The following is a 72,089-nucleotide window of genomic DNA, read 5'->3' on the forward strand; positions in this document are numbered from 1 at the left end:
ATACATCAGTAAACTAAAATCGTTCCAGAAGTGTTTTAGAAATGCCACATGTGCCTTAAACTTAATCAGTATCCTAAAATATCCCGGAAACGGCAAGTCAAGCAGATCTGAGCCCCAGGCAGAATGCAGCTGCCACCCTTAGTTTCATTTGGGCTCCTCCCCCCCCCCCCACTTTCCTGCGGGTCTCCAGGAGGAGGCCCCTTAGAGGGCACGCTGGACATGTCATGTCCGGCGCGCAGGGGTTGGGGAGGGGTATTTAGGCCTCCTCCCCTCCATTTTGGACCCTCCTTGCTGCCCTTCACGCCGTTCGTCACGTCGTGGTCGTGTGTCGCCCCAGCGCCTACCGTGGACCCTCCTTGCTGCCTTCACGCCGTTCTCCACGTCGTGTGTCGCCCCAGCGCTGACCGTGGATCCTCCTTGCTGCCCTTCACGCCGTGCTTCACGTCGTGTTCGGTGAGTTCTTAGAATCCGCCCCCCCCATGCCTGATCACCCCCGTCTGGTGCAACATGGCGGAGCGGCCCAGCATAGGCTGCTGGCTTTGGGGGGGGGGTTGTGGCCATTCGAGGCCAAGCCGTGACCAGGTCACTCTATATCCCACCCTATTATTTTAGCGGGGGGATCGAGCACGATTTGTCAATGTATTTCCTTTTGGGCAGCATAGTTTCTTAAAGGCGGTCAGCAGTTGTGGTCGGCGGCGAGAGCCGTTTTCGCGGGCACTAAGAGGCAATGAGAGGAATAGTAGCCAGGTTCGAGCCTAGCTTAAGGGCTAAAGAGGCGGACCTTGTAGTTGGGGAACCAGGTTCGGGTCTAGCTGGACGCTCTAACATCCTTTGATGGTGGGCACATCATTTAATCTCTCCGTGTCTAAAAAATTGTGGCAGCACTGCCTTGTATATCGCTGCATGCAAATGATGTCCATTTGAATGTAATTTCCATGTAAAGCGTTCCAATACCTTCGGGTCGAGTTTACGCTATATAAAGATGCACAAAGGATAAAATAGCAACGTATTATGTTATTTTTGTTTCGAACCGCCACTGCGGGGGAGAGTCCGGGGCCCGCGCCTCCGGGTGCATGCCTAGACCCACGCAGTCGAGTAGCGGCTAGCGGGGAGGTAGGGCAAAGGGGTGCGCGAGCCTGCACAAATTGGCTCCTTCAACGCCGCGGCAGCCCCGGCCCGGGACCCCCTACGCGGGCTTTTGGCCAGGCTACTGTTTAGGGTGGCACGGGCTTGGGGCACAGTCGTCCAGGAAGGTGCGTGGCGCGCAATTAGGAAGGTCGCGGGCTGGTTCTGCCACGATGGAGGCCGAAGTATATCTACAGGCTCCCCCGACCAACCACCTCACCCCCACGGGTAGACCATATGATAGAGCGCGTGTTTGGCAACTATAAGGCATCGGGTCCAACCCCCGGCATTTCAGAAGCCTCTGTTCCCTATTTACTTAACCGAGCAATTGCCAAGTCCGTAATCCTACCTGATGCGAGAGGCACGTGATGCTCCGGTGCCCCCGGGTCGCGACCGCTTGTTCCATGGGCGGGTGACCGCGGGCGATGGTCCACGGGGCAAGCAGAGCGGCATCTATTTAACATATTAACACACGCTGGTGCCGGAAGCTAGGGTGTTGATCCTCGGGTGCGTCACATCCTGTGACTCTGGGGAATCACTTGAACTGGGGACGGGGTGGCGTCCGGCGGCTAGACTGCCGAAAACGGTGACGGAAACCGGGGTTTCGAACATGGGATACACACACATCGTCTGTGGGACCTGGGGGGGGAGCGGCCTCCGCACCAACTTTTTCGGGGCCCCCCCCCTCATGTGAGTGGCCAAGCACTATACGGGCCAATCTCCTGGGGATTGGATGAGGCAGATTGCGGCGGCGGATGCTGCGTTATCAATTAATCTCGCAGTGCCCGTAAAATGAAAATGTGTAATCATGAAAATTATTAATTCTTATTTTGATCCTCAGGTAGTACCTGGCGCCATGTAAAAGCACTCGGATACCCGCTCGGGTCGAGTGCAAGCGTCTCATTGTCCGCTTTTGGGGGGGCCTGTGGAGGTTATGGGGATGGTTGCTTATTCACCCAGCGTGTGTTTGTGAGCTCACTCGTGCAGGCCACGCTACCTCCGGTAATTTGCCCAGGGGCATAATGTGGAATTAACGATGCTGGCTTTCTTTTACAGGAGGTATGCAGGCCACGTGGGGGCGGGAGTCTGTTCGATTTGTACTATCACTAAAACAAGCAGTGCTTAGGAAGTCTCTTAATGTATGTCTTGTCTCCCGGGCCAGGTCCGCTACAGACGTTCAGCGCCATTATCGCAGGATTTCACTTCGCACAAGTACACAGCAGGTATGGGGTGCGGCCGATCACCGTAGGCACAAGCTTTAAGGTATTTCAATGCCTTGTGGCATGGGGGATGGTACAGCAACGTAAGGGTAAAAAAAAAAAATGAAAAAGGTTTCAAAAGCGTCACTCTGGCCTAATGGTTAAGGTAACCTCTTACACTGACGATTAGGTGTGCAACCCTTGGTCTTTCAATGTTGTTGGGCGCTCAGTCTACAATGTAGGCAATGGTATTTCCTTCAGTTAGGCTGGGAAAATATTGTGTCTTTTCATCATACAGTAATAGCCCCCACCCCCGCTTAGTAAGCCCTGCGGGGATCACCTTAGGGAGGTTATCGAGGGTGATTTAATGATTGTAATTTTTATCACCAAGGTTTCACCGTCAGTTCGCACACTACAACCAGGAGGACTGTCAGGAGGCCACTCTAACGTCTGAATCAGTAAGTTTTAATCAGGACTCGGTAGTAGCGGGGGAGGCAGGGCAGGAGTGGTACCAAGCAGCAGAACTGGTTGAGGTAAAGCAAGTGTACACCCCTCGCTTACACCCCCCCCCTTTCTACCGCTTTCTCAATGATCGCCAAGCCCCCCTCCCCATGTTCACATCGCCTCCAGGTAATGTTGGCAAACTGGATAAGCACTTACCTGTTGTTTTATTTGCAGCATAGAGAAGCCTACCCCTCCTTCCCCCCTCTCGCCGGCAGACACGGACATCGCACCCCTCCCTAACAAGGGCAACCGTTAACGGACGTACCGAAGCGACAGTGGACGTGTCGACAGGCTAGGGTGAGCCAGGTGACAAAGATCAAAGTAAGTAAGGGCAAAAGGTGAGGGGGGGACGCGGATAAACAGAGCCGTTATGGGGGAAAGTTTCAACCCGCAGGTCGGCACCAAGGCCCTGGGAGGTCAGATACTCATGATCCTTTATCTCTGCAGGACCAGAGTAGAGTTTCGGCACTACAAAGCAGAGGCATGGATAGCCAGGGATCCCCTCCCCTCCTGTTTTCCCAAACAACCACAGTGGAAGAGTCGCAGCCCAGCACGTCGCAGGAAGCTATATGGGCAGACTTTTGGGAAATGGCAAAGACCAGAGGAGTCTCCTGGGCTAAAGAGATGCTTGACGCCCGAAAACAAGGAGATTCTGGTATAGTTGAGGATGTTCCTGCGGCGGGTTCAGCAGGGCAAGCTGAGGCAGCGCCCGGGAGGTCGAAGCGGGCACGCCGGCTGACAAACAAGGATTTCCCAGCAGAGCCACCATCCCAGAGAGTTAGGGTGATTGCCCCCACACGGGCAGCAGTGCCAGCAGTCATCACGGCCGGCCCGCCAAAGTTGATCCCAGTCAACAACACGAACTCTGATAAATTCGGTAAGATGATGGACTCTATGTTGAGCATCTTGGACGACTTTAAATCACGTTTGGTGAATACAGTACAGACACCCACTCCAGTGGCCGATGTGACGCGGGGGGAAAGTACATCATCTATTGTGCGAGTGTGGGGCGAAGTTGCTGGACACACAGGTGTGCACGAAGGACCAGGCTCAGCAGCCGCTGCAGCGACAGCAGTGTCACAGCAAGGTTTCACTGCGCAAACGGCAATAGAGCACGACAATAGGGAGGCCCCAGCAGCGAGCGACAATGCTACCACGAGCGCGCCAACAACAGCTACACCCTTGGCACCGGTACCAGCAGTCCCTCCCTTCCCCATCCCCAGCCTGACAGACAAAGCAGCCCGCCAGCGGGTAAAACCTTAGACGCTACCAAGCCCGCAGTGCCGTCAGCATCAGACAAGTTAGGCGCAGGGGCAGCGGTGCCATTAGTCACAGTAGCACCACTGAAATCGGGACGCTGCTCCCTGGCCTGGCAAGTACCGCAGGCAGCTAAGGAAGGGATATGGAGAAGGGAATTTGTGGACATCTTTACCCTTCTGATGCACGGGGCAGAGGGTCAGGATACTAGGAAAATGGGGGGGGGGAAGAGGATAAAAAGGTGAAATTTCAGTCTTGACCAGAAAAGACAATTAAGAACTGGGGTGATGCCTTCGCCATTTTGGCAGCAGTGGTTTCTGAGAAATTGCCAGAACAGGCGCCCGCAATGTGGCAGTATTCTCGCGTAATACATGATGAGGCGGAAAAAACAGGTGGGATCGGGTGGTATAACTACGATCTTGAATTCCGCAAGAGGATGGCGATGTGTCCAGACCAGGGCTGGGACCAGAAAGAAATTCAACTCTGGGTAGAACACATGGGGAAATTTACGGCAGACATCAAGGGGGCATCAAAGAATCAGAAAGGGCAGGGGAATTACAAGGGCCAGAAGCTAGTGGCGAAGCGTCCCTTCAAACAGTCCTTTCGTGGAGGACGGGGGGGGGGAAACTGTCAGGGAAGGGGGGGCAAGCGATTTAACTCAAACTCTTGCAGGTTGTACAACGCAGGGGCCTGCTCTTGGTCATACGGCATTGTCCTGCAACAACCAGCCAGCTGCCAGCATGCCACCCAAGTAACAAGGCAGACAGTGCGGCACCCTTACTTCCCACCTTTCTGCTTCCTATCCCCCCCAAAGCCGATTCCCCAGCCACCCCCACAGCACCTGACCTCACTGATGGTAAGCAGTAAAGGGACCCTCACCAATTTGCATTGACACCCTCATCCCCTTGCTCAGGGCGTACCCCAACAAAAAGGACAGCAAGATTTTGGCTGAGGGTTTCATAGATGGATTCAGGATTCCATACCAGGGGCCCCTAGTTGTCAGGGATGCAGAAAACCTGAGGTCAGCCAGGGAACTTCCGCTTGTGGTGCATGAAAAAATCATGAAGGAGAGGGCTTTGGGGAGGGTGGCATGGCCATTTCTTTCCCCCCTACTTGATAATTTCTTGGTGTCTCCCCTGGGGGTGGTCCCCAAAAAACAACCCGGGTCCTTCCGCCTCATACATCACTTATCTTACCCAGAAGGCAACTCAGTGAATCACTGGCTTGTGGAAGGAAAATGTTCTGTGTCGTACTGTTCCTTTGACATGGCGGTAGACATGGTCAGAAGAGCAGGGAGGGGTGTATGGCTGGCGAAGGCTGACATAGAGTCAGCCTTCCGCCTGCTCCCAGTGCACCCCGATAGTCACCATCTGCTGGGCTTTAAATGGCAGAGCAAATTTTACTTTGACAAATGCATGCCGATGGGTTGCGCAGTTTCCTGCGCTTACTTTGAAGCGTTTAGCAGTTTCGTACAGTGGGCACTCATTTGGTCATACAACACAAGGGGAGTCACGCATTATCTAGATGATTTCCTCTTCATAGGGAAAGCAGGGACCCAGGACTGCAGCTTAGCACTTCACCATTTTCAGGAACTGTCAGGGCGCCTAGGGGTTCCTCTGGCCCCGGGAAAACCGAGGGTCCAGCTCAGGTCCTCACTTTCCTGGGCATCGAGTTGGATACGGTCAAGGGCGTGTCCAGGCTCCCTGCCGATGCGTTGCAGTCGGATATCCAAGTTCTCCTGGGCAGGGACAAAGCCCCCCTGGGTGTCATTCAGAGCCTGTTAGGGAAACTGAACTTTGCATCCAGGGTAGTCCCGGCGGGCAGAGTCTTTGCAAGGAGACTAGCGAGGGCCACAGCCAATGTGCGAAAAAAGCATCACATGGTTAGACTAACGAAGGGTCTAAAGGAGGACCTCCTCATGTGGCATGGGTTTCTGGTGAGTTTTAATGGCACAATCATCTGGAGATCCCCCTGGGCTGGTAGCCCAGACATTTGCCTGTTCACGGATGCGTCAGGCAGGGAGGGGTTCGGCGTCATAATGGACTGTGAATGGTGCGCTCAAAACTGGCCCAATGCTTGGCGCAGGAAGAACATAACAGCAAAAATAACAGTACTAGAACTCTTTCCCATTGTCATCGCACTACATCTGTGGCCAGAGGCGTCTGATAACATGGCGGTAGTACAAGCCATCAATGGGCAGACAGCCAAATGCCCTCTGGTTCTGTGCCTGTTAAGGGAGCTGATCAGGGCCTGCATGCGCTGCAACGTAGAGTTTACGGCACGTCACATTGAGGGAGTAAAGAATGTAGCAGCGGATGCTCTTTCAATTTCAGTGGCTCCGTTTCCGGGAGGCCTGGCCACGAGCGAGAGCGACGATGACCCCTTTCCCTGCGCAGCTATGGAGACTTCTGTGATGGAACAGCAGCTAAGAGCGATGGGCGAATGTTCACTCGCACCAGGGACCAGGAAAAGATACAGAAATCAGCTATCAACTTTTCATAACATTTCAATGACACTGGGCCAAGCCGCGCATCCCCTAGAGCAACGGGTGCAGGGTTTCATACTCTGGGCAAAAAGGCAGAGGAAGAATCACTCCTGGGTGCGGGGTCATTTGTCAGCTGTAACCCATGACGCCAAATTGAGAGGTGATCAAGATCCCACTAAGTCCTTCCTGATCTCAGCAGCTTTAAAAGGGTGGGCTAGAGAAGAAGTCAGAGTACCCGACACCAGGGGCCCCATCGAGTTCCCCACACTCCAGGCGATGCTAGACGTAGTAGAACAGGTCACCGTTTCACATTTTGAGGCCCGACTCTTCGCAGCAGCGTTTTGCCTCGCGTTCTTTGGGGCATTACGTACTAGCTAATTGGTGGCTAGAGCAAAAAACGACCAGTCAGGAGACGCATTAGGCAGCCACGACGTATGTGTGTCAGATAGGCTGGTGATCCACCTCAGGAGGTCTAAAACCGACCAAGCTGGGAAGGGGAGGGACATAGTACTAATGTCACTGGGCGACCCCAGGTACTGCCCCGTGGCGAGAGTCAAAGAGTACTTGGCTATCCGCCCTAAGGTCCCGGCTTACTTTCTGATTCATGTGGCACAAGTGCCTCTCTCTAAATTTCAAATGGATAAGGTGATGAGGGCTTGCCTAGGGCGTGCAGGGCTTTCCCGCCCCGGCAGGAGGTTTTCGAGTCACTCATTTAGGATTGGGGCCGCTACTACAGCATTTAAGGCGGGCATGGGACAGGAAAGCATAAAGAAAGTGGGTCGATGGGAATCCCGTTGCTTCAAGCGCTACATTCGTCCTTGAGTGGGGCAGCTACTGGCAGCGTGTCATGCGCTTGCCCCCCCCGCAACAAGGGACTGTTGTAAGGTATGTGCAGTGAATTACAGTGACGGATTTTGCGTCCTGTTTATATATGTGTGCAGTGAAGATGAACAGCATAACATGTAATGCTTTTGCAAATACGGAAAGTATTAAATAAGTGTGTGAAAATTGCATCCATTTATTTTGCCAGGATTCCAGGTGTGGGTGATCGGCCACTTGTTTGTCGCCAGACTTGCCCAGTGGGCTGCGCGCAGGAAATGGATGCAGGGTTTCCCACATACTAACGTGGTCTGGTGGGGTTTCCTCGGCATGAGATGGTCCAGCCTGCTGAATAGGCTAGAACAGGGCCTGGCAGGGCAGGAAGGCTTTCCCAACATCTTGATAATACACCTGGGAGGCAACGATCTCACTTCCATGGGCAGGGGTGCTCTCTTACAGGCCATGAAGACTGACCTGGGGGAGATTAGCAAGCGCATGGGACAATGCGAGCTTTTTTGGTCTAAAATAGTGCCACGCTTGGCCTGGCACAGGGCGAAGTCCAACGAAGCGGTTGAACATTCCCGCAAAAGGGTGAACAGTGCAATGCGCAAGTTCACAGACCAAAGAGGCCTTGGCTTTATCAGACATGAGCTGATCCAAATGAAGGTAAGAGGCCATTTTGATGCTGATATGGTTCACTTGTCACAGGTTGGAATGGACCTGTTCCTCTTGGACATGCACGAGACACTGGAAGGAGCTGGGTGCAAGTGATTAAAGTGCTGTTGGTTGGTGGTGGGCTCGGTAGGCGACGGGGGCCGCCTCCAGAGCTGTGGAGGAGTTACAGGGCAATCTGGAAGCAGGCTGGGTACAGAAAATACCTCTGCAAGAGCACAATAGGGGTGCCAGAGCCAAACCCACAGGAGCCTCAGGAGAGGGTCCTGGAACAATGACGTCGGCGCCCCGTTAGTCCCTAGGGCGCTTGTGGGCCTGAACAACCGGGGGCTTGCCTTGCTACGCTCCGCCCTGAAAGGGGCGTGAGTAATAAGGGACCAATGTGTCACGTGATCCAGTAAGGGGGATCACCCCGATAAGGGTAGTGCTGGTTGGGGGGTTTTTCCACAGTGCTTGGCTCATCAGGCGGGCAGGGCAGCATAGGTTAGTACGGCTGCCTGCCCTTGGATCGCCCGTAAGATACCCACCGTGTGTTGCATACTTTTTTATGTAATAAACCTGCAGCAATAATTTTCTCCCAAACAAAAATCGTGTGGTGTATTTATTCATGCATGCTTATTCTGCTGTGGTGTGGGTCCTGTGCCCATAATGGAACTATGCGGCTGCCCTTGGCCCCCGCAGGGGGCCACCTCAGAGGGCGGCCACCCTTAGTTTCATTTGGGCTCCTCCCCCCCCCACTTTCCTGCGGGTCTCCAGGAGGAGGCCCCTTACAGGGCGCGCTGGACACGTCATGTCCGGCGCGCCGGGGGTTGGGGAGGGGTATTTAGGCCTCCTCCCCTCCATTTTGGACCCTCTTTGCTGCCCTTCACGCCGTTCCCCACCCTACCGCGTACCCGGCATGGGACAGGCAGGGGAATGGTGGAGGACGTTGTAATATTTTCTTTGTCGTTGCAGGAGGAGTTACAGGGCGATCTGGAAGCAGGCTGGGTACAGGAAATACCTCTGCAAGAGCACAATAGGGTTGCCAGAGCCAAACCCACAGGAGCCTCAGGAGTGGGTCCTGGAACAATGACGTCGGCGCCCCGTTAGTCCCTAGGGCGGTTGTGGGCCTGAACAACCGGGGGCTTGCCTTGCTACGCTACACCCTGAAAGGGGCGTGAGTAATAAGGGACCAATGTGTCACGTGATCCAGTAAGGGGATCACCGCGATAAGGGTAGTGCTGGTTGGGGTTTTTTTCCACAGTGCTTGGCTCATCACGCGGGCAGGGCAGCATAGGTTAGTACGGCTGCCTGCCCTTGGATCGCCCGTAAAATAACCCACCGTATGTTGCATACTTTTGTATGTAATAAACCTGCAGCAATAATTTTCTTCCAAACAAAAATTGTGTGGTGTATTTATTCATGCATGCTTATTCTGCTGTGGTGTGTGTAGTAATGTAGTATGTATATCTTTAAGTGTAGCGTGTTAGTTATGTTAATGTCAGAACTTGCATTGTAAATTCTATGTTCTGAATTCTATGTAACCAGGAGGAATCTGAACGGCAGATTCAACCTGGGGCTTGAAGTGATACGACCTATCGTGTACGATGGAATAAACGTAACGTTTGCCAACGAAGCTGTCTGCAATCCTTTATTCAGATACTACAGAAATTGGCGACGATCTGAGGGATTATTCGTATCTCACGTTGGCTTTTCCTTCGAGACAAATGTTTTTTTTTGGGAAATTCAAGATTTTTTTGGGGGGTTAGCTGAGTTTTATTCTAAGTTTGTCCAAAATTTTTCAGAAAAAACACATTCTATGAGGCTTCTGTTGAAAAACAAAGTTAGTTTTGAGTGGTCACCTGAGTGTCAGAAGGCATTTTTGTCTATTAAGGAAGCAATTGGCAAAGCTCCGTGTTTGCAAGGTTTTGATCCTTCAGCGGATACAATAGTCACCACCGATGCAAGCGCCACGGGGTTAGGTGCTGTACTTACCCAGATTTCTAAAAACAAAAAAGAGGTAGTCATTGCTTTCGCCTCTAGGTCTTTGTCCCCATCGGAAGAAAAGTATTCCGTTATTGAGAGGGAAACACTTGCATGTGTTTGGGCTTTAGAACACTTTAGAAAATTCTTGTGGGGTAGGAGTTTTACATTAAGATCTGACCATAAACCCTTGACCAAACTTCTTACTACGGAAGGGTTATCTAGAGCTACTGCTAGGGTTGCCAGACTCTCTATGAGGTTACAAGATTTTTCGTATAGTATTAAGTATCTTCCTGGTGTTCAAAATAGAACTGCTGATTTTCTAAGTAGAATGTCTCTACCTTTAACTGAACTGGATAGCAATCCTTGGAATGAATTTTCAGTAGCCAGTGTTTCTTTTGTAGATATTTTTCAGGGATGTATTGAACAATCGGATTGGTCCGCAGCTGAGAATGATGATACTATTATTCAAGAAATCAAAGCCAAAGTTGTTGCGGGTTGGCACACTGTGGACAAAAAGAATATTACTAATGAAATCAGAGGATTCTGGGAAGTCAGGAATGAGTTGAGTTTTAATGATGCATTTTTGTTGAGAGGAGATAAAGTTGTGCCTCCTTCATCGTTAAGAGAAAAGATTATCAAATTGTGCCATGAAGGTCACTCTGGTATCACTAGAACTAAACAGAGAGTTAAAGCTTTGTATTGGTGGCCTGGTGTGGACGTTGCTGTAGAACGTTTGGTCAGAGATTGTGTACATTGTGAAGTTGCAGATAAAACTCATAAAACGCTCAATCCTCCTTCTTTTCCTGTACATTGTCCAAGGACTCCTTGGCAAGAACTTAGTTTGGATTTTATGGGGCCTATTTCATGGCATGATGGTTCCACTAAATATGTAATTGTACTAGTGGATATATTTTCAAAGTGGTTTGAGTTAACTTTGGAAGATCGCATAAACTCAAAGTCTGTAATTACATTTTTGGATTCTGTATTCATTAGAGAAGGTTTTCCTGCCTGTATTTTGACGGATAACGGTGTGCAATTTAAATCTGATGAAATGAAGCAATATTTGCGTGCTTCTGGAATTGAACAAAAATTTGCTGCACTATATAATCCTACCGGAAATAGTGTTGTGGAGAGGATTAACAGAGTAATTAAAGGTATTATTCAGTTGACTAACAAATCTAATCTATCCTGGGAAAATGAGTTAAAGAAAATGTTATGGTCCTATAGAGTTACTAGTCATCCTTCAATAGGGTGTAGTCCTTTTTCCATTATGAGGAGTAGGATTCCATTTTCTAAGGAGAATCCAAGTTGGATGAATAGAAATTCATGTATTCATTTAGATTGGGATGATATCAAACAGCATATTGAGTTGTCTCAACGTAAAAATAAGTCTTATTTTGATTCAAAGCATGGGTGTAAACCGAGTAATCTTTGTGTTGGCCAGTGGGTACGTGTTAAACTTGCTAAAAAAAACTCCTAAAGGAAGTAGTAAGTTTAGCCAACCACATCAAATTGTTAAAATTAACAATAATACAGTTGTTCTTGACAACAATGAAATTTGGCATATGAATCGTTTAGCTGTGAGTAAAAATTCAACTAATGAGATTGATGTCATTCCAGATCAGAGATTATTTTGGTGGATGTTGGATTGTGATTCTTGTTCAACCTCTTGTTCTCAAACTGTCATGGAGGATGGTTCTTTGCAAAATCTTAATGATTCAATTGTTGATAATTTCACTCCGAATGTATTTCAACCTTCTTCTTTTGGGGAGGTTTTTCTTCTAATGGTCATGTTGATTCTAATAATTTGACTCAACATGAGTGCATTAGAACCCCTTTAACAACAGAGGGGTGTGTTACATCTGATTGTGTAAGAACTGCGCGTGGTAGAGTTATTAAGAAACCTTCGCATTTGAGTGATTTTGTTTGTGATTAATTTCTTTGTTTTTCTGTTTTTTTTTTCAATTTTTGAAGGGGAAAGATGTGTAGTAATGTAGTATGTATATCTTTAAGTGTAGCGTGTTAGTTATGTTAATGTCAGAACTTGCATTGTAAATTCTATGTTCTGAATTCTATGTAACCGGGTGGAATCTGAACGGCAGATTCAACCTGGGGCTTGAAGTGATACGACTATCGTGTACGATGGAATAAACGTAACGTTTACCAACGAAGCTGTCTGCAATCCTTTATTCAGATACTACAGTGTGGGTGGGGGTCCTGTGCCCATAATGGAACTAAGGCTAAAAGAGTCTAACTGGACGTCATTCGTGAACAGACGCGTCCGAATAATAATAATCCACATTTATAAAGCGAGAACAATTACCCGTAAGGGTCTCTAGACGCTGTCGGGAAGATTAAGCAAACCCAGAGTCACATGGTGCTGGGCAAATCTGCCGCCGGGATCCAACCGTGATCCCCGGATTCCAGAGTCACTCGCCCTGGCCGCAGCGCCCCACCTCTTCCCAATCCATCTTTCGCTTGCATTACTTTGCTCCTCGTTGATACGACTCCTCATTCCTATCAGGAACTGCAAAGGGCGGGGTATCCTAACCGGACTGAAGACAGTCTGCCATGGCCCGCTTTCTGACTACCCAACCATAGACGAAGTAAAGAAATCGGAGCGCGAACTTTCAGCTAAACTTCGTTTTCACCTGCCAATTATTAAGAGGATGCATCGGCTAGCCATGTGCCGATTTGTCAGCCAATCAGCATTTCGGAATTCTGTATGTCGCACTAGGATTGGCTGGGGTCCCCAACGCTCCAATCCTCGGTCATCTCCTCAAATCATCATTGCAGTGCCGCCCACTCCAGACAATTCGCAAACTATGTTCAGCCGTGGTATTGGTTGTTATGCAACAAGGAAGTGCTAAATACAGATAAATGACATCCGTTAAAAGATCAGCTACGGCCAACAGATATAAGGTTGATTTAAATGACCATCCGTGTAAGTAGTTGATGAGACGTTCTCGTAGATGAAGGTCCTAGTCTAGCTAGTGCTTGCATGTACTGGACTTGGGTTGTTGTAGTCTGAATATGGTTCCACTTGGCTTGTTTGTTTGTTAGCTAAACTTTCCTTGTTGTGACGTAACCAGGCCTAGAATTACACCTGACCCTCCTATCCGGAAGACTTCTCAACAAGGTAGCAAGTGGCGTGACACTTTTTTTTGTTTTGTTACTAATATGTGAATGTGTTTAGTGCACAGTATGTTCATAGGTGATTGGTAATTTGGCGTTTAATTCCAGTTTCCAGTCTAAGCCGTTCCGTTCTACGCAGCTTCCCTGGATATTTCTTATGCAGTCATGTAATGTCATGTGATTGATTTTAGAGTAAACCTTGTTTAATTTTTTGCTAATGGAGTCTCTCCTAATCATTTTATTTCCTTGCAGGTCACGGATATTCCACATAGATGGCAGCAGTGCCTGTAAAGTGCCGGATGCTCCTGCTATTGCTTCACCTTCTCCCACTGATGGGTAGGCTTTTTTGCTAGTTTCAATACGTTCCATAGAATGTTTGGCGTTCCGTAGTGTATACTCCAGTACATTATTTTGTGCTTAATGAATAGTCTAGTTTTTCAAACTCCAGGCAGTGTAGCGAGTCCAGTAGAACGGTCGGCGATTGGATCATAATATGTGTATTTTAAACTTGTTTTACTACAGGAAGCAAAATCGCAGAGAGTTCAGAATTCAACGCATTAAGGGCCAGATGTACGACCCGTTTTTGCATGCGCAAATGGGTTTGCGACCCGTTTGTTCATGAATTTTTATTCATTTGCGACTCGCTAAATAGGTTTTGCAACTTGCTATTAGGAAGGGGCTTTCCCTTCCTAATAGCGACCACAAAGCTATGTACCAAAACACTTGCAAATTGGAAGGGGTCTCCAGGGCAACCCTTCCCATTTGTGACAGGCTCTGTAAATATTTTTTAAGGGCAGGCTCGATTCATTTAATAAAAAAAAAAAAAAAAAAATGCATCCTGTTTTCCTTTAAGGAAAACAAACTGCATTAAAAAACAAAACAAAAAAAAAACGGCTTTATTTAAAAGCAGTCCCAGACATGGTGGTCTGCTGAGTCCAGCCATACCTGGGAGGGCCTGCCATTCCCAATGGGGTCCCAAATTGCGAGTGGCTCATTAATATTCATGAATGTTAAAAATGGGGGTCTCTAGTTGGCAATGGCTGGCCACTGTCCAAGTAGGGACCCTTCTTCCTAAGTCAGAGTAAGCAGCCTACACCCTTTGACAACCCCTGCTCAACCCTGTGGTAACGTAGCACGAGCAGCTAGGCTTATCTCAGAGGCAGTTTGTGAAGCATTTATGACCATACACAGTAATATAATGAGGAACACTACAAATGGACACCACTCAAGTAGTTATGAAAAATAGGTATTTTTATATAGACTTAATCACAAGACCAATAACAGTAAAAATCCACAATACTATAAAAATATAATTACTTTAGAAATGCTGCAAGGAAAAATAGTTCAGGATGCACAAAATGATGTTTAGTTCAAGGCAGGGGTCTCTGCGACCCTTTTACTCACAAAGTATCTGGTTCCTGGAGCAAAGCAACAAAAATGTCGCTAAGGAGCTGTAGCGAGAAATTTCCTCACGCTAACCAGCGATGCGTTGAATCCTTACCGCGAGGGAGGATGATGCGCTGGGTTGCGGGCAGGACAAAGCGACAAACTTCCTCACGCTAAGCCGGTGATGCGATGAAATCCTTGCCGCGAAGGGAGGATGATGCACCGAGCCTGTTGCGTGTGCGATCTTGCTCCGTTGACAAAGATGGCGCTCCGCGAGGGAGCGACGATCCGGATTCGATGCGGGGAAAATGGCGAACGCTCGGCGTCCGCGCTGCGATGATCCTGTTGCGATGATTTCAGATAGCGGGCGTTTTCAGGCCCGCAGACAGGTGCTGCGACGATCTTCGGATAGCGGGCGTTTTCAGGCCCGCAGACAGGTGCTGCGACGATCTTCGGGGTTAGCGAGCGCTCGGCGACAGCGGAGCGGCGATTTTTCTCACGCTCACCAGCTGCAGCGGCTCGCTAACGGAGGTTAGCGACGATTTTCAGCGCTCTCTTCTCAACAGTAGAAATAGAGGTCCTGGAACATACAGGAGCCTCACCTGCAGATAGTAATCCTCGCTGGGAGGAAACAGGAGGCTGATGGTGGAGTCTGATGTGCCTGAGACTCCAGCAGGAGGCTAGCTCTCTCCTAGCCCTTGGGTAGTTGCTGTAGCAAAAGAAATAAAAGTCCAATCAAGGTTCCTTTCCTCTTCTTGAAGTCCAGTAGTAACAGCTGCAGGCCAGTCCCAGGAACAGCACACAAGCACAAGGACAGTCCTTCTCCTGCAGATTCTTGTAGCCACACGGACAGAGGTTCTTCTTGTTATCCAGGAGCAATACAAATTGTAGGGGTTTGTGCACAAATATTTATACCCCCAAAGTCTTTGTTCTTAGGGGTCCCAAGCCTCTGAACCCAGCCAGAACCAGTTTTGCCCAGCCCTGGAGCACTTTGTTGATTCAGAAAGAGGGGGTCTGCCTCAGACGCACAGTGAGAGGTGGAGCCAGCTTTCACCTTGCCAGGCACAGCCCTATTCAAGTGCAGGAGCTACCCCTCCCCTCACACCTAGGCAGGTCGCTCTATTCAACCCAGGTCTGACTCAGCCTGCCCTGTCCCTCCAAAACCAGACAGCCAATACACATAATAGCAGAGCAACTGGAAGGCTTAGGCAAGAAAGTACCTATACTCTAAAAGTGGTAGTTTCAAACACAGAATATAAAAATAACCTTCACTAAAAGATGTATTTTAATATTCTGAGCTCAGGCATACTAGATTCGTTTTTCTACCATGTTCTGTGGGTCAGTTAGGACTATAGGATGTAATAGCCCAGACCTCCCATTCTGGCCTATGGAGAACAGGTAGCCTTACAGTAGTGAAAAACGAAATTGGGTGTAATTCACTACTAGGACATGCTACATACAACAGGGCATGTCCTACCTTACACATGCTATGCGCCCTATCATAAGGGGGGCTTACATGATGCCAAGGGAAGGTTTAGGGGCTGGGAAGCGGGTGCACTTCACAGCCAAGATGGCAGTTCTGGACTGCACGCAGACCCTGCAGTGGCAGGTCTGAGACACACTTTACAAGCTGCTTCTGTGGGTGGCATAAACCAGTGCTGCAGGCCCACCAGCAGCATTCGGTTTACCAGCCCTGGGCACACACCGGCCACGCTACTAGGGACTAACAGGTAAACTGAATAAGCCAATCATGGATGTACCAATTCATATGTCATCTTTACAAAGGGAGCATTCGCGCTGTGGCACTGAATGGCAGCGGCACAGCGCCCAGAGCATCTATAACCAGCAAAAACAGAGGAGACACAGCGAAAAAAAGGAAGGGAGACTCACGCCAATGGTGCCAGGTCTAACAATGAGCCTCGCAATTTGCGACCCCATTGGGAATCGCAAACAGTCCCTTTGACACTGTTGTCCATCCCATTTTGCGACTCGCCAATTGTGAGCCGCTATTGATTGGGCCCCACAAGTCAGGCCAGCATGCTGCACACCCTTTCTTGTCATGTCACAGGGGACACCACCCGGATTTCCCTGACATGTTCCAAATATACTTCCTATTACTTATAACGTACAATCTGCCACCCTGTCACACTACTGAACGAGCGATGAACCTTGAAACATAATCCCTTGGTCTAATTGTTAAAAAAAAATTCTCCATTCGTGGTATGGACCTTGTGAGAAGTTGGCCTGGTATATGCTGTTCACTAGTTCTAGTGACCACCTTGTACCATGCCAAGCAACCCTTATGGTGTGGTTGTAAGTCAACCTTTTTGGACTAGCTGCCCTAGTGGTAGCGTAGGCTAAGCAGTCTTTGAGGCTAAACTCGTGAAGCGTGTTAAGCAAGCTGTTTTACCAATAGTAACCCCCTTTTATACCAATGAAAGGACACCACACAGATATATATTCAAAATATATATGTATTTATTTCTCAAAGTAACCCCTAGTCTCTTTATGAGCACAGGAGCACAAATCGTCAAACAAGATTATCACATAATACACAGAAGTTGCACTTTATATGGATAGGCCCTGGTGGCCACTCGAACCATATACTAAAATAGTGGTATAAGTACCACGAACAGAAAAGGGAAAAGGCCTAGGGCCTCTAGAATCGCTGGGCCTACAAGGAGCTAACGTCAGTTAGTGACCAGGAGGTCCACGGGTGGCGTGTGCAGAGCAAATAGTCACACGCGTGCTCCCATAGGTTTCAATGGGTGCGTAAAAAGTACAAAGTTACTGCAAAAGGAATCTTCCGGATGACCTAGGAACTTAAGATTTGGAACACAGGCACTAGAGATGTAATACTACACTTGGGCACAGGTGTGCCAGCTTTACCTCACCCACAGGAAGCGGGTGCATAGGCCTCAAAGTGCGTCGGGTTTCTTCTATCTGTTCCGTGGGGCCTGTAGACAAAAGTGCTGCAGGCGGTCGGTCGGGAAGAGATGCAGTGGATCCAAGAGTGGATCGGAGATGTTGAAGACCTGTAAGCAGAGGGGACAGTGTTCACAGTCACTAGCCAGTGACCAGCGTGGCACCAGGTGGGTACCAGGCGATGTCGGGCGCAAACAGGTGATGAGGGGTAGCTTGTCTCCGCAGCCACGTGGTCCCTGAAGGTCGACGACGTCCAGGAGTCGGCTCACGAGCTGTCCCACGCAGGCTCTCGCTGTCGGCGGTGTCGGCGACTTGATCGAAGCAAACAAGCCTTGGCAAAAGCAATTGTAGAAGGATTCGGAAATCAGCTGTTGGTTCTGACCAGCAAGGTCAGAGGGATTGCTCCTTTGGAGGGGAGCAAGGGCCAGTCTGGAGCAACCAGACCAGCGGTGTTTGTCGTAGATTTCGTCGCCAAGATGGCCACTAGCCAGCGGGCCAGCAACCGGTTAGGCGCGTCGAGTGGCAAAATGCAGAAGGGCCCCACGCAGATCGTGGAGATGCTGGAGGGCTCACCTTTGGTGCAGATGCTGCTCGAGGGTTGGGCTTCTCAGGACCCAAAGCACAACTTGGAGGGAGCCTCGGTTGTTGCACTTGTCAGCTTGTCGTAGTCGTTCCAAGATGGCTGGCTCCACGTGTCTCGGTGCCTCCACGGGTCTCCTCCTTTCAGGGACTGTGGATCGGGCGGTGAGAGGTCTGGAGGTCCAGGTCTTGTCAGTCTCTGGGCTCGGGCTCCGGCGGGAGGCGGCGGCAAAGCAGACGGTGATTCGCTGGATGGTGCTTGCGTTAGCAAGGTGGTCACTCCCTGACCACAGGGGAGATTTTCTTCAGTCTTCTGTGCAGCAGAATGTCGAAGTTCCCGTCTTCTTCTTAGTTTCAAGTTGATTCCAGGATGTCTGAAGTCTTAGGACACAGCTCCTACCTTTATTCGGATTCTAGGGGCCGGACTACCTGCTAGGTCCCTCCCTATGGGTGGGACCAGGAAGGGGGGTGGTTACACCCCCAATCCTTTGTCCAGCTCGCCCCAGGCCCGGGACTGGTGTGCCCCAGGACCGGTTTGAACTGGCATATGCACCGAGGCTCCTTGTGAGCCACAGGCATGTCTGGTTTCTTTCAAGCCCTACCTGACCAATACACAAAATCCTGTCTGGGGTGGTGCACGCACCTCCCCTGGCAGGAAACCCTTTGTCCACACCTCCCAAGCTGGAAGGACTCCCAGCAGCAGGAGGGCAGACTTGTGTCTGTGGTGGCAGCATCCATTTTGTGGAGCTGAGGCTATGTCTGATTTTACCCGGGTTTCAGGTACTGTACATGTCGTGTCCCTCTAGAAGGGTGGAATGCTAACCCCGTCGCCAGAATTGGCGAGGGGTTAGTATTCCAATTCGTATGACACCTTACTCGACATGTTTTGATAAAGCCAAACCAAAGATAGCATTTAACCGCGAGGTTCATAATGCACTTAAGAGTATATGGTATGACGATATCTGGAAACAGTAGAAGGAAGTTGTTCCGACCACTGCAGACAGGCTCAGCTCATGCCAGAGCACCATCTCACATGGAACCAAGCACTCTGCCTTCAGGATTGTTAAGGCCTGCCATAGGAGTGACTTATAGGTTACCAGGTGTCCCATTTAGGGTTAGGTATAGGTATACTACACCTAAGTAAGAGGTGATTACACCAACTTACCCCAGCTGAGTGATCAGCCAGTTGTGTCAGATTGTTAGGCCAAGCCTGGGGTGGCATAATACATGCTGCAGCCCCTGGCAGGCCTTGGGTACACCAATGCCCTGGGTACCTAGTGTACACTGGTACAGGGGCTGACAGGGTGATCCACTTCCAATTGGTTATGCACCTAGGGTGCATAGTTTTAATTTAGTAGAGAGAACAGCAGGCTGGGGGTCTGATTGGCAGGCCCACAGCCTCAATATGTCAAAAACCAGTGAAGCAAAAAGCAAAAATTTGGGGTGACCATAGGATAGCAGACCCTACTCTCCTACACAACCCCCCCCCAAACGCTGGGACATTAAACTAGCCTTGACCAGTCTCGTCTTCATGTCCTAAGTGGAAGTACCTGGAGAGACCATCTGCATTCCCATGGTCAGTACCTGGCCGGTGCTCCACTGTAAAGTCCATCCCCTGTAGGGAAATGGACCACCTAAGCAGTTTGGGGTTTTCACCCTTCATCTGATTTAGCCACAAGAGGGGCTTATGGTCGGTCTGAATCTTGAAGTGAGTGCCAAACAAGTATGGCCTCAGCTTCTTCAGGGCCCACACCACAGCAAAGGCCTCCCTCTCAATAGCTGACCAATTCTTCTCTCTGGGGGTCAACCTTCTGCTAATAAAAGCAATGGGTTGGTCTTGACCATCTACATTAAGTTGTGACAGCACAGCTCCCACACCCAACTCAGAAGCATCTGTTTGGACAATAAACTCTTTGGAGTAGTCAGGACTTTTCAGGATAGGTGCAGAGCACATGGCCTCCTTCAGGTCATCAAATGCCTTTTGACAGCTTACTGTCCACTGAACCTTTTTGGGCATCTTCTTGGATGTCAGATCATTAAGAGGAGTCACAATGGACCCATAGTTCTTAACAAACTTCCTGTAATACCCAGTCAAGCCCAAGAAAGCTCGAACTTGAGTCTGGGTGGTTGGAGGGGACCAATCCTTGATGGACTGTATCTTACTCTCCAGTGGTTGAACTTGGCCCCCACCTACAAGGTGGCCCAAATACACAACCTTACTCTGCCCTATCTGGCACTTAGTAGCCTTGATAGTGAGGCCTGCCCTTTGCAGAGCCTCAAGAGCCTTCTTCAGGTGGATCAGGTGATCCTCCCAGGTGGAACTAAAGACAGCAATGTCATCAAGATATGCTGCGCAAAAGTCATCCAACCCAGTAAGGACTTGGTTCACCAGCCTTTGGAAGGTGGCAGGTGCATTCTTCAGACCAAAGGGCATCACCACAAACTGATAATGCCCACCTGGGGTTGAGAATGCTGTTTTGGCCTTAGACTCCTCAGCTAACCTGATTTGCCAATAGCCAGCTGTCAAGTCAAATGTGCTCAAAAACTTTGCAGAAGCTAGTTTGTCTATGAGCTCATCTGCCCTTGGAATAGGGTGTGCATCTGTCCTGGTGACAGCATTGAGTCCTCTGTAGTCCACACAGAACCTCATCTCTCTCTTGCCATCTTTGGTGTGAGGTTTGGGGACCAGAACCACTGGGCTAGCCCAGGGGCTCTCTGAGGGTTCAATGACACCTAATTCCAGCATTTTATGTACCTCAGCCTTTATACAGTCCCTGACGTGGTCAGGTTGTCTGTAAAGTTTGTTCTTTACAGGCAGACTGTCACCAGTGTCCACAACATGGGTACACCAGTCAGTTTGACTAGGTATCAAGGAAAACATATGTGAAAATGATTGTAGAACCTGCCTACATTCAGTCTGCTGATGGGCAGTGAGGTTGCCTCCAAGGGTCACTCCTTCAACTGAGCCATCTTCAGGGTTCTGAGACAACAGGTCTGGGAGAGGGTCACTCTCTTCCTCCTGTCCCTCATCTGTAGCCATGAGCAAGCCCATGTCTGCCCTGTCAACATATGCTTTAAGCCTGTTAACATGGAGTACCCTGTGGGGACTCCTGGGAGTTCCTAGGTCCACCAAGTAGGTGACCTCTCCCTTCTTTTCCAGGATTGTATGGGGTCCAGACCATTTGTCTTGGAGTGCTGCTGGGGCCACTGGCTCCAACACCCATACCTTCTGTCCTGGCTGATACTCAACCAAGACAGCCTTTTGGTCATGCCAAGCTTTCTGTAAGGCCTGGCTTGCCTCAAGGTTTTTAGATGCCTTCTCCATATACTCAGCCATCCTGGAGCGGAGACCAAGTACATAGTCCACTATGTCTAGCTTAGGCTTTTTGAGAGGTAACTCCCATCCTTCCTTCACCAAACACAGTGGGCCTCTCACAGGGTGCCCAAACAACAATTCAAAGGGGCTGTAGCCAACTCCTTTTTGTGGGACCTCTCTGTAAGCAAACAGAAGGCAGGGTAGAAGGATATCCCATCTTCGCCTGAGCTTTTCAGGTAATCCTTTGATCATACCCTTTAGGGTCTTGTTGAATCTCTCAACAAGCCCATTGCATTGTGGGTGATAAGGGGTGGTGAACTTGTAGTTGACACCACATTCCTTCCACATAGCTGTTAAGTATCCTGACATAAAGTTGGTACCTCTGTCAGATACTACCTCCTTAGGAAACCCCACTCTGGAGAATACTCCCAGCAGGGCCCTGGCCACAACAGGAGCTGTAGTGGTCCTAAGGGGAATTGCCTCTGGATACCTGGTGGCATGATCCACTACCACCAGTATAAATCTGTGCCCAGATGCAGTGGGAGGATCCATGGGACCCACTATGTCTATTCCCACTCTTTCAAAGGGGACCCCCACCACAGGTAGTGGTATTAGGGGGGCCTTTGTTGTGCCACCTGATTTGCCACTGGCTTGGCAGGTAACACAGGAGCGACAAAACTCCTTTGTATCTTCATTCATATGAGGCCAGTGAAAGTGAGGGACAAGTCTGTCCCAGGTCTTGTTCTGGCCTAGGTGTCCTGCTAAAGGAATATCATGGGCCAAGGTAAGGAGGAAGCCCCTAAATTGCAGAGGTATAACCAACCTCCTGGTTGCACCAGGCTTGGGGTCTCTAGCCTCTGAATAAAGGAGCCCTTCATCCCAATACACTTTATGGGTACCTTGAGCATTCCCAGCAGCCTCAGCAGCAGCCAGCTGTCTGAGGGGTTCAAGAGAGGGACAGGATAACTGAGCCTGCCTCAAGTCAGCCCTTGAAGGTCCCCCTGTCCCCAGAAACTCAACCTGATCAGGTTCAAGCTCTTCAGGGACAGTTCCTTCAGGGTCCTCTAGATCAGCTTCCTGGGAAGGCTGATCATCACTCTGAGGCAGGGGGGAAGGCACAGCCTTGACCCTCCTGTTCTTCTTCTTGGTAGGTGCTTGGTCCATTGTTCCAGGATCCAAGACCTGTGGTTCAGTGAGGCACTTTTTGGCCTGTGACCTGGTCACAGCAAGGACATGTGATGATATACCTAACATCTCTGCATGAGTCCTGTACTCCACTTCTGACCATAGAGAACTCTCTAGGTCATTGCCCAACAAACATTCTACTGGGAGGTCTGCACTAACCACAACCCTTTTGAGGCCAGTTACCCCTCCCCATGAGAAGTTAACAACTGCCACACTGTGTGAAGTAGTGGCATTGCTGGCATTGGTCACCAGGTAGTTCTCACCTGGTATGTACTGTCCAGGGTCCACAAAGCCTGGTGTCACCATAGTGACACTGGCACATGTGTCCCTGTAGGCTTGAGCCACTTTGTCATTAATTAAAGGAGTCTGTCTGTACTTGCCCAGGTTACTGGGGCTCACAGTCAGGGACAAATCAATGTCGCCATCACAGATCAAGACTGCCTGTGTAAGGGTTCTGTCTAAGTCAGAATCTCCTTCAGTTCCCATAGTGATTCCCACTACACCCTTTGTCTGGGGACCAATACTGCTAACAGTAGTACTGGGAGCAGGTGCCTTAGGGGCAACAGTGTTGGGGGCTCCACCCTTTTTGCAATCACTAGTCCAGTGAGTTGTATTTTTACAATGATTGCACCAGGGTTTCTTTTGACCTTCTTTCTTCTTTTTGGACTGTTGGGACCCACCCTCCTTAGTAGTAGTTTGGGGCCCTGTTGAAGACTTCTGGTCTTTAGGTTTCTGATCTCCACCCTTTTGGTCTGTTTTCTTCTGATCACCCCCTTGGCCCTGGTTCTGGTTCTTTTGCTTAACCCTGGTTCTGACCCATTTGTCTGCCTTCTTTCCCAATTCTTGGGGAGAGGTCAGATCAGAGTCAACCAAGTGTTGATGCAGTTGCTGGTTTTGACAGTTATTTAAAATCTGTTCTCTCATCATCAAATTATACAATCCTGTAAAATCAGATACCTTACTTCCCAGCAACCAACCCTCCAAAGCCTTAGTGGCACATTCAATGTATTCAGACCAGTCCTGAGTCTGTGTCTTTTGGGTGTCTCTGAACATTAACCTGTACTGCTCAGTGGTTAAGCCTAACCCATCAACTAGAACACTCTTCAGGACTCTGTAGTTTCTGACATCCTCTTCTCTAACAGTGAGGAGTCTGTCTCTGCCTCTTCCTTCAAAGGAGAGCCAGAGGATTGCTGCCCACTGATCTTCAGGAACCTGCTGTACTTTGCAGGCTCTCTCAAGAGCAGTTATCCACTTGTGGATGTCATCCCCACTTTTGTAGGGGGGCACAACCTTAGTCAGGTTTCTATTGTCGAAAACCCTATCTTTGTCCTTAGGGACAATGCTGCCACCAGTGGGTATAGACCCACTCTCTTTATGCTGTCTAGCCTTGCTAAGTTTCTCTTCCATCAGGGCTACTTCTAGCTCCTGCTTCCTGATCCTCAGCTGGGCCTCTTGCATCTTGGCCTCATGTTCCCTCCTCTGAGGGGTGGTCATCCTTCTCCTGGAGTGACCTTGAGAGCCTCTAGAGCCATGGGAAGCATTGGAGTCACCTGAGCGATTCCTTTGCCTTCCCAGCCCTGTGTTAAGTCCACTGGGGAGATCCAGTGGGTTGAACCCACTGTCAGTCCCCAATAGCCTTGGTTTAGCTGGGCCAAGTATAACACTTGGCACTGGGCTAGTTCTCCCTTCATCCTCACTACTGTCAGTATCCTTTTCACTCTCATCCTCTGTGGTAGGCATCCCATCTAAGGGGTGACTATTGGGAAGGGGTACTTCAGTGGCATCTTTAGAAGGGGGGCCTCCTGTTCCTGTCCCTAAGGGGGCTAACTGGGAAGCTTTCTTGAGTGCTCTCTGATTCTCATCATTCTGTAAGAGCTCTCTGAGCTCAGCAGAGTTTGGGTTCTTGGGCTGTTTAAGGCCTCTAAGAGTTGCCAAATGCCTGAGCTCATTCTGATTAAGGGTAGCAAAGCTGGATGGTGCCCTCTGGGGGTCACTCTCAACAGAGATGGGTACAGTGGACCCCTCTGCCCCGGCCATTGCTCTTAAGTGTGGGTGGATGTGTTGCAATCTACCTACACTTGGGTTTACCTACTAAACCTATCTAGTAGTTGTAGTCAGGGTGTGCTACTCCCTTTGCTCTACAACAACTAAGTTCAGTAGAACTTATGTATATCTAATCTTGTTTTATATGTACCTACAGGTACCTATGTGATCTTTCAATTGGTAACCAAGAGATTACAATGGTAAAACACAGCAAGCTCAAATCCCACCGCTGCTCACCAATGTGAGAAGTTGGCCTGGTATATGCTGTTCACTAGTTCTAGTGACCACCTTGTACCATGCCAAGCAACCCTTATGGTGTGGTTGTAAGTCAACCTTTTTGGACTAGCTGCCCTAGTGGTAGCGTAGGCTAAGCAGTCTTTGAGGCTAAACTCGTGAAGCGTGTTAAGCAAGCTGTTTTACCAATAGTAACCCCCTTTTATACCAATGAAAGGACACCACACAGATATATATTCAAAATATATATGTATTTATTTCTCAAAGTAACCCCTAGTCTCTTTATGAGCACAGGAGCACAAATCGTCAAACAAGATTATCACATAATACACAGAAGTTGCACTTTATATGGATAGGCCCTGGTGGCCACTCGAACCATATACTAAAATAGTGGTATAAGTACCACGAACAGAAAAGGGAAAAGGCCTAGGGCCTCTAGAATCGCTGGGCCTACAAGGAGCTAACGTCAGTTAGTGACCAGGAGGTCCACGGGTGGCGTGTGCAGAGCAAATAGTCACACGCGTGCTCCCATAGGTTTCAATGGGTGCGTAAAAAGTACAAAGTTACTGCAAAAGGAATCTTCCGGATGACCTAGGAACTTAAGATTTGGAACACAGGCACTAGAGATGTAATACTACACTTGGGCACAGGTGTGCCAGCTTTACCTCACCCACAGGAAGCGGGTGCATAGGCCTCGAAGTGCGTCGGGTTTCTTCTATCTGTTCCGTGGGGCCTGTAGACAAAAGTGCTGCAGGCGGTCGGTCGGGAAGAGATGCAGTGGATCCAAGAGTGGATCGGAGATGTTGAAGACCTGTAAGCAGAGGGGACAGTGTTCACAGTCACTAGCCAGTGACCAGCGTGGCACCAGGTGGGTACCAGGCGATGTCGGGCGCAAACAGGTGATGAGGGGTAGCTTGTCTCCGCAGCCACGTGGTCCCTGAAGGTCGACGACGTCCAGGAGTCGGCTCACGAGCTGTCCCACGCAGGCTCTCGCTGTCGGCGGTGTCGGCGACTTGATCGAAGCAAACAAGCCTTGGCAAAAGCAATTGTAGAAGGATTCGGAAATCAGCTGTTGGTTCTGACCAGCAAGGTCAGAGGGATTGCTCCTTTGGAGGGGAGCAAGGGCCAGTCTGGAGCAACCAGACCAGCGGTGTTTGTCGTAGATTTCGTCGCCAAGATGGCCACTAGCCAGCGGGCCAGCAACCGGTTAGGCGCGTCGAGTGGCAAAATGCAGAAGGGCCCCACGCAGATCGTGGAGATGCTGGAGGGCTCACCTTTGGTGCAGATGCTGCTCGAGGGTTGGGCTTCTCAGGACCCAAAGCACAACTTGGAGGGAGCCTCGGTTGTTGCACTTGTCAGCTTGTCGTAGTCGTTCCAAGATGGCTGGCTCCACGTGTCTCGGTGCCTCCACGGGTCTCCTCCTTTCAGGGACTGTGGATCGGGCGGTGAGAGGTCTGGAGGTCCAGGTCTTGTCAGTCTCTGGGCTCGGGCTCCGGCGGGAGGCGGCGGCAAAGCAGACGGTGATTCGCTGGATGGTGCTTGCGTTAGCAAGGTGGTCACTCCCTGACCACAGGGGAGATTTTCTTCAGTCTTCTGTGCAGCAGAATGTCGAAGTTCCCGTCTTCTTCTTAGTTTCAAGTTGATTCCAGGATGTCTGAAGTCTTAGGACACAGCTCCTACCTTTATTCGGATTCTAGGGGCCGGACTACCTGCTAGGTCCCTCCCTATGGGTGGGACCAGGAAGGGGGGTGGTTACACCCCCAATCCTTTGTCCAGCTCGCCCCAGGCCCGGGACTGGTGTGCCCCAGGACCGGTTTGAACTGGCATATGCACCGAGGCTCCTTGTGAGCCACAGGCATGTCTGGTTTCTTTCAAGCCCTACCTGACCAATACACAAAATCCTGTCTGGGGTGGTGCACGCACCTCCCCTGGCAGGAAACCCTTTGTCCACACCTCCCAAGCTGGAAGGACTCCCAGCAGCAGGAGGGCAGACTTGTGTCTGTGGTGGCAGCATCCATTTTGTGGAGCTGAGGCTATGTCTGATTTTACCCGGGTTTCAGGTACTGTACATGTCGTGTCCCTCTAGAAGGGTGGAATGCTAACCCCGTCGCCAGAATTGGCGAGGGGTTAGTATTCCAATTCGTATGACACCTTACTCGACATGTTTTGATAAAGCCAAACCAAAGATAGCATTTAACCGCGAGGTTCATAATGCACTTCAGAGTATATGGTATGACGATATCTGGAAACAGTAGAAGGAAGTTGTTCCGACCACTGCAGACAGGCTCAGCTCATGCCAGAGCACCATCTCACATGGAACCAAGCACTCTGCCTTCAGGATTGTTAAGGCCTGCCATAGGAGTGACTTATAGGTTACCAGGTGTCCCATTTAGGGTTAGGTATAGGTATACTACACCTAAGTAAGAGGTGATTACACCAACTTACCCCAGCTGAGTGATCAGCCAGTTGTGTCAGATTGTTAGGCCAAGCCTGGGGTGGCATAATACATGCTGCAGCCCCTGGCAGGCCTTGGGTACACCAATGCCCTGGGTACCTAGTGTACACTGGTACAGGGGCTGACAGGGTGATCCACTTCCAATTGGTTATGCACCTAGGGTGCATAGTTTTAATTTAGTAGAGAGAACAGCAGGCTGGGGGTCTGATTGGCAGGCCCACAGCCTCAATATGTCAAAAACCAGTGAAGCAAAAAGCAAAAATTTGGGGTGACCATAGGATAGCAGACCCTACTCTCCTACAGACCTTTATTAGTTGATGTGAAGTATTGAAAGGGAGAAGACATCAGCAGTACATTTCTAACTCGTGAAGCCAATCTGACTCCACTATAAGGGCTAGGAATTGCTGAATATAGTTAAAAGGTTTTTATTTTGATTTCTAATCAAGCTAGTATATATGCAAGCTAAAAGTAAATACAGGAAGTACTACATTACAATAAGTACGCTAAAATAGCACAGTAAGTTGAACTGCAATTAGAATACAAAAACAAATTAAAGCAAACCAGTGTTGCATAATGAAACTTCAGTGATGGGGTCACCTATAAAAGATTTTTAATTCGGGAGAATAGAAGGTGTCAGCATGATTAGACTTCAGTAGAAGTCTTTGGAAAAAGGAAACGTGTTTAGCACACAGCTTCAATCTTTCAAGAATAGGGCTAAGCAGAGAGGTCTGTAGCTCTCAAAGTAAAGGGAATCGTTGGTGATTTGAACTGCACAAATACCAATTTAGAAGTAACAGGAAAATCAGAAGTGTCCTTATCTCCTTTCACTTCACTCCACCAGGGACCAATCAAACCATTACTTGAGAGCATCTGCAACATCTCTCTAGTATTCCAACACATCGAATTGAGACTGTGGTTCTAAACCTTTAACATCTTGCCATCCTGATACAAGATGAACAGTAGGTCTCTTTTGCAGTTATTTCTCCACGTTCACTGCCAAGTTTACTTCCATGCCCCTCTATTAGCAGTCTAATACTGACAATAAGCCTTTCTCTAACTAAATAATAAACCTGCAAGAAAAGGAAAACATGCTGTCAAAACGTGTATGTGAAATTTGAAGAACAAATGTAAAACGTGAGTAAAAGAGTACATGTTTACATATGCAAATATAACGAATTCTAAGTGTAAAACGTGAATGAAGAATACATGCTTTCATGTTTGAACTATACATGCATAATAGGAGCAGGAGTATAGAGAAACACATAGCAAATGTAGTTTGTGGCACACACTTTGATTTTGAAAACTGCCCTCACCCACAAATTGTTCAGCATACTTCATCATTGGGCTTGCCATTGGAATTTAAAACTAGCTTCGGAATATCCACTTAAACTAAACATTCGTGCACAGGTGCATCATTCTCTGGTCTCTATAGTGAATACACTTCATTAATACGTTTTGAATGCTTCACGTGTTAATAAAGTTAAGGCACACAGTAAATATAATGGCAAATGCGAGTATATGATTGCATTTCTGTGATGTATAAGGGTGGAGTCTAAATTGCTCTGCTCCATTATCAAGAAATCCAACACATAGCATCAGACCAACAAGAACACTATTAAGATATCTAGTTGCTCCTGTAGGTGAAAATACACTCCTCCTTCACACTGTGTACCATAATCTTCAGTCAACAGAAATCTCAATATCTTGCCACTCTTTTACATTACCTCAATTGTCTTCCTCATCCCAGTCATTACTAATAAGGCTCCAGCCTCTAACGTAGACCATTCAAAGTTTATGCACACAAATTGTAGGCGAGAAGGAGGGATGAAACCCCCTCCCCCTTTACCAGTGATTATAAAGAGGGACTAACCCTCCTCTACATCCTGTTTCTCATTGTCTCTGGTGAGCCCATCCTGAAATGTAAGTTCATTTTTGCTTTTATCATATTCTGCTGCCTTTAAAAAAAAAAAAAAAATTGAAACAATTTTTATTGAGGAAATAAAGGAAAAGGTACAAGGCAATGATAAAGCAATAATTGGGTCCACAGTACAGATTTCCCAATTGCAACACAGAGTGCATGATAAGCATGGTTCACTTCCCCATATTTACACAAGATAACAATGACCAGCATAACCATTAAGCATCGAGCATACAGGCGGAGTAGTGTGCAGATTACGCACACACACACCACTCTGCATCTTGCGATCGAGCAGGCATCTTGTTCTGTCTAGGGCGGGAGCATGGCATCAAGTCCAGAAACATCCAATATTTGACGTCTGTCACGCTGTAATTCAATGGACGGGGATACACATGTCACCTCTGTATTTGTTCCACCTCCCCCACTTATGATCTCATTTCTTAGGGCACCCTCTGTGCCTGAACACATCCTTCTCGGCAATCATTGCCCTATCCATATCAATAGCCCACGCAAGCACGGGGCCGTCACCACTCCCCATCTCTGTGTAATGTTGCGTTTTGCAATGGCCCACCCCATTGAGGCCCATGTCTGTTCAGTTTGCGTGAGGTCTGTGGCTTCCCACATATTAAGGAGGCACAACTGGGGAGAGTCCTTCAGAGTCTTACCACCAGCTCTCTCCATCTGCTGTGTAAACCTATCCCAGTACTGTCGCACTGTGGGGCATTCCCACAAAATATGGAAGAAAGTGCCCGGCTGGTTACAGTTCCGAAGGCACTGGGGGTCAGGTCTTCTACCCATTTTAAACACGGTCCGTGTGTATACGCGATGGAGGATTTTCATTTGGACCAGGCGCAGTCTCATTGGGATGGCCACTTCTCTAGGAGAAGCCAGTGAGTTGCGCCAGTCTTCCTCATCTATGTCCCCCAGGGCCACCTCCCAACTCTGCCGCAGACGGGAGCATGGGGTCAGGACGATTGTTCAACAACTTCTTATAGGTAAGGGATTTGGCTTTTGTAGGCATAGGGTCAAGTATCAACCTGTGCTCCAATGGAGTGGACTCGAGCAGAGGAAGATCCCTGGGCAAGGCAGCTGTAACTGCATGACTAATCTGTAAATATCTAAAAGCCTCAGTCTGCGCTAGTTGATACTTGGTCTGCAAACGTTGCCAATTTACCCCTCACCCACATGTCCCCCCATTGTCGAAATGCCTATTATGTCCCACCTGTCAAAACCAGGGCATTTGCTGCGCTGACCAAATATGTCTGGCTCTCAGTGGCGTGGCTTTTGTAAGTGTGTTATGCCAGCCCCATTTCTTATTGACTCCATGCCAGATCTCCACTGTGCGTGCTGTGGGTCCCGTGAGGTGAAGCTTGCGGGGATTTGTGTTGAGTGCCCTATTATAACCGCCCCGTCACAAGAGCCAACGGTCTGTATGAAAGCTTGGGTCGTCATGCTCCCCATGTGCCCACTTATTGATTGCAATCAGTTGAGATGCTTGGTAATAAAGCCGCATGTCAGGCAAAGCAATACCACCATCATACCACCCCATTGTCAGTTTTTTCATAGCTATGCATGGGGCCCGTCCCTCCCATAGCAGTCCTCGTACTATACTATCAATACTGGCGAAATATGTGTCGGGGATCACGTTGGGGGTGTTCTGCAGTACATAAAGGAAACGCGGCAGTGCTAACATCTTAAAAAGTGCGGCCCGCCCCAGGAGAGTCAGGGGGGGAGAGTGCCAATGCTTGGCATCAGAACAAAGACGGGTCAAGGGCATTAGCAGGTTGGACTCGTAAAATAAAGTCGGATCCAGGGTGATAAAGATACCGAGGTATTTGAAGCCACCGGTATGCTGTATCCCCTAGTGTTACGTGGCGGTTCACCTCAAAGTTAGGATTTAGCCCAATTAATAGTATATCCCGAGTGGGCGCCAAATATGTGGAAAATATGGAGGACTCGACTGAGGGACCGCGCAGGCGAGGCCAAATAGGGGAGAATGTCGTCTGCATATAATGGAATGCGATCCTCGTGGTCCTCTGTCCATTTCAAGCCCCTGATCTCCGGATCTCCCCAGATCCAAACCGCTAAGGGCTCCAACACCAGGGCAAAGAGTAGGGGCGATAGGGAGCACCCCTGTCTGGTGCCGCGCCGCAGTGGGAATGGCCCAGAAACATGGTTATTGACTGTCACCTGCGCAGTGGGTTGGGCATAAAGCAGCTGGACCCCACTTACCAAAATTGGGGCCAAACCCCATCCTAGTGCGCAATGCGAAAAGAAAGTCCCACTCAATCGTATCGAACGCCGTAGAGGCGTACAGAGACAGCAGGATGGCATCCTCCCTGATCGTGTCACTTCTGCCCAGGACCCCATTCAATCGCCGTAAATTTAAGGCTGTGTTTCTTCCTGGCATAAACCTGGATTGATCCGGATGCACCAGCTCAGTAATGTAGGGGATAAGACTTTTGGCGAGTAGTTTTGCTAGAATTTTCGCCTCAACCGTAAGGATGGAAATGGGACGATATGACCTAGAGCTCTCTACTGGTTTGCCTGGTTTGTGCATAACCACAATTGAGGCCATCCTAACTTCAGTTGGTAGAACCCCAACATCAAAACTTTCGGTATACATTTGCAGTAGGTGGGGAGAGAGCTTGGACGCCATTGGTTTGAAGAATTCAATTGGGAGCCTGTTGGGTCCCATGGCTTTGCCGGAATGCACATCTTGAATTGCTTTCTGAATTTCAGTCTCTGTGATGTCGCTCTCCAGGTAGTCTCTATCATGCTCGGACAAGCAGGTGACTTTAATAGTCGACAGGAGTTCCGAAGCCATGGAGGACTCGGACGTCTCGGCGGATGTATACACCAACGAGAAGTAAGAGTCGAACGTGTTGGCGATCTGCTGGGGATCAGTAAGCAGTTCTCCGTCAGCCCCAAAGATAGAGTGCACCCACCTAGATGCTTGTGGCCTTTTCTCCGACCAGGCCAAAAGCCTACCTGTTCGCTCACCATGCGCGTATATCTTATGCCAAGTGGCGTTATATCTAGCTTTGGCCGCTTCAGTCAGAAGCTGTTGATAGTCAAGGCGCACCATGTCTAGCGAGTGTTGTGCCTCCAGGTCTGGAGTACACACCAGGGCTTTTTCCTTGGCCAGGAGTTCCTCCTCTAGCTCAGCCACCCACTTTGTGAGTTCTCTCCTATGCCCCACCATCAGCGACAGGGCTCGGCCCTTCATGACGGCACCGAACGCCACCCACAACACACATGCGGAAGAGACAGACCCCACATTTTCTGTGAAATAGCAGTCGCGTCTTTGAGCAGTGCCTCCCTAATGTGAGGTACCTTAAGTGCCCAGGGGTTTCTAGTGAGGGTAGTGTGGCGCTTGGGTTGCCCCAAGGTTAGTGTCATTAGAACCGGGGAATGATCAGAGATTCCCCGCACAAGGCACCTGGAGTCGGAGAAGACCTGTATATCTTGAGCGAGTGTGAACATATGGTCAATACGTGATTGACTGTTGTGGGCCCCAGAATGAAAAGTAAATTGTGTGGTGTTGGGGTTAAGCCATCACCAGATATCCACTAAGCCCAGTGCGGACAAGAACTCTGACAGTTGAGTTCCCCCTGGAGGGTCCCTCCGAGGAGGGAGGCGATCCCTGGAGCCGTCCACTGCCAGATCAGTCTCCCCCCCCCCCCCCCCCCCCTGCGCTCACCCCCCCCCCCCCCCCCCACCAACAACCCCGCTGGCAAGTCGAGTAGGAGTGCTCCAATATCCCGCAACACAAGACGCTGTAGTCCGGGGGGGGGGGGGCATAGACTGATATGAAATTGAGTGTCTGCCCCTCCCAAGTGCCCGAGAGCGCAACATACCTACCCTGGTCATCCGACCAATTCTTGCCTATAATATATGGACATCCCCCTACGAATGAGCACACCAGCCCCACGTGAACCCTGAATAACCGACCAAACGATACCCCCACCTATTCAGTGCCCCACATGAGTTGCCAATTAAGTGCGTCTCCTGGAGTAGGACTATGTCTGGTGCCTGGTGCTTCAGGTACTGCATAACTACTCCCCGCTTAATCTTGTCTCCCAGGCCATTAACGTTCCACATAAGGAGTTTTAGATCCAAGTGTGATCCCATATGTGTAAGGAAGCGCAAACAATATTGTGTCTAGGATCAGATGATAGGCTCAGGACAGGGCCGTGGTTGCAGTGTAGGCAGGCGGGCATGCGGTGCGGGAAGGAGTAAGCACGACCAGTGACAGGATCCTCCAGCATATAAGTGAACACCAAAAGTACCACATGAGTACCCCATGGCGATGTAGTTCTAATCTGAATGTGAACATGACGAACCACAGCGAAGATGTATAGTTGCGTAAATTGAGTGGACCCATCGATGTAGAGGAAAACAAGAAGCATCATTGCACAAATACCAAAACACAAACGACTCCCCCCAGTCCTCCACTCCCACCCCCCACCCTGTCTCCCTGCATAACGGGCACAAAACCACCCGCCACCCCAACTTGCCTGTCACTCATCCTTAACAGATTTGGGAACGTGATAGAACCCCTCTCCCTGAGGCCTCTGTTCGTAAAGGCAATAACAACCCCGGCCTTTTGACCCCATAACATACTTTTCAAACATCATGAATGAGCTGGTGCAATAACCATACGACAATAGTAACACACCCAAAGCAAGTCAGTAACCAAAAGTAAGCGTGCAGATACAGAATATGACATGCTGGAACCCCTACAAAAGGTGATGCATTCCAAAACAGTCTGTACTTATGAAATGCGTGCTCAGGGAACCATCCGACCTCAGAGGCTGTCTCTTATACTTGCCGATCTTCGGTCCCTTTCCCTTCGGTCTCTGAGCTGCTGATTCACCGCCAGGCAGAGACCCCTGCCGCTGGCGTCGCACAACAGTGCCTCCCACGGGCTTGTGGGGACGCTTGCCGACAGTTCGCCAGCCTTCGAGCCAGTCCCATGCGTCCTCCGGTCTAGTGAAGAACCACAGTTTATCCTCTGACTCGATCCGCAGCTTGGCCGGAAACAACATAGCGTACTTGATTTCTTGGTCTCTCAGCGCGCGCTTCACGTCCAGGAAGCTACGCCGCTGCTTCTGAACCCGCAGGGTGAATTCCGAGAAGAAAGTGACTTTGCTGTTGTCCATCACCAGCGGTGGGGCCGCCCTCGCCGTCTGGAGAATAGCATCTCTATCACGGAAATTAAACACTCTTGCCAGAAGAAGTCGTGGGGGCGCTCCAGGCTTGGGTCTACCCCAGGTACACGATGCGCACGCTCAAATGAAAAGCATTTGAAAAGGCCCCTTGGCTGAAGCTGTTGGAGAAGCAGTTCCTCGACAAAGAGGTCAGCCACCTGGCCCTCGGCCCGTTTCGGCACCCCCAAGATACGAATGTTGTTGCGTCTCGTGGCCTTTGTAGTCCATCAAGTTGTAGGGTCAGTGCCTCCTGTGCATTTTGAAGTGATGCTTGAGGAGGTCTGTATCATTCTTCAGTTCTTTGGTGGTGCCTTCAACGGCACTAACGCAGTCAGACATCTTTCTCATGTCCGCTCTTATCAAAGAAACCTCTGTGACGACTGTGTCAATACGGGCTTCAAGTGAGGTACGCACAGTCTTTATAGCAGTCAACATGTCCTGCAATGTGGGGTCCGTTTGCCTCCCAGGTGGTTTGGGGTTAGATTGCTCCCCCTCATGGCCCTTTTGCCACGCAAATTTGTCCAATTTTGCTTGTACCGCATTGCGGCCGCTCGTCATGTCACTAGTGGGACCGATGCGCCAGGGAGGGGGGGGGGGGTCGAGCCGTGCCAGCTACTCTCCACCGCCTGCAGTGAGTTTAAGCCCACACTGTTCTGTCGGTTTCCGCCGGAAGTGCCCCGACCAACTGTTAGCATGAGCACCAAAGAGAACCACACCGGTAATGCAGCAGAATCATATGGCCTCCACTTACTGAGGTGATGCAATGATTTCAAGCCAGAGTGAGACAGGACCACCGCCAGAGACCAGGAACGAATGGGACCCCCAAGACCGCACCTCCACCCCTGGGCATCAAGGAGTGCTGGCTCAAGTCACGCGCCACAGTTATAATGCAGGCGCTCCAACCATCCGCAGGAGGCCCTATGTTACACACTCTCGAACCCTTAGTGCGCTGCCAGGCTTCACTCCAAACTGGCGCCGGTGCACCACAACTGCGATGCACAGCATCCCGCTGTGTAGGCTCAATGCGATGGAAGGGCCGGGTGCGGCACACCAGAGGAAGGTTTATGTGGCTTCACCAGCCCCTCGGCACCCTGGGGGCGGGACGCCTCTCGATCTATAGAGGACCGGCCCCGCGCCAGCCCCGGGGCCACGATGGCAAAGTGCGGAAGCTGCTGAAGTCTGGCGAAGCACACTGGCTCTTGGGCGAGAAGGAAATCAGGCCGCAACAAGACGGCAGCGGGGGCGTTACACTCTCAGCTGGAACCGCAGTGTCAGGAATCACAGCGCAGCCCCCAACAGTACATTTGCAGGCCCGTCCACCACGCTGCAGCCACGGCGTCGATTTAGTGCACACGCCCAGGGAGGAACGGGGCAGCCGCCGAACTGCACCAGATACTGCCTTCCCTCACAGACGCCTCTGAGGCCGTACTTCACCCAGCCGTGGGGCAAGATGACAGTCAGCCAGGCTCCACCGCAGGTAATACTGGCTAGGGCACGATGTTTAATTCCGGATTGATCGGGGGTGGTGCGACGGACCTCGGCTACCGTGCGGCCATTTCCCTCAGCAGTTGGCCACGCCCCCCCCCCCCCCCTCTGCTGCCTTTTTAAGGCTACTGAACCTCGGCTCCAGTAAAAGAGAAAAGGTATTTAGAAACACTATTTTTATAGGCTCACAAGATCTCATGAGATTTCAGTCCATGAGAATTGAGAGGAGTTTTAAAGAATCCTTCTGCTGTCTCCATTGTAGTTCCTGCAGTCAAACCCGGTCTCAAAAGGGAGATATATTGATGAGGACCTGGAGATGGAGCTGGTGGAGCAGGTGGATTCTGTGGAACAAAGATTCCCTTCTCCTAAGGATCTCCGAGAGATGATGAAGAAGGCGGCGCTGCTGCTTTGAAAGCACAGGAACCTCTAGCTAAGCAGTCCCAATATTTCTGAAATCAGTATAAGGTGAAGATAGGTTACAACGTTTCAGAGCCTAGATTTTGTGGAACTGCTTACCCATGGGCAGAATCTAGGTTTCCCTGAACCATCCTCCATTGATGAACAGGATTTCTTTGCACATTATTAGCATAAAGAACTGAAGTCATTAACTCTCTGTCCTGCTGCTGTAAGAAAGGTTCTTTCAGGAGAACGGAAGGACATTGAGAAATCTCGGTTTACTAGGTTTCTCTCAGAGATAATCTCTAGAAGGTTTCCAGGAAGATTTTCCATCCTCAGTAAAGGTAAACTCTTGTGGCGGGTTAGCTTCTCATGGTTTTATTATATCTGGGGATGCCTTCACTTCAGTTGGGTTTGATTTATATATGAAAAATAATAGATGCAGCAGTTAAGAGTCTACGTTGCTTCTAATATTTCCATTAGAGCCTCAGCTTATGCCTTGTATATGGTTCAATCGCTGTTGAAGGATGTTCAGTCTTTGGCAACTGAGATTCAAGAAGCTTCTGACTGCACACAGAGAAGAGACTGTCAGCTATGGAACTGCAGATCATATTCTTCTTGGTGGACGTTTCCTTTGATTTTTCTCACTGCTTATGTTTCCACTTCCGCATCTGCCATTTCAGCAAGAAGGACCATACAGATGCGTTCTTGGAGAGTTGATGTAGCTCAAAAGACTATGCTGAGCCACTTTCATTTTACTGCAACCAAATCATTTGGGACACATCTGGAGGAGTTAAAGAAATCCGCAGAATACAGCAACCTAATGGCCACTCCACGCTTTTCAGCTACAGGTAGTGGGTTTTCTGGCAACAAAGTTTTCGTTCTGAAAGAGGATTGAGAGGTTCCTTTCAGCCCTTTCGAGGTAGATGACACATCTCTATTCATGAGCACCTTCGGAGATTTCTTTGTGTCTGTGGTGCTAGGAAGCATTACCAGTTTAAAGTATTGCCATTTGGACTTTCCTTAGCACCAAGAGTTTTTAGTAAAAGACTTGCTCCCTTGGGGTTATGGCACAAACTAAGCATTAATCTTTTTCCATATCTAGATTTACTAACTTATGCTTCTTCTCTTTCCAAGGCACAGCTTCATGTTCAGACTCTGTCTAGAGTCCTCCAGGATCACAGGTTCTTTTTGAACTTCAAAACTAAAATTGAGGCATCCCAGTCCCTCCAGTACACAACTGCAGTCTGTCAGACACAAGATATGAGGGTATTGTGTCCAGATCAGAGGAAACTGAAGTTGATTCTGACTGAACAATCTGTTGATAGACTAACAGCTAGGGTGTGGCTCGGAGTCCAGGGAGAGATGTTGTCCTGTCTAGAAATTGTTTCTTGGTCCCATCTTCATTTGTTTTCTCTGGTGCAGCACCCAGTAGACCACTGGTGTCAGGAGTACGAAAGACCCATTCCAGTGACAGTAACTTCAAAACAGGACTTTGAACTAGTGGCTTGTTCTGAAGAATCTGGACAGGTTGTTCTGGACCCAAATATTATCACCACGTATGCTAGTGTGAAGGGCTGGGGAGCTGTATTAAACAGTCTCTCAATTCAGAGTCTCTGGCAGTAGAAGAAAGGAAGAACTCGTAAAATTGAAGGAGGCTGGCGGCTATTTTCAGGATTTTCTGCTTCTAGCTCACAACCAGGCAATACGCATAAATACAGATAATCGAGTGGAAAAGGCATGTATAAATTACCAAAGGAGAACAAGCCTTTGAGTTCTAGCAGCACTAGCTCGAGAACTGGGGTCCTGGGTGGAGTCCTGGCTCTTTTCTAGGAAGCGATTCATCTTCTGGGCAGTGAGAATGGGTTTGGTGACCCGCTGAGTGGAGTTTTCCCTTCCATCTTGATGAGTATAACCCCTGTAATTTTCCAACAGATCATACAGAGGTTTGGGCTTCCTTGGATAGACTTGTTTGCCACGGAACAGAACTCCATGTTTCAGACATCCTGCTCCTTGAGTCCTTAGAAGGCTTGGGCCTGAGATGCACTCTCGATTCAGTGACTGAAGGGGCAAGAAAGTGCCATGAGGAGGTAAGGCTTGGATTACTTACAGGTCATCTTAGTTACTCAGTCATAATTTTCCTAATCACAGTCCTATATACCCTTCCTTTCCCCCCAGTTCCTTATATCATATGCAATAACTGGATGTAGTGGAGGTTTATTCCCTCTTTGGTATCAGGGGTTAAAGGGAGGTGGTAGGGTTTCAGACCTCATTCTCTACTAGGATGTGTGTGATTACATTTGGGATGGTCTAGTTTAGAGCTTTTTTTTTTTTTCTTTTTTTTTTTTTTGGGTCCTCCTATGCCTGCCTACAGAGAACACCCCTCCCACCTCCTAAACGGCATCATGCAGCGATCACTGTATCTTTTATTTATTTAATATGGTGCCTGGATGCTTTCCTACAGAGAACACCCCTCTCACCTCTCAAACAGCATCGAGCGGCGATCCCTGTGGCTATTTATTTACTTACTTAATGCGACGCCCGTATGCCTGCCTACAGAGAACACCACTCCCACCTCCTAAACAGCATTGAGCGGATGAGTCCCCATGGCTCGGTAAGCACTTTTGTCTTGCATACGCGCAATGGCGACAGCTTATTTCTTTAGTCAGAGAGGGTGAGGGCAGCCTGACTCCAAGAAAGAAATTCAGAGACCTCGGGTCCTGGCAGAAGGTAGAGAGCCAAAAGTCTCCACGGCTCCCTGCAGAGGAGCCCCCGGCCCACTCTTCTTCAGGACTGGACCAAGGTAAGGAGATGGAGGGGAGGGCTACCTCCCCTCTTTCTACTACCCCATCCCTCTCTGTCCGCCTGACTGTCTCTCCCTTGCCATGACCCAGCCCTGCAGGCATCCCAGTTGATGTAGCGTGGTGGACCGTATTATTCTTTTAAACTCATTTTCTTTCCTTGCTTGTATCCTCCGGTTGTTATCCTCTGGTCTGGAACCTTTTTGTACAAACAGGGTGTCATGGCGTGATATGTCTGAGCAGGGACTCCGAGTTTGTAGGGTCTGTTTCCGCTGGGATTTTGACGCGCAAAAATAAACGAGAATCTCCAGCCCCAGGCCTGACTTGACTTCTGTGAATTTGAGAGTCTTGATCCACCCTCCGCTCAAACCGATCTCCCCGATCACATCCCACCCACCCCACACACACTCCCCTCCCCTCAACAGAAGTATTGTTTGACGTAGGATAAAGCCGCGATAGGTGGGTATTCCCTCTAAAACAGACTTTTGGGCTTCAAAAGCTGATAAGCATTAGCAACGCCAATATGTCTGGCTTTAAATAAATGCTGTTTGGTAATGTGAAGCATTATAAATAAACAGCAAGGGAATGGATATGTAGTTGCGTGGAAGCAATTGACGGCAGAAAAATATTGGGTTTTGTTAAAAGGTCAAGTGACAGTTGCATTATCGAGCCAGACCTAAAATCGATGAAGGATAACTCCAAAGTAATGAAATAGCCCAACAGATTTATGCATCTGCTGCTGAAATCATTGTGCAGCCTGCACGTGTGAAACCGGAGCTGGGCAAACCAGGCACTCATCCTTCTGAAGTAGATAACATGTGCATCGCTTTGTTATAGTTCAATAGCACCTACGGATCACTGCGCTGTGAAGCTGCAAGGCCATGGCAGATATAACTTTATAAAACAAGTCCTTTTTAGTCCCTTTTAGCAATTCACATCCGCTTATTGCAAATCACCACGTTAACCCGTTATTAAACTGGCCAATTGCAGACGTTAACACAATACTAGGACGAGAGAACAAGAAACGAAGGTCAGAGCACAACAATCCATCACCAGTCTTTGCAACGTATTGTGGCTTTCATAATATAGTGGTCACTCGGTGCACTGGTCCTGGGATGTGACCAACATACATCCCATGAAGGCAGTCATAAACCACCATACATAATTCAAAACAAATGGCTCTGCACCTGAAAAAACACTAATAAATAATGTATAAATGGAATTAATGTCCATAATCCAAAGCAATTTGCACTGTAGTTCGAAGACTTCCCAAATGCAAAAAAAGAAACTTATTCTTGATTGTAGAGGACGTGATCTTTATTCTTTTAATCCAAAAACAATTTCTTTAAAATACAGATGCTCATTTGACTAAACTGCCAACGCGTTTTCTCCCTCATGGGGCTTCTTCAGGGCTAAAACACATATAAAAAACTATTTACAATTCACCCACAATGAAAAGCATACTATACAGAAGAACCAGACAATTCATCGTAATAATCCTCATCTAAGATCATATTCAGTTTATAACATCTTAGATATTCAATATGCATAGTTATGGGAAGATCATTCTTTAGCCAACCAGAGTATTATATATGCATTATGTATGACCGGGAGAGAACACAAACACAGGTACTATTCGTATCTTATGGGCAGATTACTTTGCAAAAATAGTAGTATTCAGTGATCGAAATACTTGAGCTCTGTAAATAAAGTGTAATCCGATTCAATATCACAACCGGGCACAAAAAAAGAAACAAAGGAACATGTTTCAATCAAAATTCATCACTATATTCGTCCTATGTGAATCATAGTATTGTACTAATTCGGTAAACTATACCCAAGAGTGTTATTTTCTAAACTTGAATTTCCTATATACAGGTTCCAATCACAGAAAAAAGTTTTTGGGTGGATCTGTGAATAAACAAAATATAAGTTCTCATTCAGGTGGTCTAAGTTATCAACCATCATACAATTCTATACTGTCCAGTTTACAAGCAGATTAATTGTTATTTTGCCTTTGTACAGTTCTGTACAATTACTTAAAATCTGCGTGATCGGATAAATGTATTAAAAATTCCATATCCTTTACCATCAATGTCATAACATATTACACAACATTTGCACTATTTTAAAACGCGTGTGTATGTGTGTGTGTGTGTATATATATATAATCTACTGGCGGTCGCCAGTAGATAGTTATAGTTAGGACCGTGTTTCCATAGGAAATCCGCAACATTCTATTTGGAATAACTTTGGCGCCGGTTGACGAATCCTCGCGAAATTTTCAAAATAGGTGGGGTGCTCCGCTCCGCTCATACCCTAAAAGTCTCGGGGGGGGGGGGGGGGGGGATTCGTCAAGCGGGGGCTGAGAAAAAAGGGGGGAGTCCATAAACGCGTTTTCCCCATGCATTTTTCCATAGGGACCTTTAGTCCAAGGTACAGCCCGAACGGCTGAACAGAATTATTTGAAATTTGGCAAAGAGAAAGTCCTCCGGTCAGGGATGTGCCTTTTGAGTATCTGGAGTCAATCTGTTCAGTAGTTCCTGAGAAAATTGCAGTTAAAAGTACATACATATCTATAGCCTCGTACCGTACGCATACCGTACGCTGCCGTGCGCGAGCGTAATTCTGATTGGTGGTTACATGACAGTAAACATTCCAGTCGGTCGAAATCAGGAAGTGTCGGCCGCCATTTTGTGTGTCTTGCACTGAAAAACAAAGGTGAAGAACGTGAAAAGGGGGCAAGGTAGAGAGTTGCAGACCCCCTAGCCTTTGTCAGGGGGTCCAAGAAGGACCCAGAAGTGTGAAAAATATATTTTTTTTTAAATCGCGGGGTGCACTGTGCGTGTACAGCGGTAAAAAAAAAAAAAAAAAAAAATAGAGTTAAAAATCAAAATTAAATGTTTAGATGTTAGGTGGCTCTAAAAAGAGCCGTTGTGTTTATGAAGTGTTTGTTTGGTACCTACAAGTAAGTATCGATGCAGAGTCTAAAGTTCAAGAGGAAGACTCTGTTCCCTTCATCATTGAAATGTACACCGTCTCCTCTATAAATGTCTTGCAAGTTGTTGTGGTATATAGAACCCATACCATAGTCTCTGAGGAAAGCAGAAACAGACTTATTGACGTGCTTTCTTGCTTTGTCAATCTGCGGACAAAATTGGTTGGACCAGTTCCACTTTTGCCTTTGGCATATATTAGAATATACAAATGCAGTTTGTGGAAAAAGTGACATCAATTGCACAAAGGTGTCCTTAATAAGCATTTCCAGACCTACCCCAGTTAAAGTGCCTAGGTCATTTCCACCACAGTGCACAATAATAAGGTTAGGCTGTGGGAGATGTAGAAAGGTTTTCACCAAAGGCATTAATTGGTGCCACTTTAACCCTCTCTGACCAATCCATTTAATGTCTACATTTGGCAAAGCAAGGTCTTTCACAATACCTCTTTTTTCTGCAAACTTTTCACTCCAGAAGACCTAGCTATGACCTACAATCCACACTGTGAACATCTTTCAAGGAGATCTGGATGCACTCAGAAGGTGTCTTTCAGTAGAATGGCATTATGAAAAGAAAGATAGTTGTAAAATGGAGGCTAACATACTTTTTTTTATTTTTATTTTTTTTAAAAGAACTCATTGGCTGATTCAAACCTTTTTACAGTTCAAACTAGGCTGTATGTTTAGATTTTTACAAGCATGTTTTGTATTGGTTCAGAAAAATGTGTACCCACAGAACATTACTTTGGATTTGCTGTTAGGTTTGAAAAGTCAAGCACTCTTGCTCTTTGGATTAGAAACATTGTGTGCTGAACTTCTGACCTCTCTGCTCACACCAGTGTTCCATGACCTGTTGCTATGGTAGCAGGCAGAAGTCATGTTGGGGGAAGGGATCATTTGGAAAGGGTTGAAATTTCCAACCAATAGAAATGTGTGTTTCCATTTGAAAAAAATGTGGGAAGCACTGTGATTTGGAGTTAACATGTATATGTGTGAAAAAAGAGAGGGAAACATTGCCATTAACTGGTTCTGGTGAGAGGAGAGAGGTGTACAGCTCAGAGATTGTTGCTCTGATAATCTGCTGTTTGAGTGCCACATTTCTTTCTCAACTAACTACTTTTAAAGGTGAGTTATGAATTTGAGAGGGGATGTATGTGGTGTATTTTTATATAAATAATAGAAATGTGATTCTTCTTTTAAAGTTGTGTTTCACATTTTGTGTTTTGGGAGATATTTAACTGTCTTGAACTTGTAAGATATTATGGAGTATGTCTTCACCATAAGTTAAGGTGTACTGGTATCACCCAGGAATACTGTTTTCTGCCTAGAATCACACCATGAGTCTGTGTGCACAAATGAATTGTTGTCAGAGATTTAATTTGTGTTGGTCTGGTTCTGTAAGAATGGTATTCGTAGGAAAGGGGCAGCTTGTTTTTTAGAACTGTGATGGTTTGCATTCAGCATAAAACAGTATCTCACAAATGGGAGGCAAATGCTAACACATTTGAAAATGATATGGTAGATTTTACTTTTAATCATGCAATGGGTAAGGTTGTTCCTACATGTACAAAACTCCAGTTAACCCTTGCCACACATGTACTTTTATATACATCACTCCAATGTTTATGCTGTTGTGGAAGCGTACATGCACATGTCTATTGTAACTGAAAATACACCGTCTGCAGAAGCAGACTCTTAGCACACACCCAGCTGCTTATCCTGTACTATCATGCTTAGTATTCACAACTGTGTGGTGTTTCAGATAGCAGTGAGTAACGCTAATACATTCAACATCACCAAGGCTCATTTCCTTTGCTGGAGTGTAGTCAGTCACCCAGGTTACACATGTTCATGGTCTCAAAAAGCTGTATGGACATGTTCTCTATTCTGTTTCTGAAGACTATAATGAAAATGTGTCAGACTGTTAGAGTAATTATCACTTGCTCTACCACAGTAGTAAGTGTGCTTTCAAATTGCAAAACAAATTTTGTTTTCTGCCTAGAATCACACCATGAGACTGTGCGCACACAGGAATTGTTGTCGGAGATTTAATTTGTGTTACTCTGGTTCTTTTAGAATTGCATTCGTAGGAAAGGGGAAGCTTTAATTCGTGTTGGTTTTATTGTGTTTTTCACTCGTAGGAAAGGGGTAGATAGTATTATAAGATTTGAAAAGCTCAAAAAAAATATAGTGATATATTTAAATTACATAAAGGTATTTTTTTTAGTTTCTTTCAGGTATTGCTGAACAACAGTGAAATAAATTAAAGATGCCTATAAAATCAAGAAAGAGAAAAGAACAGAAAAAACATTTACATTTGAAGACAACTGGAGGACCCAAATTAGTTGAAGATCCTCATGTTGGAAAAAAGAAAAAGTCTTCTGGTAAGCAGACTAAGGATTTTTTTAAAAATATCTTCAAAAAAAGGAAAAATTTGAAAAATGTCCCCACTGCAAATAGTGTTTCAAGTAGAAAACAACAGGACAAAAGTGAGAAATTACTAAATGCTAATGTACAATCAAAAGCAATAAACATTGACTTAAAAAGAAAAACAGCATTTAAAGACATTTGTAGAAAAATGTTTCAGAGAAGAGTGATGTCCAATGTGCTAAAGGATGTGAAAAAATATAAGAAGAAAGCGAAATTTTATAAGAGAAAGATATAGAATCAATTGTAGCTAAGGCTTTAGATTTGAAAAGAAAACTATTCATTTTAATTTTGAACAGGATCCGTACATTAGATAAAATGGTCAATGTAATGAAGTCACAAAGCAAAACGAAAAGGGTAGTGAAAAGAAATGACTTTTGTAAAGTGTTTTTAGGAGAATGGAAGCATAGTTCAAGTACTGAACCATTTTTTAATGAAGAGAGTTATCTACAAAGTAATAGTTTGCTGCATGCAGTTGACAACAGAGGTCGTGCTTATGAAGTGAAAGATGGTTGTGTAATGAAAAGGAGAAAATGGTTCCAAGAAATGAGGAAGAAGTGATAGCTGATGAGGTTATGGGGAGAAGTCCTAAAGCCCCAGTGTACACTTGGAATTGTAGTAGTATTTGTACTGTACGACAATCTATTGATAAATTACGTGACTTTCTAAGGGAATATAGTAAAAAAAAAAGTGTTAAACAGAAGATTAAGGTGCTTCAAAGACTAGATCCATGTAGAGTGAGAGAGAATACTGGTTTGCAAGGACATTCTCTGGCTTGGCTTGTTCTAGGAAAGTTTGCCAAAGTGTTTTTCACCATTTTAGGATGCTGGCAGTTCATCATACATAAATGAGAAAGTTTGTGGAAGATTGTATTTTGCTAAAAGTCCAGCACAAAAGTTAAATGAGTTGAATAGGGCTCTGTTCCGTGGATCTGTATCAGATGTACAGAAGGTTACTGATGAAATTCAGTTTTGTTACTTTGGTCCGGAACAAGAAAGTGCAGCTAATGACACAGTTATTGAAGAAAATGTGGAAGAGAATGTAGAACCCACTGTTAGTAAAAAATTTGAAGATCAAATGACAAAATTTACTGTCATCTCTAATGAAAGAACACATATTACTTGTATTTGTTGCCGGAGAAGCCATTACAAAATTCAAACAAGAAATGTTGATCTGTATAAAAAAAGTGAAAATGAAGATAATTATAAGTGGAAGGATTTTGCAACATATATATTTCTGGAAAATTGTTTTGATTTGGGTGAAGATCAGCGTATTTGTAAATACTGTTATAACAAGTTAGAAGAAAATAGAATGCCAGCCAGAGCTGTACATAATAATTTAGAATTGGTTGATATTCCTGCAGAACTTTCTGATTTAAATACGTATGAGTCTATACTCATTCAATGTGTCCATCCGTTTCAGACCATAGTGCGTATGGAGCCAAAAACAGGTAAATTACCTCCTTCGGATTTACAAAGAGGTTTAAAAGGAAGAGTTGTCTATTTGCCATTGGATTTGAAAAAAAATATGGAAAGAATTGATGCAGATAGATTGGAAACTGAACCATTAGTTATTCTGGTTAATGGAGTACCAACAAAGAATAAGAAAATTTGGCAGGAGCTGGTAGATGTACGAAAAGTACAAAGAGCAAATTTATATTTGAAAAGAAATAATAAATGGTATGAAACAATTTATATAGATGAAGTTTTACTATCAGACTCAGGAATACCAGCTGGGCAAATTGAAAAAGTGGATAAGTCAAAAGAAGAAGAAATTTATGAACATTTCAGCATACATCCTCTTCATTCAAAAGAAGTTATGGCAAACACTATTGATCTGTTTCAGATGAAAAAAGCACAAGGAACTCCCGTGAGTGTATGGGAGGAGAGCTTGGAAGCTCGTTGTTTTCCCCAGCTGTTTCCTACAGGAAAAGGTGGACGATATGATGAACGTCCAGTACAGATTCCTGCTTCTGAGTATCGGACTACAAGATTATATGCAGAAGATCCAAGATTTCGTCAAAGTATTCCTTATTTGTTCCATCTTTTATTTGAAAGTGACTTGTCTGCACTATCTTATGCAGTAAATCACATTTTAAAAACTGGAGTACATCTACATAATGTGTCTGCAAAGGATTTTATGAACAAAGTGCAACAGCGAGATGATCATTTGGAATCTCAATTGATTAATCTGATGGGTGGTCAGCGTGGGACAAATGAATATTGGTACCGACGCCATGGAGAATTGAAATGTATGTTACGGAATTTAGGAACTCCTACATAGTTTCTCACCCTAAGCTGTGCTGAGTACGCTTGGGATGATCTTCTGGATTTTCTTCGAGAGGCAAATTCAAATATTGAAAACATCCAATACAAGATAGCAGGAGAATTGTGCTCATTGGATCCGGTTTATGTTTGCAGATATTTCAATCATATATTTGAGGCTATGATGTCGTTCATCTGCAATAAAAAAAATCCACCTCTTGGAGAAGTTGTGGATTTCTTTTGGAGAAAAGAGTACCAAGCAAGAGGTGCTCCTCATATTCATATGCTGTTGTGGATCAAGGATGCCCCAAAATTTGGAACAGATTCTGATTATGCAGTTTTAAGTTTCATCGAAGAATATGCAACATGTGCTATACCTAAAAGCACAGAAGAGAAACTTACAAGAGCAAGTTTTACGTTTCCAAAGTCATCGGTGTGGAAAATACTGTCGACGAAAATACAAGAGTAAAGAAAAATTCTACACAAAATGTCGATTTGGATTTCCACGACCTGGTCTTTCAAAAGGAAGAGTCAACAGTTTTATGTCAGCTGTGCGACATACTATTACAAGAAAATCTCCCAAAAATACGTACAACCTAAGAAGAAAAGAAGAGTCAAAATATATAAATGACTACCACCCAGTCATTTTATCCGTGTGGAATGCTAACATGGATATACAGTATGTTGCTGACAATTCTATTGCTGTTGCTCGGTATGTCACATCTTACATCACTAAATCTGAGAAAACGGAATTGAAGGAAATGTGGGAAGAGATTTCTCACGAGAAGACTGTCAGTAAGAAGCTATACAGTTTCAGTTTAAATATGTTATCGCATCGAGAAATTGGATCCTATGAATGCTCAGATAGGTTATCATCTGCAAGTCTGTACTCCAAATCCAGAAGAATAATTTGGGTAAGTTTAGGCCTTGCAGGAATGCGAAATCTGGTACTGAAATCTGTTGGAGAAATTGAATATTTGGCAGAGAACGACCCGGAAAGTACAGATATTTTGAAATCAAACATGTTGGACACATATTACCCAAAAAGAAGTAGTCATCTTGAGAACATGTGTCTCTATGAAGTGCTGCAGAACTACATTTTTACACGGAATGCCACAGAAGACATCAACAATGGAAAATATAAAGTCATTGGTGAGGAAGGATGTTTGGTGAAGCAAACAAAAGGAAGTTTGATTAATCACAGGAAGCTGAGTTGCGACACTCCTGACAAAAAGCAATGTTACTACTTAGCACTTTTACAGCTGTTTAAACCATGGCGTTCAGAGGATGAATTACTTGGAGATTTTCACAGCTATGAAGATTCCTTTAATGCATGTAAAGATACGATTGAATGCAGTACTTTCACAAATTATGTACAAATGTTAAATGAAGAAATTGAACAGGAAGCTACAATTGCAGCTGAAGTAGCTAGAGACAGTTCTCAAGACAGCCAAAGTTCTGGAACGCTCAGTCAAGATCCCCTAGGACAACCAATCGTAGAAAATGAAGCTGCAATAGCAATGACTGAAGTGGAAACAGCTATGAATCAAGCTCAGGAAGATTTAATAGACTTACCAAATTTGGAACAGCAACTGAATGATGAACAACAACAAATTTATGAAGAAGTCACAAAAAAATTGATCATGGATTACTACATGAAAAGAAAGAGTGCTCATGCACATCATTTGAACCAATCAGGATGTATGTGAGTGGACAAGCTGGAACTGGAAAAAGTTTCTTAATTAAAGTCATCCGAAGCTACCTACAGCAAAAAACAGATTCAACTTTGTCTTGTGTTGTTACTGCTCCAACTGGGTTAGCAGCATATAACATAAAAGGAATTGCCTTACTCGCTTGCTAATGTTACCAGTGGAGCATGAGAACAAAATAGAATATCACAAGCTAACAGGAGAAGCATGCTTCGAAGTTTCAAGAGTGTTGAAGAAGATGCAAGTTCTCATTATTGATGAGGTAAGCATGGTATCAAACTTAATGCTTGCCTTTGTGCATTTAAGAATGCATCAAATTCTAAAGAGAGACTATGACGTGTTATTTGGTGGAAAACATGTTATACTTTTTGGGGATCTTCTGCAGCTCACTCCAGTTAAAGGACAACCAGTGTTTAATACTGTGACACATGAAAACACGAAGAAGTCATTAGGAAGTATTGGTAATGCGAATATTTGGTCATTCTTTGAGTACAAAGAACTCACTACCAATATGAGGCAAGCAAACGATGAAGATTATGCAAGTATTCTGAAAGATATCAGAATTGGACTACTCACAGAAGTTGGCAGAGAAGCATTACAGAGTCGATTGCTACATAATTTATTTCCAAGTGAAGAAATAGTTGCAGAGAAAATATACCAGAACATTGCAGAAAAAAATACTGTAATCTGCTTAATGCCAAAACTACGTGAATGCTCCATATTCAATGAGGAACTTTTGAAATTGGAAAAGGAAGAGATTAAGAGAATGGAAGCAGTGGACAAAATTCAGCATGAAGGAATTACTATTAAATTAACAGGCAAATTGAAAAATAAATTGGATTCTCTAGAGAAGAACATTTCGAAAACAGCTGGATTAGAAAAAAATCTTTGTATGAACTGTCGAGTATTTTTAAGAAGAAATTTGGATGTAGAAAAAGGTTTAGTGAATGGAGCTATGGGTAAAGTTGTGGGTTTTGTGAAATACCAGAAAAAAGATGGGATTGAATTTTTAAAAATAAAATTTGATCAGATTGAAGAGGTTAAAGACATTAGTCGTTGTTCAGTTCGTTTTTGCTTGTAAAAGACATATGTACGTAGGAAGCAGTTTCCGTTTTCTCTAGCATATGCTGTAACTATTCACAAATCTCAAGGATTAACTGTAGATAGTGCTTTTGTAAACATTGGTTCTACTGTGTTTAAAGAAGGTATGGCATATGTTGCTTTGTCACGAGTGAAAACATTATCTGGTTTATTCATGATAGACTTTGATGACTCAAAAGTTAGCGCTGATGCAAATTGTGTAAAGGAGTATAATCGATTAAGAAGAACCTATGCTCCTCATTTAGGTCAGTATCCTGTGTTTGAAAAAGGTGGTGTTTGTCGGAAAAGGAGAATTGAGAATATCTGTAATGAGGATGTACAGAAGAGAAAACAAAAGGAGAGTGATGTGATTGCAAGCAAAAAGAAAAAGGGCAATGTTCAAGAGGTTGTTGGTTGTCATTTTGAAAATAGCTCTGGTGTCAACTGCTACGCTAATGTAGTGCTGAATGTTGTATTTTATCTTGAAAGTTTGCAAGAGCAGATAATAGTAAATCATGAAAAAAGATTTTGTTCTCTGAGTTTTCTTTTTGAGAAGCTGAGTATTGATAAAACTAAAATGGAAAGTGCTTCTGATGTTAGAAAACTTTTAGATGTATGTTCAGGATGTACACAGTTTGCTCAAAATGTCCAGCAAGATGCACAGGAATTCTTGATGTATATCCTTATGGTACTGGAAGAAGAAGGGGTAGAAATAGAAAATATGTTTGGTCTCCCTTATAAATGGGAACATAGTTGTGAAAACTGTTTCAACACATGCAGCTCTAATGTTGATTCAGAAAGGTTTATATATTTAACATTACCAGAGACTAAATCAGTGACTTTTAGTAAATTAGTTAAAGATGCCAATCACAACATGGAATGTTGTAAATGTAAATCAGACATGTTTTCAACGTTATTTTTAAAGAAATATGAACAGTATGTAATTTTAATGATGCAACGTTGTAGAGCTGATGGTTCAAAATTGGACACTTTAATAAAGACGTTTACAGGACATCAATTATCAATATCTGGAAAAACTTTTGTTGCAATAATTTTCCATGATGGACCTTCTATAACTTCTGGTCATTACACAGTTTATCTTAAATGTGAAAAAGGCTGGACACTGTGTAATGATTCTCAATTGATTTTCAAGCAACGTTTGCCTGCAGAATTACCAAATTCCTATTTAATTTTTCTGAAACCAAAATTTTAGATACAAATTGCAACATCTGAACAAATCATTTTTGCGATTTTATTGGATTACCATTGGATATTTTATCAAAAAAGAATTTAAAAATTACCATTTGGCCTCATGGAAAGGTAAAAATTTCTTTTGTGGACTTCTTTGACAGATTTTATTTTGGTGTATGTGCTTAAGCAACAAGATTTACAGACGATATTTAGTGAAAATAGTTATTGTTTTTAGATGTTTTTATTAAATGTTACATTTCTATAAAGGTATGTTTTACTGAGAAGAGATTCAGGGCTTTTTTTTAAACAAGCTTTCAGATTGTTAATTTTTTTGCCCGCTGTTAAGTGATGAATGCAATTGGTTTCACGATTTACAGTGAAATTCAATATATTCTGAAAACCGCAAAAAAAGGGCAAAATATTGTTTTTTTAAATAAGAAAATGTGTACTGTATTCTAAAATGTATTGTTAAATATTAATTCTTTTTTTTTTTTTTTACAGATTGAGAAAGAAAATTTAGGAAAATTAATCCTTTTTTTTCTAGCATTTAAAAAAAACCATTTATTGATAATTGTTATTTTGTTGGTCAGGTAAGTTTTGAAATATCTGTATTTATCACACATTTACTTTCATACTCCCTTTTTTTTCATTTCTCCTCACTCTGCTTTTCTAATTTCCCTTGTGGTCCCTCAAGTACCTTGAAGGGTGAAATAAATATTTTATTTTTTTTAAATAAAAAAAAAATGGGTGCGGTAAATTTTTTTTTTTTAAAAAGTGATTAAAAAAAATTGTGAGGTAAGGTGGCTCTTAAAAGAGCCGTTGTGTTAATACAGGGACAGAGGAAGGAAAGAATGGCAATATTATAAGGTACCGCACTTGTGCTGTTCTATCTTATTGTCTATTAGAGAAATACTAGACTCCCCATAAGCAATAAGAGAGTAGCAAGTATTGCACCTTGTATGTACACTCTGAAACCGAGGGTAAATGTCCAGAGGAGCAGAAGAGGGTGACGCTCCCACCGCAGAGGAAGTGCTCGGTTGAGCTGCCGAATATGTACTCGGCTGAGCAGCTGCGGATGAGCTGCTAAAGGGGTTGCTGCAGTAGCTCGAGCAAAAGTCTTGGGATGTACATCCCTAATGTGTCTGAACATAGTGAAGATTCCAAAAGAGTACTTCTTCTTTGGATCTCCTCTAGACAAGACACACTCACAAAGTTTGCAGGTGACTAATGGAGCATTGACTTTCTTCTGCCCCTCTGGAAATGTAAAATATTGCCAGACAAAAGAATCCTTCTGTTTCCTCTTTCTCTGTCTGATAATGCTGTCCTGCTCACTCCCAGAAGAGGACTGCTGCTCTGCCATTGTATCCCAAAGACACTTCAGCTCCTTCTCATAGGGAATCACAAGCAATAATGAGAGGAATGGGTGTGGTGTTGGAAGTTTCTGGAAATGAAAGAAGTTTAAACCAATGAAAAGTGTTGTTTCTGGATCACGTGACCTACCGTGCGTGCTTCGTACGCTTACCGTACGCGCACGGTAAATGTACGCATGTGCATACGTAAGACGCACGCGTGCATGCGCATTAGAGGCGCACGCGCGCATGCGCTTTAGAGGCACGCGTGCATGCGCGTACAGCGGTTCCGCGTAAGGTGCACGCGCGCATGCGCGTAGGAAGCAAGCGCATAAGCGTCGCATACGAAGTACGCATGCGCACACGGAGCATAGATATTACGTACGCGCACCTTACTTATAGCGTACCGTAAGCTTACCGTACGCGCACGGTAAAAAAATCCTAAAAAAAAAAAAGTATAAAGGTTTGTAGAAGATATTAATTATGTTGTTCAACTATATCTAAACATTTATTTAAAAAAGGTGAACCATTCCATATTGCAGGATACAGTAAATCAATGATTATATACATAGGTAGCATATTGTTTAAAAAAAAAAATTCTCAAAAGAAATAATAAAAAAAAAATTGGATTTAAAAAACCTTGCAAATTCATTAAAAAAAACATAGGTTTCACACACGTTATAGTTAGAAATTAGCATTTAAAAAACCTTGCAAATTCACTGAAAAAAACCATAGGTTTCACACACGTTATAGTTAGGAATTAGCATTTAAAAAACCTTGCAAATTCACTGAAAAAACCAGAGGTTTCACACATGTTATAGTTAGCTGGACATTTCACTCGTACAAAACCATTGAAATTCCCCTGTTATAGTTAGTTCAGCTAACTATAACTCGCGCGCCCGCAATCCACTGCTGATGATGTCACATATTACATCACTCATGACATGGTCAGTGACATCACTCATGACATCACTGATGACATCTCAAATGACATCACTGATGACGTCATCCATGTGATAAATTACCACATCTTCTCACACCCTAATATAACCTTTGATACACCGACTCAAAATTTAAGAGTTCCATTCTCAAAACCATACATACTGCAATACCAATAACTACATACCCACTTATTAACTCTTAGGTCTACATACACCTCCACTCACTCACCTGTAAAGTCACTCATACTTGCAGTCACTCCATACAAAACTATCATATGCATTTATACACCTATATAGACACTCACACACTACCAATCATCCTTAGAGCTACTCTCACACCTACTCAGTCATGCAAATAATCACACTCCCATTTTCTCACCTATGCGGTTATACACCCTCAAGTTCACTTACTCATAAAAATAGTATCACATTCTTACACTCTTATAGAATCATTGATACAAGCACACACTCATCCATACAGTCACTCTCACAATCACACACTATCACATCTACCCACTTATATACTCTTACACGCATATATACTGCCTTTCACATATGTAGTTAGTCACAAATGTACCACTGAGATATACATTCAATCCCTAACACACCCATACATACACTCACTCAACCATACAGTCCATCACAGATGCACTCTTAAAACCATGCACCCATAGAATCACCCACTCACACATCTATCTATAGTCACACACACCCTACCCACACAAACACTCAGGAACCAATACAGATACTGAGACAAGCAATCAATAACTCATATAGACACTTATATAGGTATTCACAAAACCATGCCGCCACTTATACACCAACATACAGACACATACAAACATTTACACAGTTTAATCACTAGTCTGCAGTAAGATGCATTTAATGACTCGCATAGAGTCAGTTACGCACCACAGAAAATCATCCATTTACACACTTGTACACCCACTCATTCTTCAACAGGCCTTTCCCTATATATATTAAACATATTAAAATTGTTCAGAAACACATACTCAATGGATGATGTCATCAGTGATGTCATGAGTGATGTCACTGAATACATATGAAAACACATATACTGGCCACCCACAAAGGGCATAGCCATCTCAGTTAACATTTAATCAGATATAATGCAGGACGTATCTTAATACTTGCGGGACGCGTGTCTCCCCCCACAAGTATGTGCTTGTCCGGTTCGAAAACAGATGAAGAGAACCGAGCAGCATAATCTTGGGTCTCTTTATACTTATCTAAAGATACTACACACCAGCGAGAGTCCCAAAAAGCCCGGCAAAGCCAAAGCTGCAAGTCACATGATTCGTATGAGAAACAGACGCCATATTTGAATGTGAAAAATTGTAATTCTCCACGGGCCTAAGAAGTTGTCTAACATCAATTTTAACTTTACCGTTGTGGTCAAAAATGAACTTATAGAAATAATTACGCCGACTAAATGGCGATCTTATTCTGGTCTCAAAGATTTAATCGGTATCGATGGGAGTCCATAGAATCAGACAAAGACTAATGCGGCAGGTCACATGGTTCCTGCAGAGTACGACTACGCCATCTTTTAATTATGTAAAGAAATAATTCAACTCGATCCTAGATAGTAATCGGACCGTTGTAGTGTCATAATAGTTTTTTCTCAACGCAAGTTAGAGGTTAAAGGAAATGAGCACGCTAAAGCTTCAATTCACATCATTCATATGAGAAACACAGACGTCATATTTAAAAGTGAGAAGTTGTGATTCTCCATGGTCCTGAGGAGTTATCTGACCCCAATAATTTTAACCTGACCGCTGTGATCACAAATGGACTCATAGAAATTATTACGCCGACCGAATAATAATCTTATTCAGGTCTCAGTAAAGATTTTAATCGTTTTCGACGGAGGTTCATAGAATCCGACAAAGATTATTGCAGCAGGTCACATAGTTCCTGCAAAGTACGAATATGCCATCTTTAAATATGAAAGGAAGTGATCTAACTAGATCCTAAATAGTGATCGGACCGTTGGAGTGCCATAGTGGTTTTTTTCTTTACACAAATTAGAGCCAAATAGAAACCAGCAAAGTATGACTCAGATAAACCGTATAAGTTACATAGTTCCTACATAATATGAATGTACCAATTTATATAATCTCAAAAGAATGAATTTACAGTATAGAATTGTATATGATGGTTGATAACATAGACCACCTGAATGAGAACTTATATTTTGTTTATTCACAGATCTCCACACAAACTTTTTTCTGTGATTGGAACCTGTATATAGGAAATTCATGTTTAGAAAATAGCAGACTCTTTGAGGTATGGGTTAACGAATTAGTACAATACTATGATTCACATAGGACGAATATAGTGATGAATTTTGAAACATGTTCATTTGTTCCTTTTTTTGTGTCCTGTTCTGTGATAATGAATTGGATTACACTTTTATTTACAAAGCTCAAGTATTTCGATCACTGAATACAACTATTTTTGCAAAGTAATCTGCCCATAAGATATGAATAGTACCTGTGTTTGTTTTCTCTCCCAGCCATACATAATGCATATATACTACTCTGGTTGGCTAAAGAATGATCTTCCCATAACTATGCATATTGAATATCTAAGATCTTGTAAACTGAATATGATCTTATTTGAGGATTATTACGATGAATTGTCTGGTTCTTCTGTATAGTATGATTTTAATTGTAAATAGTTCGTGTTTTAGCCCTGAAGAAGTCCCAAGAGGGACGAAACGTGTTGGCAGTTTGGTCAAATGAGCATCTGTATTTTAAAGAAATTGTTTTTGGATTAAAAGAATAAAGATCACGTCCTCTACAATTAAGAACAAATTTCTTTTTTTTGCATTTGGGAAGTCTTTGAAGTACATTGCAAATTGCTTCGGATTATGGACAATAATTCCATTTATACTTTCTTAATTCGTTTTTTTTTTTTTTCAGGTGCAGGGCCATTTGTTTTTAATACAATACTAGGACGAGGAGTTTCCCAGGGGGTTGAACTCATGGAGTAGGTCAAAGGGAACTGCAGTCAGAAACATGTCACAGCTAAGCCACTGTACTTGGGGCCGATTTAAACAAGAAGTTTGCTCAAAGGGTTCAGGAGCTGCTACAGAGGTCTGCCTGCTGCTGGAAGGGTATGAGTTTTAACTGCTGAGGAGCAGAGGCCCCTGAATTAAGCAGTCCCAAGTTGGGTAGTAATACAACACCCCAACTAAACGTAATAAAAATAACTCCATTTTAGCTTTTTATAACACTCAAATTGCCCAGGACACGTGTGAGTAGTACGCCCAGTTCTATTCACTGTATTCTGGTACTTTTTTAAAGCCGGAAAGGTGGTTCAGAGAGCTTAACGCTCGTCGCCGAAACCTGCGGTGATGTGAAGGTACCTAGGCTGTGTTAAATTGGGCAATAATAACACATGGCATTTACAGGCATTTAGAAATGGCACGTGTGGCACGCAGCACTAAATAACAAGCATTTGCAATGCAATAGGTCTCGCAGTTGTGAGAGTTAGAGCTATTGGCATTGTAAATGACAATGCCTTTTATTTACGTTTGGTTTTTAAAACGTAAATAAAAGACATTGTCATTTACAATGCCAATAGCTTAAACTCTCGCAAATGCGAGACCTATTGCATTGCAAATGCTTGTTGTAATTTTGTGGTGAAAAAAATATTTTTATAGGATCAGGACAAATTAGGACACTTTACTTGGTAATGTGCAAATTTTACTTATTTTTGCTGAAACACGATTTCCAAAAAATGTTTTTTTCACTATTATCAGTAAAACTACATGTTAGTGGGAAAGTTTTACTGGCCATTTCAATTGAAAATATGCTATCTGTAAAGGGCAATGCATTACCATATTATGCTGTTAGTAATCTATTTAAGAAAAGCGAGATTTTAAACATGATGAACTGGGAATTATTACTGCTCCTACCCAGATGACAATGCTATTAGTGAACTTTGAGGCAAGCCAGAAATCATGTGTACCCTATATATGGGCTTGATTCTTAGCAAACACAAGGAGATGATGGACGGACCGCTGAAACTTTTCAGACACTCACCCCCAGTCACAGATCTGGGTTGAATCCATAATTGTTCTTTAGCTCACTTCGCCACCCCAGTTCAGACCCAGCTATATGCAAATCAGTCTTGACCCTGTGCCTCATGGTAATAGTCCAGCCCGAACTGCCAAGCCATGTCTTCCCTGGAACCGAAACAAGCATCCTGGGACCGGTTTCGGGCTATCAGCCCTCATCAGCCAGGCTAGCTTGAATCCAGCGGCAAAGTGAGCAAGGGACCCACGTCTGGGCATACCCTGCCAACTTAGGGCAAACAAAGCAAACACCAGGAGATGATGGACGGAGCGCTGAAACTTTTCAGACACTCGCCCCAAGTCACAGATCTTGTTACACATGGAGAAAACATTTGGTCTAGTAAATAGAGTTTTTTTGTACAGCAGAAATAGTGAACATGCATATTTGAAAGTGCTCTCTTAAGTGATAATGAAGAAAAAGGCGGCTCCATAAGAGCAAATATTTGCTTAGGACCACACAATTTTAGACCAGTTCACAGGTCAAGGACAATACAGTTAGGTCGAGTAGTTTATTAAAGTTACTAGACCTGCATGTCTAGTAACATTTTTTTTCATGATTTTTCCGAGCCCTGCTCTACAATTCAACAATCTAGAAGGCCTTCTACCAGTACAAACATTATTCCAGGAATTGGAAGAACTATGGAGTTTGGTGTAGTTATTTGCTGCCTCCTTGCCCCCTAATCTTATACTGGAGTTTCTAAGGGGTGGGTTTTTGCTAGGACTTACCCTTTCTACCTTGTGAAGGTAGATATTCGGCCTTTCAGGTATTCAGATGTTTTGAAGATAGAAAACGTAGTTGTCGGATTATTCAAGAGCTTTTCTAATAAGAGGCCTGTCAATCACTCCCATTATAGGGTTGGATTTTTGGTTAATCCTTAAAGTTCTACAGGCACCCCCTTTTTGGACCTTCAGAATCAGTGCCTTTGAAATGTTTAACGCTCAAGGTTTTCCTACTGGTCCACGTTACATCGGGTAGAAGGCTGGGGAAGATTGGTGCTTTTCTGGTAGACGAACCATACCTAAAGTTCTTTCCAGACAAGGTAGTACTAACAACCGATCCAGCTTTTCTCCCAAACGTTGCTGTTCTTTTCATTTGAACAAGATGATTATTTGCCTTTTTTTGCGCTTTGAGCCCTCTTTGGGCGAAAGAGCTTTTCTGTTTGTTAGACGTCCATACCGCATTATCTATCTAGCTATAAGGTTGGTTCTGCAGAGTACAGAAAAGTTCAGTTCCTATTTGTAACCTTTGGAACTTCCAACAAGGGACTTTGCCCAAATTCTTTTACTTTGAGTAGGTGGGTTAAGCAGACAGTATTGATCGCTTATGTCTTTTGTGATTTCTCCCCTGTGAATCCAGTCAAGTGGAAAATCAGGTAGAGCAATGTGTATGTTGTGGGCAGCATACAAGGGTGTATCCATCAAAAACATTTGTATTGCAGCTGCTTGGGTCTCACCGAATACTTTTGTGTTACGTTATAGATTACAACTGGGAGGTGCTAGTTCTACTGCTTTTGGTTAAGTGGTTCTTTCAGCAGTATTGGATTAAGAGTGTAACCAAGATGCTGAGTGTTGCCTATTTTGTGCTTCTTTTTATTTTTTTATAAGATGGTAGAAGGGAGGATCGCTTGGGCGCATCCTCATTAGTAAGGACTGGGACAAGAAAGCGCCATGAGGAGGTAAGGCTTGGATTACTTACAGGTCATCTTAGTTACTCAGTCATAATTTTCCTAACCACAGTCCTAGATACCCTCCCTTTCCCCCCAGTTCCTTATGTCAAATGCAATAACTGGATGTAGTGGAGGGTTATTCCCTCTTTGGTATCAGTGGTTAAGGGGAGGTGGTAGGGTTTCAGACCTCATTCTCTACTAGGATGTGTGTGATTACATTTGGGATGGTCTAGTTTAGAGGTTAGAGCCTCATTTGTAAGGACTGTGAAGAGGAAGACTGCGACTCAGAGTAATGAAGATTACTGGTAAATAATCTGAGCTTTCCATTTCACCAGTGAGAAAGCAGGAAGACCACTATCCAGTAATTGCTGGGTTAGACATAGATATTAACCTTTATGTGGAATGGGCAGAATCTGCAGTATAGAATTCAAGTTCTTTCCAAACCTGAATTTCGTATTGCTGGCTTTCCTTCCCAGCGTGACAGTACAGGGGCACCATGTAGTGCCTCCTAGCTAGATCCCTGTGCCCCCCTTAGATGATCCATGAAATGCGTGAAGCTACAGAGGAGGGGCTTGGGGTCATCTGGTTCCAACCATAGTCCACGGATCCGCTTCTATTTTCTGTGTCTGCAAAAGGCTAGGATCCCAGATGTGGTAAAACCATCCAGACAGCCACATCTTTAATTGGTGGACACGAAAAAACAGATTCCATTCACCTCTATTCCTGAGAACCATGTAGCATATGAACCTGCAAAAAGGTTAGGTGTGTCCGTGCCATCAGGAAAATAGATGATTATTTTGTGCTCACTGTAGGACCAGGGGTCACCAGACCCTAAGGGGGTAACGTGACTCGAGCGGGTGGGCACCCGAAGGCTTAAGTGTAAAGCGACCATACAACACACACATCCCCTGAAGCAGGAAACGCACGCAATAACGGACACCACGCAGTAGGTTCAATGGAAATCAATCAGTTTTATCTAATCATGTTAGATGCAAACGCAGTTCATTAGGTTTCAATTGGTGATACCTGAATACATTTAAAACGTCAGGTTCAGAAGCATCTCATTACACTTCAATTGGCAATACCTGAATACATTGACCAAGACGCGACACCTGGTGATCCTGGGGAGCGTTAAGCACAGCGGTTAAACATAGCGCTGCTCATAGCAATCACATAGCGCGTTAAATCAGGCATAGGATCATCGCGCTGCACATGGCATTTGAATAGCGCGTTAAATCAGGCCTAGGAACATAGCGCGTTTAATCAGGCCTAGGAACATAGCGCTGCACATGGCATTTGCATAGCGCATTAAATCAGGCCTAGGAACATAGCGCTGCACATGGCATTTGCATAGCGCGTTAAATCGGAGCACGGAACTCAGGGCACCTGGCAGACTCTTAGCGTGTCGAATTTGGTAGACGGCATGAGGCGGAGAACCCTAGCAGTTCGTGGGGCTTGGTAACTCTTTGGCGCTTTACATGAGGCAGTTCCACACAGCGCGGTGTCTGGAAGGCAGTCAGGGGTCCGCCCAGTCTCAGGCACGCTTAGGGGGCAGTTGAGACCTCATGGGGGATCTCCCCGGGGGAAGGGCGTACTCCGGGCCTCGGGGGCCTCCCGCCCTCCTCCTCCCCGGAGATTAACTGCGTTGCGGATCTTCCTCCTCCTTCTCCGCGGGTGCCTCCCAGCGATCTCCGGGTCGAGGGCCTCCCTCGCGGGCTTCTCCCGCCGAGTTGAGTGGGGGGGCAAAGCGCGGGGCTCCCGGTCGGGTCAGATGTGACCGGGGAGCTCCGCCGGCCTCACCGGTGCTTCTGGGGACCTCCTCGCTAACTCAGGGGCCCGCAGCCACCAATGGCAGTGCGGTCTGCGGGGGCGCGGCCCAATCGACCAATGGGGCTATGGCGGGGGCGGCGTTTAGCAGTCCGCCCCCGTCAGGTGACTCGAGTTCTTGGCTTCAGGCCTACGCGGCCGCGGCAAGGCACCTGGGCCCAACGAGGCCTTTTCGGCGCTGGGGGTCGCAATTCCTCGGCAGCGGCGGGGCCCTGGGCTTCTCCGCGGGCCCCGGTGACGACAGGGGGCAGCCTTCCGGCCCTGGGTCGCAGCGGTGAGTGTGCCTCCGATTCTTTCACCGGGGGGGGCAGAAATTAAGGGGTGACTCGGCACCCGTGGCAGGACTGACTAGGGGGGATCCCAGGCAAGGTCTGGGAGCGCAGGGGTCACAGCGCTAGTACCTGGTTGATCCCCCGGCAGTCCAGTAGTAAGTCTTTAGAAATAAGTTTCAGTAGTCAGTTTCAGCATTAAGTTTCAGCAGTCTTATTGGCGCAGTTGGCTCTGGCGCCCTTGGGGGTTCTGTTGCTTGGGAGGGGGGGGGGGGGTTGAGTTGGTGACTAGTTCGCTCCTAGTCAATCTTGGCAGATGGCTCCTGGGTTCCCCTCCCGCTGGGCTAGATCAGTGGGCTAGTACAGGATCCCTCACTCACTTAAAAGGCAGCACCTAAGCCCTGTCACTTTCAGAGGCATAGGTCCCTGACTAGGCCCTACCGCCTAAAACTCCTGCGTAGGTTCCCCAGGTCTGCGTTACTCCAACTGCCTAGAAAATGTTCCCTCCCTCTGTTAAGTAGCCCTAGGTCAGGTGACCACTCTCTAAGGCGGCAAAAGTAAAAACCCACCCTTCTTCTAGAAGGTTCCAGCACATTCCAGGAGCTTCACCATTCTAACTATAGGACAAAAAAGGCGGGCTGGTGTCGCAACATTGTTGTGGGGTTCCAGCCAGCTCCTGGCAGCTAGGGTGCTACTAGAAAGGCCACTCTGCAGTAGCAGGGGCCTGTGGCAGCCATCTTAGGGGAAGGGAGCACCTGCACCTTAACACTGATGATCTGCATTCACACAACGTGGTTTCCCATAAAAAGCGAAAAACAATTCGGGGAAAACGGCCAAGTCCAACACTCACCCATCACAGTTCACCCATAGATTCGTTGACATCGACACCCAGACCAGCATATATTCACCAGGCCCAACATACTTTCAGGATTCAGTAAAAGTTCATAAGTATTTCTACATCGCCCGTTACTGAACCATCTAAGGCGATAACCCACAACCTGCAGAGAACCCTTGGAGGCAGAGAGCATACAGAGTGAAGAAAAACTGAAATCCTAAAAATCGGTCAAGTCACTCCCCTGACAGTCAAACTAAAAGCAGATGCAGAAGGCCAGAACAATTTTCGACCGGTCTTGGGTCTACCTTTCCATACAAAACTACTTGAGAGTTGTGACGCAACACAGTTTACACAGCAAATTTCTGAATTTTCTTTTCAGTAAATATCTCTTCAGCAGAATCCAGGTAGGACTACAGCACTGGAACGGCCTGGCTCTAATTAATATATCACTCACTTAGAATCATTGTTCTGACAACTCTTGCCTCCTTGTCCTTATAGATATCTGTGCCATTGGATATCATTAAACAATCCTTTCTCATTACGATTGTCAGAGACTGCATCTGCATTGATGGTATTGTCGTCAAATGCTTCACTTTTGATTTGACCAACTGGGCACAACATAGTAAAATTAACAAATTCTTCTCCAGTTCAGTTGCCTTGTCACAAGGGGTCCAACAAGACTCAATAATGACTTCAACGCTACTCAATTTGTGTAATGAATCCCTTGTACCCTACTCGACAATTGAGGGATCCTGTATCATCAGTACGCTGACAATACTCTGGTTTAGCTGAAATTTTCTTCACTTTATGATTTCATACTCATTGGCATAACTCTGAAACTCTTAAGAATGGATGATGACTGGGCGTGGCCAAACACCGTGCAAGATGGCCACTTGAGTCTCATCTCACCCATGTACTGCCTAATCCCCCACCATCCATCCTGAAATCCGTTCTCCGCCCCTACAGCGCTGACCTGAGAGACGGGGTCTGGGGAGAAGACACTGAGCCGTTGAGAAGCCTTCGGCGTGACCCAAGCCAATGTGGAGCTGGGAGCGGCCCTCTACAGCATGGTGCTCAATAGCCTTGTGTAGGGGGCCGCGTAAGGAGAATTGACTAGTGCGGAAGGCAGGTGAACCTTCCTGATGCCCAACTTAAGATCTGTGCTCCTCTGACAGCCCAAGGCCGCGGGAGAGCAGTCCGGCCTGGCAGAGAGCTGGGGGCGACCTCTGGCGACGTGCTGTGGTCTTACGCGGTGGGGCCACTAGGAGAGAGCGACTTCAGCTCCAGAGGTGTGGGGTTCTCTTGGCACCTGGCTGGCATCTGGTTCCTGTGCCCCCCCACCCCCAGCTGCTACAGCTTGACACTGCAGGGCAAGGGGTAGGCCAGCATGGTGGCACAGCTCCCAATGCATTTTTGACTGGAAGAGGGGTTCCGCGCTGCGGTAGGCCCATGGCGGAGAAATGGGGCGGTTGCGGGGCCCAGACTGGACCAGTGAGAGGCAAGTGGCAGTAAACAGGCTCACTTTGGGGCCCTACAAGTGAAAAAGTCTCCCGTGCCCAGCCGTCCTCCCCGTAACCCTGTCCCAAGGAGCTTGCCCCAACAACTGGGCCTGGGTGGGGGCCTACTCTGGCACCAACTAAGGCTAGCTGTTGAAACCTACGGTAATCTCATTAAAGAGGCTATTGAATTGAGACCCCGCATCCTGGGTCGCGGCGGCCTCTCCCCCAACCGACAAGGTACTTTTGGACCTGAGCCTTGGTGGGGTTGAGGGAGACTACTGTGCCAGGATTTGGCGGGGAACAGCAGCACGGACAAGAGTGGGAAACTCAACAAGCTGCAGGGGGGTACTCCTTGCCAGGGAGGGACCTTGGCAGGCAGCAGCGTGTACCACGGTGACCCCACCGGCAGGCAACAAAGTGTCACCAACTGAGATAACCAAGGGTACGGGCGCCCATGGCTCGCACCAAACAAGGTTGGCCAAGCTTGTATTCCCCAGAGAAATGAAAGGGGGAGAGGCAAAGAGGCGCAAACGCCTGCAGGAGAACCCCCCCCCCCCCCCCCCCCCCCCACACCACCACCCACCCCCCCCCCCCCCAGGATGACCAGACACTCGCACTTAAAGCTATCATGGCAGCAATTCAGGGGGGACGGGGATCCCTGGAGAAAAGAATAGACTGTCTCCACGGAGGTCATACTGGTTTGGGCAGACCTATGCAACATGAGTGCAAGAAGTGAAGGCGTTGGAAAATGTAGTTGCTGCCCTCAAGGTGGAGACAAGGACCCTGATAAAAAAAGGTTGACGAACTACCCACCAATGCTGAGTCACTAGGTGTATAACTTGAAGGCTGCTTGAGGAGAAACAACATTTACGTGGTTGGGTTCCCTGAGAGTTCAGAAGGACCAGCAGTTGGGCTATTTTTGGAAGACCTAATCCTCAAGGTACTCCAGCCACAAGGTATGTCTAAATACTTTTACGTTAAGCGTGCTCACAGAGTGCAGGTCCCCTACCCCCACCCCCCCTCTCCCCCCCCCCCCCCCCCCCCCACCCATGCCAGGCGCGGCACAATGGACCATCATTGCCCGCATTTTTAGTTAATAGGTATCTTGATGCAATCCACCAGGCTGCACCCTGCCGCTTAAATACGAGACCACAGCCATCAGCTTCTTCCCGGACTTTAATCTCTGATTCCAGAGGTTGTGCCGCAACTTTGCCGAAGTGAATAACTCGGAGAGAACGAAAATTGAAATATTCAGTGATGTTCCCGGCTAAGTTAAGAGTGTTGGCAGAGGGTAGAACCTGGCACTTTGTCACCCTAGAGCAGGCATGGAAGTGACTGAAGGCCAGCAAATGGAGCACAAACCCATAATTGCTCCCGCCAACAGCGACCTGCACAGACAGACCTAGAACATGGAGGGGAGGTAGAGGAGGTGAGACGTGGCCAACAGTCAGTGCAAAAGCAGACCTAACAAAATGCCACGCACACAGGATCCCAGAGCGACTAGTTTGACTGCGTGGGTTGAGGCCTGAAGTTACAGACAGAACCATAAGAGCCAAGGCTTGGCAGCCAGACGAACAATGGACTGTACGGACAGGCATGGTTTGACATCAGATGATGAGTTGACATATGCAGAGATGAATATGACTCGTTACTATGCGAGTCATTACATCGCGTGACATTGCAACGACGCATCTTTACCACGCAGTGCCATTACTACACAAGTCATTACATCGACTTGCAGTAGATGGCACGCTAACATTATAAATGTATAATTTGCTATTCCAACTCCAGCCTACGCAACAGTAGGGGAAGGTGTTGGAATAGTAAACTATACTATTCCTTATGTTAGCGAGCCATCTATTGCAAGTCGATGTAATGACTTTAGTTTAACAATGCACACTGTCGATATAAACTGAGGCACACAGGCATCTCCACTGACCAGCCCAAGTCCCAGGGTTGGAGGGGAGGATACATAGGCCCAGGGAGCCCATCTCCAGAGTAACAGACAAAATGGTGGATACGGCCTCCTTGAATAATGTCCTGGAATTTCAATTGTCTGGGAAATAAAATAAAGAGCATCGTAATATTGCACTACATTAAACTTCAGGCGCCAGACGTGGTCAACCTACAGGAGACCCATATGATAGGCAACAACTATCGAGCTCTTGACAGATGGAGATAATAAATGGTGGCCCATGCAGGATATTCAACTGGTTCAAGAGGGGTGGGGATTCTACTGAAGCAATCACTCCTAGCTTCTATCCAACCTATATGGACTGAAACACAGGGGAGGTTTGTGGCCCTGTTGGGGAGATGGCAGGGACTGACACTCCATTTCCGCTCCATCTATATTTCTCCGCGGTTATGACATCCCTTTCCCTGACTTGGGCGCCTGTTGCTCCAGTTGCCTGACTGAAAACTGCTTGTGGGGGGTGACTTTAATCTGGCACTCAGGGTAGAGCGTGACCACTGGCCTCCCCGAACGACGGAGTAAGTCCACTACTCACTCTCAGACTTCCTAACTGCCCTTGGACTGATCGACATATCTTTTTTAAAAATATTTCTTTATTGGCCTTTTTTGCACATTGACGTATACATAAGTGTAAGGGCATCAAGGAAACAAACTGATCACATCTTATTCGACTGTCTAAATACGCTAAATCTTCCCGGATATTACCAACTAGGCAGACAGTAGTTTCCAATAATTAGTTCAGCATAATGCAGCTCAGTACCTTTGTTCCACATTATGCATTGGGAGAGTTGCGTTAATCGCCGAATTAGACATCATAGCAAAGTACCAAAAACTGCTACGCATCATGCTAAGTAGCGAACAAACAGCTAAAATGGCATCCAGGAGTTCTATATCTAAAGTAGATGTTCAGGTTCTGTAGTCATTTGATAGCGGTGGCTCTCTGTTGTGTCCAGGACTGCTATGAGATTAAGGGGGTGTGACACTGATACAAAATTGGTTTCTCCAACTCGTCCTATTTCAGTACCCGAAGGTTGGACTGATAGACATAAAGCAAGCACATAAGCCCAGGGAGAAACTATACACCTTCCACTCTGGGGCACACAAAAGTCTCTACAAATAGACTACCTCCTCACACTTGCCCATCAGGTCCACCATTACTCAAGAGTGTGCCATCTGGCGCGAAGTATCACTGACTTTTCCCCAATGTGGGTAGTGTTCAGTCAAGGATCCATGGAGGGGCCATATCATTAAATCCCTATTATCTCAGACAGCCTCTCTTAAGAGATGGCCTGAGAGAAACGGCATAGCAGTACTTTACTGAGACTACGTCCTCGGTCAAGTCCAGTCAAACTCTCTGGGAGGCCTGCAAAACTGTGAATAGGGGCCAGGCCATCTCCCTTATTGCTGGACACAAAAAAGACAAGTGGGCCAACCTAGGGGAGCTAGAATGGAAGATTCAGTCTCTGGAGCGATGTCTCACTATACTAGAGACACTGGAGGCCAAACGCCTCCTAGCCTTAAAACTAAGAGAATATAGGGCTCTGGCGATGGACCCTGCCAGGGCGATAAACTGGGCCACTCAACATCGCCTCTACGAGGTGGTAAATAAAACAGGCAAACTCTTGGCATGTCTAGATAAGAGGTAACAATCCAGATGCTGAGTGCTAGAAACAAAGACACATGAGGGGGCACTGGTGAGAGAGAGAGAGCGCCAACCTATGACAGTTGCCACTTACTATGCCCAACTCTACTCCCCAGCTGTGCTCCCCACCACTGCCGATGCCTGGGAGTTTCTCTCTGATATCTTCATGCTCTCTCCGACTCAGATTGGGACCTCCTAAATGCAGCCATTGCTGAGGAGGAGCTAGTAAAGGCGATACAGGAGATTTGCCCCGACAAGGCAGCCAACCCTATTGGAGTTCTGATTAAACGCTACAAACTGATGGCCTCCAAACTGGCCCCCCACTTTCTGAAAATGTTTAAAGAAAGTAAGCAATGGGGGTTGTTGCCGCGGGACCAAAAACGGGTCACCATAGTGGTTCTCCATAAAGAAGGAACATCCCCTCCCCGAGGATTGTGCCTCCTACAGGCCTGTCTCACAGGTGAAGAGATTAGCCAAGGTGTTGGTCATGCACCTGATCAAAGTGATCCCGACCTTGATCCACCCGGATCAATCTGCCATTATGCCCTAGCTTAGCACGACCCTAAACATCTGACTACTGCATGGTATGATGTGTCAAGCGGCCAATCGACGAGAACAGTCCCTGGTGCTGTCACTAGACAACAGGATTGTATTTGACACAGTAGATTAGGACTGTATTTTCGAGGTGCTGGCCAAGCTGGGTTTTTGACCGCACTTAACATAGTGGGTGCGACTTTTGTATTCTTCTCCAGAGGCACAGGTTAATGTCAATGGGGGGCTGTCCCGAGAGGTCCGGCTCCTAAGGGGTACAAGGCAGGGTGGCCTCCTGTCACCCCTAACTTTTGCCCTGGCGTTGGAGCCCTTGGCGGCATGATTCCGACAAGACCCATTGGTCCGAGACCTGCACTGGGATGTGCATTGGGAAGATAGAATCTTTTTATATGGTGACGATGTGCTGCTATTTGTAACAGACCCAGAAAACCTGTTAAATAGACTGATGCAAATTATTACCATCTTCGGCCATTACTCTGGCTATAACATCAATTTGCTCAAACCCTTGATGTACCTGTCCCTCAAGCAGGTATAACGGCTGCTGTATGACAGTTATGACCACGGGTTTCCGTTACACACCAGACCCAGGACCTTTTCTTCTGCAGCAACTTAGCCCCATTGCTAGAGAGGCTGAAAAGAGACTTTCAACACTGAAGGTCCCTACCACTGTTGATAGCAAGGAGAGTGGCATTATTTAAAATGATGTCCCTACACCGCTTTTTGGATGCCCTTGAAACGTACCGTATGCAATTCACAAATCCTATTGATTGACGGGGAGGTCCAATCACTGCTCTAGGATGGGGGCCAGGTGTGCATAGCGCTACACAAGCTCATGCGGGGCTGGTATGATGGAGAGCTAGCCCTACCTGATGTGCAGAAATATTGCTGGGTGGTGCAGTTGAGCACTATTAATAGTTGGGTCTTCACCCCCCAGACTTAGCCTGCCTTCCGTATGGATAGATTGTTTTTGCAGGGCGGGGGTACGATCAGACCCACTGCTCTAGTATTGGAAGCGAGATATAGACTGGTGCATGCTGGCGGAGAGGGTGGTTTACAAAGGCAGCCGATGCCCCCAAAAATTGATTCAAATCTGGAATAATGGGAATGCCTACAGGGGCACTATATGTAGAGACCCGCTGTGCACAATACTGATGAGACATTACAAGGGAGTGTCGCGAACAAAGTCACTGTCCAGAAGACTGGGAAGGGAGCGTGGGGGAGATGGAATTGTTACTTGCCGAGAGCTTAAGATGTGTGACAGTACAAAGTTACAAAATGTATGCCAATAAAAAGTTATGTTAAACAAGCATTGGCATAGCCAATAGGTCTTGCCTTTGGGACCTTTTATAAGTGTTTAGTTATCCAGCACAGTATCCTTGGTGCAACAATATCAACTGTTGCATGGCTAAACACTTATAAGGTCCCTAAGGCGAGACCTATTGGCTATGTCAATGCTTGTTTTTGGAAATGGCACAGCTGGAATTTGAGCCACTCTTGAGGCTTTGATGCCTTATAAAATAGTCAACCGGAATAATCGGACTCCAGGTAACTCCCCATAACGTACCACAGTTGCCATATAATCTATCTATCATCTGATGCTTAATTTACATATTTGAACAAAAATGTGTTTCTAAGTGAAACAAATCATACTTTAATGTAAAAACATATGGGGCCGCTCCGAGGCAGACTCTTTGCAAGGATTAACTAGTCACTGCTCAGTTGCTGTATGCAAGTGTTCGACTCGTATTGTTGAGTCGAATCTTTTACTTAGATTGGATCAACATGCGTCAACATGACAAAATAGCAAACTAATACTGCCATAGAATGGGTCGTATTCTGGTACATAACTTGCCTTTTCTTGTTGGATAATTTAGTAAACCGTGAGGCAAAGTCAGGTACCCTTTGCCGAATAATACCGTGTGCCTAATTATAAGTAGCTCGCAGTGGGAATGGGGGGAGGGGAGGAAACACGGAAATGGAAACGACATTGCCGCCGACATTATAATATTGACCTCAAAGGCTCTTTTGTGTAAACTATGTTTTCCAGAGTTTGGACTTGTGTATAATCACAAACAGTTGATGGACAGAATGCAGAACAATGTCATACATTCACCCCAGTACAGAGATCTGGGCCTAAATCCATAGTTTTTTTGCTCACCATGCCATTCCAGTTTGAACCCAGCCATATGCAAATCAGTCTTGACCCTGTGCCTCATGGGAACAGTCCAGCCCGAACTGCCAAGCCAGGTCCTCCCTGGACTGGAACCAAGCATCCTAGGACCGGTTTCGGGGTTTCACCGCTCTTCAGCCAGGATAGCTTGATTCCAGTGGCATGGAGAGCACGGGACTCACGTCTGAGCATACCCGTCCCACTCAGGGTGACAAATACAAAAACAACAATTGATGGACAGAATGCAAAACAATGTCATACATTCACCCCAGTACAGAGATCTGGGCCTAAATCCATCGTTTTTTTGCTCACCATCCTGGCTGAAGAGGGGTTCCTGTTATTCCTTTTCTCTGCACCTTTGTTCCTCTTTGTTCGGAAAACGAATGCTTTCTCGTGCCTGTTGGAACTAACGAAAGCTACACACCGCTTCAGCCTTAGCAGCGCTATGCTGGCGTTTGTACTGGCACTTCACAGACCAGTGCAGACACCAGCAGGAAAACTCGTTTTGTGTTAAGGTGGTTCTTATTGTAACACCGTGTCCGCTGTGTGCGATGCCCCCGAACTTTGTAGCTTGGAGTACTAAAGAGATGAAAGGCAAATCCAGAGTGAGGCCTCTAAGCGCTAGGCAACAGTATAAACTAACCTAAGCCTTGTGTTTTTTTTGTGTGACTGATTTTGTTTCTCCAACTATTCCATTTGTATCTGTAACGTGTAATTATGTCAATATCCTCATGTAAAGTACTTGATTCTATTGTGAAGCGCCCCGACACCTTTGGGTAAAGTCCTCGCTATATAAAAATGCATTAAATAAACACCCTTCTCAGCTCTTTTTTTTTCCCCCATTGAGAAGTCTGTGGTATAAACGTGTCAGTCAGTGACACACGAGGAGTCAATGGTGCGCTGAAGGAGTTGGAATCCGCACAGTCGTCGAGTTTTACAGGTGTAAGCGTGAGACGGTCATCCATCCAGTCCAGGTTTTCTGTCCATCCCGAGACATGTAAACCGGATTTTATAATAAGATAAACAGGGCTTCAAATCTCTGATAACCTTAGAGTGGAGGAAACTCGCGGATGGGACGCGGGGGGGGAGGAGGGGGGGAATTTGACATCTGTAAGATCTGCACACAACCTTTACACAGAACACTTGGTGCTGAGCTGTTATCCAGCCGAAACTGGTACTTCTTTGTTTGACTTCAGAAAGCTAAAACGACCATTCAATCCTGCTGTGATTTGAATTCCAAGATCACAGCGAGCCCTTAACCCGCTGGGCTATCCTGTTGGCTCCAGATACACTCATAAAATGCACTGGTCTTTGCACCCGGCGGGAATACAAGTTTCTCTGTTTTGGAAATGCGCTTTTCTGCGTGCACCCCGTGACTGAAGGATACACGGCTCAGCGTGCAGCCTGTGGGTGGGCTGTGTTGGCATCTTGCCTGGAGCTGCCTCTGACACAGCTTCTGCAATGGGCACGAGACGCACGGAATGTGGGGTCAAGTAAGGACCAGCAGGTCTATTAACGTAGAGCGTGCATTGGTCCTCAGCATATGTCCGGACCTGGGGTGGGACCAGAAAGAGATACAACTATGGGTCCAACACATGTGCCGGCCCAACCAGGAGGGGAGGGACCAGTCGTACAAAGGGCAAGGGGAGTCAGATAACCGGAGGAAGGATCGCTCCCCAAGGCGACCCTTCAAGCAGTCATTTCGGGGGGAGAGGGCAGAGGCAAGGCTCCAAGCGCTTCAATTCAGGCACATGTCGGCTATACAACGGGGGCAATTGCACTTGGGGCAGGGCATGCAAATTTACACACAGCTGCAGCAAGTGCGGTGCACAACACCCTGCAAACACCTGCACCTCCAGCCAGGGCGCGCCCCAGCCTACCCCACCCAACAGAACAGATACGCAACGCCAATGAGACCACAGGGGGCATCCCCCTCCCACCGCAATGGGCCCCCACCATCACCCCTCGCGCACCCGGGCCCCCCGCGCAGCGCCCCGGGCCCTCCAAGGGCCCATCCCCCCCATCATCATGGATAATTTCATTCCACTCATCAGGCGCTATCCATTAGTGCAAGACAGGGCCCTGCTAGTGGGAGGGTTCCTCGATGGTTTTAAGATTCCATACAGGGGGCCACTGGAGTCCAGGGACGCATTGAACTTAAAGTCAGCCAGGGACCTGCCCGGGGTGGTAGCCCAAAAAATACAAAAGGAGTTGTCAGCAGGGAGGGTGGCGGGGCCATTCAGCAGCCCTCCCCTTGAACATTTCTTGGTTTCACCGCTGGGGGTGGTACCGAAGAAACAGCAGGGCGCCTATCGCTTGATCCACCATCTATCGTACCCCGAGGGCAATTCGGTGAACAATTGGTTGGATGAAGGGACATGTTCTGTGTCATACTGCTTTCTGGACATGGCCATTGACATGATACGTAGAGCGGGAAAAGGGGCGTGGCTGGCCAAGGCGGACATTGAGTCCGCATTTCGCCTGCTGCCGGTGCACCC

The 72,089-nt window shown here is 46.3% G+C and overlaps 1 long non-coding RNA gene across 1 annotated transcript; it reads left to right on the forward strand.

Moving 5' to 3' along the window:
• Positions 1-12,842: 12,842 nt before the first annotated feature.
• On the forward strand, positions 12,843-38,349 carry LOC146871261 (uncharacterized). The gene is made up of 3 exons (XR_014959534.1): positions 12,843-12,970; positions 13,414-13,497; positions 38,232-38,349. It is a non-coding gene; the product is annotated as an uncharacterized LOC146871261 (long non-coding RNA).
• The last annotated feature ends 33,740 nt before the right edge of the window (positions 38,350-72,089 follow it).

This window comes from Triturus cristatus, chromosome 1_1 (genome assembly GCF_964204655.1).
Source record: "Triturus cristatus chromosome 1_1, aTriCri1.1, whole genome shotgun sequence".
In the NCBI taxonomy this organism is placed as follows: Eukaryota; Metazoa; Chordata; class Amphibia; order Caudata; family Salamandridae; genus Triturus; species Triturus cristatus.